Below are 71,643 nucleotides of genomic sequence, written 5' to 3'. Positions count from 1 at the left end.
AATTGTTTATCTCTCATCCCCACTCCAGATTGCTGCCCTTTGCACCATCCCTGTACCCTCAAGTCACTGACCCCATACTTTAGTCTGTGCAGACCACATGGTTTTGCCTCTGTCCCTGATCCCTTTGGCATGGTGGATGCAATAAACCTTTGCTGGAATACATCACACAAAGACCCTTCCTGTCCTTCTTCCCCTGAGCTATCTGTGGTGTGTGTATGGATTTGAAATGGCTCTTGTGGCCTTACTCAGAGTGGCTTCTGAAGGAGATGCTTTGAGAGATGTTGCAGCATTTCTACTGTTATAGAGACATATTATAATATTGGCTTTTTGCAAATATTAAAATAGATTTTATATGTGTAATGTTGAAGAACTTTGTTGTATAATTTTTATTTCTGCTGTTAATTAAGCTTAGACATAGTAGTGAAATAGCAGATATGTGTTATAGATATATATTATAATATTGGCTTTTTGCAAATATTAAAGCAGATTTTATATGTGTCATGTTAAAGTAACTGTTATAAAGATATAGTTTTTGTTTCTGTTGTTAATTAAGCTTAGACATAGCAGCAAAATATCTGAAGGTAACTTTGTTACATAGTTTTTATTTCTGCTGTTAATTAAGCTTAGACATAGTAGTGAAATAGTAGATATGTGTTACAGATACATATTATAATATTGGCTTTTTGCAAATATTAAAATAGATTTTATATGTGTCATTTAAAGTAACTTTGTAATAAAGATACAAATTTTATTTCTGCTGTTAAGCTCAGTGAAATAGCTGATCTAAGCGTGCTTGTGTTAAAATGCCTGCTGGGATGGGATAACATCCAATGCCCATAGGATGAGGACACCTGCACAGATCTGCCAACCATCAGCACTCCCTGTCTGAAAACACTGTGGGCCAAACCCCATAACTGGAGGTGATAAAAAAGGACTAAAACCACAACCAAAGAATACCCATGCTCTAAAAAGGCAGACCCAAGGAGGAGCCATGCTAAACAATTCTTGGAATATGTAAAGTAGTTTGGGGAAAAGTTTACTATGCACAAGGATCTATGAATATGCAACAGGCTGATGTAATTCAAAGGTATTTAAGGGGTATCCCCAAAGATAATAGGGTGCTCTTTGCTCAGTGCCAAGATGCACCCAGCCATAATCTTTGCTCTATTGTCCTTGTCTCCTATTGTCCTTTATTAAACTTTTTACATTTTCACAGAAGAGTGTCCTAGATTGCAAGGCAATATGTATTCTGTTTCCTATCTGTTAGAGGTGGGGCAGTTATTTTCTGTTCATTGGGCAGTTTTCTTTATCTCTTCCACAAACCAATCCTCCCTCTAGGACATATATGCTGTTAATGGGCTACTGAATGTCCCTGCATGGCTGATAAAAACTACAGCAACCCACTGGGAGATGCTCTGCCCAGAGGGAGGAGCCAAGCATTCCTACCTGGATATAATCTCAGTTTTTGGCACACCAGAGCAGCCTTTCCACTGGATTTCCCAGAGGAACAGCTGCCTCTTGCACTGGATCTTCAGAGGAAGACTACACCCATCCATAGGATCACTGCTCCAACAGAACCACACCTGTCACTCCAGGAGGGCTGCAGCCACAATTCCAATGGAACTGCTACCAACACCCTAACCAACAGGGTGTCAGGTTGTATTCTGACTCTGTCAGTGGTTTTTCTTTTGTATTACTGCATGTATTTTGTGTTTGGTTTTTTTCCCCCTTTTCCTAATAAATTGCATTTCTGACTTGGAGCCTCTCACTAGTTTTGCTTTCAAACCAGAACAAAGAGTGAACATTGTTTTTTCACATCTACCATCCCATCACCTGGCAGGTGTGCAGGGTGAGGGTGAGGAGATCTCCTGTCACCTGGTGTAGAAGTAACTTACCAACCTCCACATGGCCTCCTGCGTGCCCTCCATTGCTCAGCCCGTTCAGCAGCTCCGTGGCCTCCAGCTGCAGCTGCACTGGGGGCTGCAGCTTCAGCTCCTCCTCCACCCTCTCCCAGCTGCCCTTGGCCCTGGAGCCACGGCTGCTGTTGAAATGGTGTTTCACCTTCTGAATGGTGTTATCTGAAACAACAGGAAAAGCTGCTCAAGTCACCCCTGCAAGGCTGCTTAATTAATCCTCAGTGTTGTTAAAACCTTAATTGCGGTGATATTTTATCGTATCGTGGTGATTTGATTGTTTTAATTTCTTCATTTCATTTCCAAAAATTCCATTGCTGGTTAGGGAACAGAAGTACTTCTTTTAAGTATTTTACAGCACAGAAAGGTTTGGGATGGAGGGGACCTTAAGGATCATCCAGTGCCACCCCCTGCCATAGGCAGGGACAGCTTCCACCATCCCAGGTTGCTCCAAGCCCCATCCAGCCTGGCCTTGGACACTTCCAGGGATCCAGGGGCAGCCACAGCTGCTCTGAGAACCTGTGCGTCCCCACCCTCACAGGAAAGAATTTCTTCTAATATCTACTCTAAAAAAATAACAAAAATGATCTGTAACTACCACACAAAATATTAAAATCTTGAGCATGAAGTGCATCTTAGATCCAAACACAGGAACGGAGATGATTAAATAAATAAATAAATAAATAAATAACCACACAGCAATATTAGGCACTCAGCAACTTAATAAATAGTAAAAATTATTTTAGAAATGTATTTTTTCTTTAAAAAATAAGCTTTATGCAATTAAAAGAGGCTAGAAATTCCCCAACTCCTACTCAAGTTAAAAAAAAAAAGAGTAATGTGAATCTCAATATGAAATTACATCCTGGCTGTAATGTGCCCTGCAGGGAATCTACCCAAAATCCAAAATGGCTCTAGAAGATGCTTTCCTAATGGATTTCTCAAGTTTTTAAGCCTGAGTTTAACACTGTTACTGAAATCTGGACTGAAGAGTGCAAACACACTGCAGGATATTATCCTTTCCCAGAAAACTCTCTCACTGCAAGGGAATTGTGTCTTTCAAAGGTGTGAGGTTCAGTAGAGCAGCTGCTGCTTGGCAAGAAAACCAATTATTTCAGGCTAAAAAAGAACCACTGGGCATGGTTCTGAAGTATTCTGACTCCAAGTCATGCCAGAAATAAAGCTGCCCATAATAATCTACTCTGTCTCCCTTTTTTCCTGAACTCATCTGTCCTCACCTGTCAGATTTTTTTAATTAAGTTCAAAAGTGTCCGAGGTGTGAATTTCTTTTTTCTTCTCTGCTTGTTCATCAATCACCACAGCATTTTGTTCACAAGAGATGAACTCTCAGGAACTCCAAACCAAATACTCCAATAGTTTAGGGCATTAAGATCTCCCCCTCCTCCTCCACACGAGGGCAAAGGCACACCCAGAGTCACTTTCATCATCAGCCTTTAGCCAGGAGATGTTGTTTAACACCATCCAATTGGCAGAGAGGATTTTTACTATTAGAGAACAAAGTTACAAACCAAATTCAATAAAAGCATATGGTCTGGAAGCTGAATTGATGCTCCTTGTGTTGTAGGAAGCAGCAAATTCCCAGCGAAGCTCTTCCAGGAAGCAGAAGGCCATGATGGTTGAGTAGCTGCTGGAACAGATTGCCATGCAGGCAATATCCCCAGAAGAAAGGAAACTGAAATAGAAATTAAAAAAAAAAAATCACATCAGCATAAAAAGGTGAAAGTCCTGCTGAACGTGAGGATGGAGCTGTGCTGAACGTGAGGATGGAGCTGTGCTTTCTGTCAGAACAAAATGTACAGACTGAGCTCAGACTGCAGAAAAAAAAAAAAGGATTTTTGTTGTTGTCAAAATCCTGCCATAATCCTGTAGATCTATTTTTTCTTACACAATTATTTATTCTTAACTCATCCAGGATGCCTGAGCACAGTGAAGAGCACAAGCCAGACTATATTAAATTGGTACATCAGTACAAATCCAGGACATTCTTTCCCCAGGCTGCCTTTAAATCACCTGAATAAAAACCAAAGTGGTCAGAAAACCGATTTTGAAAGAAAATGCAGAAAAAAAAATCAAAGCAAGGAATTTTGTTCCCAGGAAGCAGATGGATTCCTTCCTTCCCTTGATGGCAACATCATATTAACAGCAAGAAATATTTGCTTATTTGCACGACCCAAGATTTTCAAACACTTCCTGCTACATCACAGTAAAAATTCTACTCTAAAAGGGGCTCTTCTAACACTGAATCCATATTTATGTAAAAGTTTCCACCTGCAGATGGTCCAGTCCTTCCAGGAGATTTCTCAGGGACATCTTCCCTTGCAGCCCAGCCATTTGTCAGCAGGAAACCAGTTTAACACCCAAGTTTGGAAACTGAACTATTTGTCTCCTTCCTCCTGTTCCTGTATTTTACCCCAACTTCATTTCCCACTCCTGGTTTCTACTTCACTTCATTTTTATTTATTTGCTGTACTGTGCAATTGGGATTTACAGTTTTGCTTGGCTCTGCCAGCCCAGTTCCACTGGGGAGCTTCCCCAAATTCCTGCTGCTCCCAGCTCCCAGCTGGGATCAACACCATGCCTGCCTAAAAGCACCTTTTCCAAGTTGTCCATAATTTATGGCCTTTTTGCCACGGATCCAATTGCACTGCTCTCATTCCAGAGCCAGGCTGAGCTGCTGCACAGACCACAGCAGATTAAAAGCTGCAGCACTTGCTGGCATCAAAGGGCACAAGTTGGCTTTGAGTGAAAAGGAATTGAGGAAAAAAATCTCTGCTGTAAATTCCTGTATTTTTTAACTCCCCCAAAAAAGGGATGCTTAGTTTTAGCTTAGGGTCACTTTAAGTTTTCTTCCATTTGCTCACCAGAAATGCAATCACCAGGTGAAACTCACTTCCTTAAATGAGTTTAAACAAATTTTTTCATTTCTTTCTCTGTAATTTCGTTAATAAATTTCTTCTCCTTAAACTAAATTATTCCAAGGTACTTGGATGCCTTCTTAGAGGGATTTGTAGAAATCCATGATTCTCCAGCTGCTAAGAGTAACAAGCACTGTACATTTTTGCTACCCAAAATGAAAATTAACATGAGCAAAACATATGTAAATAAGAAATAATAAATATATAACTAAATATGTATAAATACTGTGTAGGTATCTATAAATATATAACTAAATGTGCATAATTACTGTGTATGTATATAACATATATAACTAAATACGTATAAATATTGTTTAGGTATCTATATATATAAATATATAACTAAATGTGCATAAGTACTGTGTATGTATGCAAAATATATAAATAAATATATATATACTGTGTATGTATATAAAATATATAATTAAATACATATATATACTGTATATGTATAAAAATATATAACTAAATGTGTATATATATTGTGTATGTATATAAAATATGTAACTAAATGTGTATATTGTGTATGCATACAAAATATATAACTAAATGTGTACAAATATTGTGTCTGTATATAAAATATATAACTAAATACATCTATATACTGTGTATGTATACAAAATACATAACTAAATACATATATTGTGTATATGTATAAAATATATAACTAAATATATATACTGTATATGTATAAAAATATATAACTAAATGTGTATAAATATTGTGTATGTATATAAAATATGTAACTAAATGTGTATATTGTGTATGTATATAAAATACATAACTAAGTAAATATAAATATTGTGTAGGCATCTATAAATATATAATTAAATGTGTAAGAGTATTGTGTATGTATATGAAATATATAACTAAATCCATATAAATATTGTGTATGTATAAAAATATATAACTAAATGTGTATAAATACTGTGTATGTATACAAAATATATAACTAAATGTATACAAATATTGTGTCTGTATATAAAATACATAACTAAATGTGTATATTGTGTATGTATACAAAATATATAACTAAATATATACAAATATTGTGTCTGTATATAAAATATATAACTAAATACATCTATATACTGTGTATGTATACAAAATACATAACTAAATACACATAAATATTGTGTATATGTATAAAATATATAACTAAATCCATATAAATATTGTGTATGTATACAAAATATATAACTAAATATGAATAAATATTGTTTGTGTGCGTATATGTAAATATGCATAAATGTATGTATTTATATGTATAAATGTAAGTGCAAAATGAAATCTATGTAAATATAATCAGGTATAAAACAAATAACAGTTATGTAAGTGTATTTATATAAATTAACATACAAAATATAATATTTGAACATGGAAATACATATATAAATATATACAAATATATAACTAAGCACATGCTCACTACACTTAGAAGCAACTGAGGAATAAGCTTCAAAATCATTGGAATTGACACCCTACACAAGCAGTGTGGCATTCAGGCTGGAATCAGGCACTGCAGACCACACCCATAGTACTATTTCAATATAATTCCACCCCCCAAGAGCAATATTTCAAAAATTAAAGCCAAAACCCCCCAGCAGAGCAGAGCAGAGCAGAGCAGAGCAGGGACTCACTGGATGCTGAGGTTACGTCCTCTGGCCGTGCCCCGACTGGGGTACCGTGCCAGGATGGAGGACAGAGCCTTCAGCCTCTTCCTGCACTCCAGAAAGTCCTGGTTGAGATGGAAATCTGTGGAGGCTGAGAGGGGAAGCCCATCCCTCACCCTCACCACGCAGGCAAAGAAGATCATGGACATTCTCCACGGGAGTATTCATGAGGACAACCTGGAAATGAAAGGTTTGAGTCAGTTCATTCTGAAATTCCAGGCAGGATGAGAGTGAACTCACCACTGGAACTGAAAAGCACCTCTGGTGACACCTCTGCCACTGCAAGGCAACCAAACTGTTCTCAAAACTCATGGCTGTGCCCAGTTCTTGCCTCTCAGATTAAAAGATGAGGCAGAGGATTTGATAGGGCAATTATCTGCCTGAAAAATATTTCTGTTTTCCCTCCTGTTTTGCCCAAAGCATCAGAAAGGCTGAGGAAAGCTCTCACAGGTGTTTGTAGAAGCTGCTGTGCTGATCCCACATCCCATTGATGTGCTGCATCCAAAAACCCTCCTGAGCATGGCACTTCTCTATTTTCTAGTGTAACACACAAATCCAAAAATAAATTTTAGGCTAGAGCCCATCAGGTTCTTTTTACAGACTCACCTAGGGCTAAATATAGAATAAAAGTTGCCCTCTCTTGACTTCTTCCTCTTTAAGAGGTCACAAACTCCTGTGGAAAGTTATTCTTGGGCTTCACCTGGCATATTCAGAACATGCAGAGATGTGTCCTTCAGACATACCATGAGGATCCAGGGCACGGTGTCAGAGGATTAACAGCACTTCAGATCATCTCTGAAAGAGAATCAGAATGAACTAAGTAAAAATTAGGTTTGAAACTGAATTAATTACCTGTATTTACATGCATTTTTACCATCAGATCTCCTGTGAAGAGGGAAAACATATCCTAGGAAGTGTTTTGCCTGAAGGAAAACAAACAACTCATTTTCTTATCTAATATATTCATTTCTAGACTCAGTCAAAGATGCTGTGGAATGGCATGCAAAATATTTATGATGCCCCAATCATAATTATTTTAAGTTATGTCAGTAAAAGAGCAGCTCTAAATCAGCAGATTTTAAGGGATTATCACAAACAACTCAAGGAATTAAAAAAAGGCAAAAAAGGAAAACCAAAGGCATTTACTTGGCTTCAGGCAAACTACATAAATAAAGCATTGGGGAAATAAAAAGAAGGGGAAAAAAACACTTTGTGAACTCAAACTTTTGATAAAGAGAACAATGGCTTTGACCAGCCCTGTATCACACAATTGATTAGGATGCTCAAAGTGTCTTTGAAATGTGGCTCTTCAGGACGAGCCTTTCTTGTCTGAGAAGTCCAGAGAGCAAAACCTTCTCTAATTCAGGCACCACAAACTCTCCTGATACCTGATAAGGGCTGAGTTCCTGCCACAGGCAGCACTGAGAGGGTCTCATTTCTACCCCACAGGAACCACTCCCACAGAAATTGTGGGAACCATCCCTCTGTCCAAGGTGCCAGCACGTTAAAGCAACTGCAATTATCACAGGATAATTAGCAGAGGAATTAGCAGAAAGCACAATGGCACAAAACTTGTTTCCTTAGAAAAGCAGATTGAAACTACAGAAGATCAGACATCTCTTGAGAAGTGTTATCTTGAACTTTTCAAACGGAGATTAAAGAATTAGATGTGATTTTTTTTCCACAATCCCTCTGACAGTTCTCTCTTCCAGCTGTCATTTAAGTTGTGAAAGCACACTGAGCTCACAAACTCCAACACACATCAAAAGGAATTTCAACAATAATTATGATTGTTATAAATCAGTTTGAAACATCCCATCCATCTTCAATGTGCCCATAAGCATTGATAAAACAGTGTAGAAAATTTTCAGATGAAAGTGAAATAAAACCAAAAAATATGAACTTTAACAGAAATATTAACTTTAGCACAGCCAACTTGTTGCTCAGAATTGCAGTTTTAGAGTGAAGGGTTGGTAATGCTGATGAGGTTTAGCTCCAAAACAACTCCAAAACAACCAGAAGATGATCAGGACAATGAAAAAGCATCAAACTGAGAAATCAAAGACATTTCCTAAAACCACCCAGCCCATGAAATTATTCAGCTCCCTATGCCACTAACAGCAAGAGTTCAAATTTAAATATCCATATTTTTTATTAATCACCAAGGATAACATCACCTACAGTTAACCAAGTGCACATAGAAATCTTCCAACTTTCCAAGATGTACAAACCTTCCTGCTGCAGTGCCTAGTGCTGCCAGTTGCCCATCAGAGGGATCCTTTGCTCTGGGAAAGAAAGATCCAGGAAAACTTCCAAATTAAATGGCAGACTTCACTGGAGAAAGGAATCCACTCTCCTTCCTCAGAAGAAGAGGTGTTGGGTGTTTTTTTTTTTCCTCTTTGGCACAGCCCTTGCTACTCTCCCATCAGAGGATGTTCAGAGCTGTGTGTTTTTGGCAAGTGACAGCCACCGATGGCACCGCCCTTGGAATTTTAACCACTTGCAAGGCAGCCCTGCCACGTCACCTGTGCCCAAGCACAAAGTGTCACAGCTGAGCGAGGTGTGCCCGCAGGCAGGTGGCTCAGGGCTGTCACTGTGTCACCCTGGCTGCCCTTTCCTCCTGCAGACTCTCTGTCTGCTCACCATCAGCAGCCCAAAGATCTGCCACTGCCAGGACGTGGCAGCTCTTTGACCTCGGCTCTGAGCTTGGACAATGAACTCGAGGCTCTGCATTCCAATCTTGCAGAGTTCACAGGTGATGACATCAGGGCAGCATCTGGCACAAAGCAGAACCTTGGGAAGTATTTCAAGCAATAATTTCAGAAGAATAGGTTATCATTTAGGACTGAAGGAAACAAAGTTGGGTGCATTCATTTCTTGAAGCACCTGTACATCCAACAATGCTTCAAGTACAACTGCCTAGTGCAAGACTCACATTAACAGCCCCAATCTCAGAATAAACCATTCCTCAGCGTATCTAAGTGACCTGGAGCACAATTCCCCCTTCCCTCACTTCCCAGGGAGCAGCCAACTCTCCCCTGGCTGAGCAGGGATTATCAAGGCAGCCTCAATCAGACCTCCTGCACTTCACTGTGTGTTACACAAGCTCCTCTGGGTAAGAAGATTACACCCAACTCACCAGGGCACACTTCCCCAAATGCTCAACAAACTCCTGCTTGATTGCCTGGACTTAGAAAACAATCTGCTCAACAGGCTGTGAGAGCAAATGCAAAGCAGTGCTGAGTTCATAAAGGAGACTGTATCAAAAACCTGGTTCTTTCAGAAATTATCTCACCATCAAAAGCAGGTTTCCTTCCAAGAATGCCACACTGCTCCCAAAATATGTGACCAGGATTGCTCTGAAGTATTCACTGTCTCTCCCTGTTCAGACACATTTCCCTGCTCTCTAGGGGTGTCCAGCTTCAATCCCATCTGCTTTGTCCAGTTCTGACCTTCCTGCTGAAGGAAGAGCCAAAAGCTTTCGTGGATGTTCCCATGGCCCTGAGGCAGAATGTGAATTTTTTTGGACATATGACAGCTTGATATATGACCACAACTACTGCCCTAAAGCATCCTTCCTCAGGCAGGTGATCTCCAAAGGGAGTCCTGGACAGCTACAGGTGGGATGAACATGAAAGAGATTCAGGTTGACTCATCAAACACAAAACCTGAGCTGCAGCTCCAGTGCTGCTTTGGGTCTCACCCAACAAGGATGTGGTTCATGAGGGAGATTTATCACCTCCCTGAGGGATCACAAAGTGGAGTTTATCTTCTTCTCAGATATATGAAAAAACAAATAGAGACCAGTGTTAAATTTCTCATTTTCTAAGATTGCACCAGTATCCATCTGATCCTTCCCAGTGAGCTGCCTCCAAGCCCCCAGCAGTGCTGAGCAGCTACAGACAGCCCAGCCCCACCTTCCAGACTGAGCAGTGAATAAAAGCAATTTGAAAACATGCTGCTATCTCAAAATTTAACACAGGATTTGTGCGTATCCAGAGCTTTTAGGCTCCTGTAAATCCTACAGGCTTACTCTTATCCCCAAGGGGAAGCATGTGGAAAAAAAACCTTGCCATCACAAATCTGTCTGCACACGCTCCTGTGGATTACCAGAAATGAAGCACACACAAACCTCCAACCCCAGCATCCAGCTCCCACATCAATCCCTCTATTCCAACAGACAATCCTCCAAACCACACTGCAACAACTCTGTGATGCTCTGAGGCTCTGCCCCACCTTCATCTCTCAGAAACACCAAATTCACCCGGTCCCAAATATTCACCCACCCCATCCAACTCAGTCCTGACACCTCCCCAAGCCCAGCAGCTCATCCCTGTCCCTTGAGATCCCACCTAAGAATCCATCCCACCTCCATCCTGTTCCATCCACATTGCACAGAACCACCCCCACTCACACCTCTCCTCTCCCACATTAAGCATCCTAAAATCCCCCAAAACAACCCCCTTCCCACACTCTTCAATAAACCCGGCACCTCGAAAGCAAACACACCCATGCCCCCACCCAGGGCTCTGCTTTGTGCTGACAAGGCCTTCCACACATCCCTCCAGCATGCAGACACCCCAAAACCTTTACCCCCATCCCCAAAGGCTCCCGTTATCCCTGCTCATCCCAAACCATCCCCAACCCAACCCACGCCTCCTCCTCCTCCTCTACCCCTCAAGGAACCCCCAAATCCTACATCCTATATCCCAACACACGCATCCCCCTGCTCCCCACCGCATCCCCAAACTCCCCTCATCGCCTTCCCAAGCACCCCAATCCCCCCAGACACCCCCACACCCCAATTTCACCCCGGTCCCCTCCCGGTTCGCTCCCCACACACATCCCGGACCGCCCCGCCCCGGGGATGGGGGCACAGGGAAGAGGATGGGGAGCAGGGCCGGTGTCCCCCTGCCCAGCCGGGACCCTCCGGAGCAGGGCCGGGACCCCCTGCCCTGCCGGGACCCTCGGCCGCCGCTCACCTCCCGTCCCCCGGCGGCCCCGCGGCCTCGGCCCCGCTCCGCCCGGCGCCGGCCCCGCCCGCCTCACCAGCGAGAGCGGCGGGAGCGGCCGCGCGGGGAGCGCCGGGACAGCGCCGGGAGGACCGGGAGAGCGGGATGGGAACCGGGACTGGGAACCGGGAGAGCGGGATGGGAACCGGGACTGGGAACCGGGGCTGGGAACCGGGACTGGGAACGGGGCTGGGAACCGGGAGAGCGGGATGGGAACCGGGACTGGGAACCGGGAGAGCGGGATGGGAACCGGGAGATCGGGATGGGAACCGGGACTGGGAACCGGGACTGGGAACCGGGAGAGCGGGATGGGAACCGGGACTGGGAACCGGGGCTGGGAACGGGGCTGGGACTGGGAGAGCGGGCTGGGAACTGGGACTGGGAACCGGGACTGGAAACCGGGAGTGCGGGCTGGGAACTGGGACTGAGAACGGGGCTGGGACCGGGAGAGCGGGCTGGGGAACCAGGACTGGGAACGGGGCTGGGAACCGGGCTGGGGAACCGGGCTGGGACCAGGACGGCAGGTTGGGACCGGGGCCAAGAACAGGGATTGGGAACCGGGCTGGGAACGGGAGAGCGGGGTGGGAACGGGGCTGGCACCGGGACGGGGAAGGGACTGGGGGACGGGACTGGGAACCGGGCTGGGAACAGGATTGGATATCGGGCTGGGAACGTGGGGAGCGGGCGGGAACGGGGCTGGGACCGGGATTTGGAACCGGACTGGGGACTAGGCTGGGACCGGGGGGAGCGGACTGGGAACTGGGCTGGGAACGGGATGGAGAGCGGGACTGGGGAACCGGGTTGGGAACGGGCTGGGAGATAGGGAGATAGGGACAAGGCTGGGACTGGGGGGAGCGGACTGGGAACGGGTATGGGACCTGGGCTGGGGAACGAGACTGGGGAACGGGGGGAGTGGTCTGGGAGCGGGCTAGGAAGGGGACTGGGGAACTGGCTGGGACCGGGGAACAGAACTGGGGACCGGGGATGGGCGCCAGGTTGGGACCGGGGGGAGCGGACTGGGACCTGGGCTGGGGAGCGGGGCCGGTAACCGGGCTGGGAACGGGCCTGGGGGTACCACGGGATGGCGATGGCGTGTGGGGAAATCCCTCTGGGAAAAGGCAGTGTCCATAGAGGAGACAGAGGATCCTGCAGCTTCAGTCAGTAAAGGGAGAGAGGCCCTGGGGCACATCCCCGCGGGGTTTTCTCTCCCGAGGTTCCTTTTATCCCAAATCCGCCGCTCGCTCGGTGCCCTCTGCCTTCCCCCTCTGGCCGAGGTACCAGGGAGGTGCAGCCTTCCCGAACCGCCTGCCACATATCCCCCCTTGAACAGGTTATTTACCCCAAAGTTTAGAAACTCGGGGTAGTGCGGCCCCATTTGGCTGTTTAGGAGTCAAACTGCCCAGGTTCTGTAATAAACCCTCGGCTGAAGTTGGGAGAGACATTAAACCCCATTTCAAAGCTGTTAATAGCCATGGAATTGTTTGTAAAGACATCAGCACACATCTTCCCTATCAGGAATGATGGGGATGGGGATGGGGATGGGGATGAGGATGGGAATGGGGACAGGGTGTAGGGATGGGGAGAGGCTGGAGATGGGGATAGAGATGAGGATTGGTGTGGGAATAGGGATGCATGCAGGGTTGGGATTAAACACCCGAGATGGTATTTTTTGTTTGGACTTAGATGTTTATTCATTCTTATCTATATCACAGTCTCACAGACTGAGTTCTACAGCACTTCACTCTAACAAACTAAAAATGGAGTCTTACGTCTTTCTCATAAGGTTTTTTAAAGATAGACTGTCCAATTAAGAAATGACATTTAGATTACTTTTACTTTTAACCTAACAACTAACTACCCATGGCTTGTAATGTGGAATTTAATCTGATTACACAATACCACCTAAACCTATGAAGAAGAAGGATTAGTCTGTCCTAAAACTTTCATCTTGCTTTATATATATTATTATATTCTAAAACCTTAAACTTTAAGTTTTCTACTATGTGATATTACACATTTCTATTCAAATTATACACTTATAATCTCAGTTTTATCATTCAATTTTGGAAGTGTTCTTTATGGCTTTAAGTCAAATGCAATGTTTTCTTGGGGGTCAGTGCCTGTCAGCACAGAAAGTCTGAAATTCTCAGTAACCAGGGTTCCAACAGGGGTGGGACTGGATGATCTTTAATAATCTTCTCAAACCCAAACCATCCTCTGACATCACTCTGTGTTTCGCATTGCAGGTGTTGCAGCAGCACCACAACACAAACCGCTCTCACAGGACATTCATCTGAAAAACCAGCAGAATAAAAAGAGTAAACAATAAATCACTGCTGAACAAGGGAGCTCTGAACTCGAAAGCCATGACGTGGAGCTGTTCTCTGAGTTGTTGCTGTCTCTAAGCAATAGCAGCCCTGCTCAGCCCCATGTGCAGTGAATGGCCACTGGTGTTCTGCTGTTCCTCTGACAGCTTCCACTCCCCATGAGCACATCCCACTGCTGCAGGTCTGCCTTGCTTCACAGTCTGGCCATCCCTGCTGAGGGCTGCTGCTTTGAACACATTTCACCAGCTCAGGTTGCTCCAAGCCCTGTCCAACCCGGCTTTGAACACTTCCAGTTTGATTGCTGAGTCCAAATATTCCTAATGAAAAAAATATTTCCATCTACACATCAGCAATGATCTACCCAGTGGAGCAGGAGAGAAACAAAAAGCTGATTTTTCCCCTGCCACAACCCCAGCTGTAAGAATGTGAACAATGAGGCACAGAGCACCACTGAAGTTCCAAAGAAAACAAGTTCACATGCAGACAGGCTTGAGCCAGATAAGCTGACACAATCTGTATCCCATATGAGAAGCTTTGCCAGGGAATTTGAAGCCAATCTTTGCTTCCATTTTTAAGCAGAAAATCCTTATGTCAAAGAAAATAAAACTGTAGAGAAAAGCATGGACTGAGTATTTGGGGCAAAAGGCATAAAAATAAAGCTGCACCACTGAATGCTGGAGGAGTGTTGGGAGAATCTTTCTGTGTTAAGCACTAAAAACAAACAAACAAACAAACAACCCACAAAACAACCAAACCCAGGGCACATTCTGAAATGGCAGCATGGTTTGTGCATATAAAATATGGATATATTTGAAGGTTTCCTTCCTCAGGGTGCCGTGGAGTGGGGTCAGCACACTTTAGGAATGGCACATGCAGGGTCAGGCAGCCCAGGCAAGGGGGCCACACAAACTCAGGCATTATTCCCTAAATCCTCAGGGAGCTGGGGAAGTGCCAGCCAGCATGAGCAGGGCCTTGCTGTGAAAATACCTTGCAGTTATTTCACTGAATGGGTTTTTAGGCTGTATTAAATGCAAATTCACTTCTTCTTGCCATGGCATGGGGGTTAGAAAGAGGCAGGGCACTCATCTACTCAGCTCCCCAAGGCATTCAGGAAAATGTGATTTTTTGACTGACCTCCTGTTTGAATTATCCTGCCAGCCTCAGAACAAAAGACTGCTTTATTAGATTGCTTGCCTTTGGGATTTTTTTAGGATTTAATGATCCTAGCCATGACTGGGAAAGAACAAGGCATGTCAAATACTGGAACTTTCCCTAAAATTTTAAATTAAACTAGAAGAGAACACACTGACATGCAAAAGCCTTGACAGCTCTCTGGATGAAATCAAGTTGGCATTTGGTGGTTGTGTTAAAATAGACAAAATGGCTTGTTAGAGCTCAAATGTCTTCACCACTACTTCCTGAGTGAGCAGGAGGGCTGGACACTAATCCTGGGTTTAAAAGGCCACCGTGCTGGTTCCAAGGTAAATAATTGTGAATTACTCAAGTGATAGCACACAGCTCTGCCTGAAAGGAAAGGTACACCCTGGTCTGACAGGCAAGGCTCTGACAGGCTCTATGCCTTTCACAAATGCTTATTTATAAAAAAAATGTTATGTGAATTCACCTTGTGCATGTCTGAGTAATGGAGTGAAACCACTGCTGTGAATCTCAAGGTTTAGATGGGATATTGGGATGGAATTCTCGCCTGTGAGGGTGGTGAGGCCCTGGCACAGCTTTCCCAGAGCAGCTGTGGCTGCCCCTGGATCCCTGTGAGTGCCCAAGTCCAGGCTGGATGGGGCTTGGAGCACCCTGTGATAGTGGAAGGTGTCCCTGCCATGGCAGGGGTAGAATGGGATGAGCTTTAGTGTCCCTTCCAACCCAAACCATTCTGGGATTCTGGCACCTTAGATATGCAAACAGTGAACCCAAAACATTGCAAAGTGGGGGAGGAGTGTAAGATGAAAACCTCAGCACGCTCCATTTTACACCTGTCCAGGAACCAGAGCCTCCATGAAAAGCTGCTGGAGGAGGCATCAGTCACTTTCTGGGTGCAGGTTTGTTGTCTCACCCACAGCAGGGGATCATGACACTCCTCTGCCCGTGGCTGGCAGGACCAGGTAGCTCAGCACCTCCTGTAGCAGCCACATTTCTGTCTCACACTGTCAGAAGGGTGACAGCATGTCACGAGAGATGTCATTAAACATTTTGTGTCACCAGCACATCAGTGTAAGACCCTGGCTGAGCTCTGCATTCACACAGTAATGACAGTCTCCAAATCACATCATAATGCTCATTTCATTCCTTCCCTAAACATCCACGATGGAGTAACTTAGGAAATAAAGCCTTAAATTTCCATTTCCTAAGAATTTGGGTTAACCTCTAGAACAACTGATTTGATACTGTAGCAGAAGGTAAATCCTTTTATTTGCTGTACATTATTGCAGAAGAACATGTCAAAACTTGTAATCCAAATCCTCAATCTTGTGAGCATTTGATAAGCATGTGGGAGGTTTATTTGTCTGACTGCTCTCCCTGAACTGAATGCATCCATGCCTTTAAATGTCACTTTGGCTTGTTAAAATGTGCTCAGGATATAGGGTTTGTTTTATACTTCATATGGAAAGAATCATTGAATAATTATTCTGCTTTTTAATATTCATGTTAATGGTTTCTTGTTAATATATTAAAAGGGACAGGGATACTGATTCAGATGGAATGTGTAAGTAGTTTTCAAAAGTACCTAGAAGCACATGTCAAAGAAAGGATAAATGATATTTCCCACATGAGCCAGAGCTTCCAACTACTTTCATCCCAGAGAATTCTGTGAACCTTATGTGGTTTTTCTACTTGGTAATCCTCAGCAGGACTCTCTAAAGTCCTGCCTTAATTTCCTTTTTAAGCCAGGAAAGCTTTCTCCATCCACAACCTCTGGCAAGGAGCTCTAAGATTCAGCTGCCCACAGCATGAAGAAACATCTCTTCTTCCCCTGTATTAATATTGAAATATGCAAATCCACACTGACCTTCTTTTCTGTGTTTGTCGTTTTTTGTTGGTTTTTTTTTTTCAATGATGAATTTACTCTGAGTTCTATCTTTGCCATGTTATCATGGCTTACATACTGATAATTTCTATTGCTGCTGCTGTCCCTGTGCCATGAACGCTGAGCAAACCCGGAGCCTCTGGATTTCCTCTTCCACTCCCCGGCTCCAAGGACAAAGAAAGGAGCCGCATCCTCGAGGCAGCTCCCAGCAGCTTTTCACTCTCTGCCCAGGTTTTACAGGTGCTAAAACTGACACAACTGCTTGAAGTCTTCTGACACCCTGCTGCTCATCCCTGTCCCGCTCTGCCACGGTTGTTTTGGTGAGGGCAGATCAGAGAATGAAGGCAGGAAAAAGAGGAGATTCACCCACTCCTCCGTGTGAGCTCTGTCACGGAGCCCCGGGGCAGGCGGTGCAACCAAAGGAGCAGTTCAGGAGGAGGCGAGAGTGTTCTAAGCTTTGAGGAGGTTTCACGTTACGTTCACCCTGGAGTCAAGCAGCAGCTCGGAATATTTTTATCAGCAGGGAGCCCTGAGTACTTTTGACTTTTAAAAGCCTGAACAGCATAAGCAATAAACCAGATGTGCTTTCTGTTTGCTAAATGCAGCCCCATCACTGAGGTTTCATTCTGTGTCCATTTGCAGTCCGTGTGAAATGGGGACTAGAGGGCACGATGCCTCTGGAAAGGGAATTAATAATCAATTCCACATTTATACTGGCAAAGAATCCCACCATTGTGATACTTAAGTGACCAGAATGGGGATTAGCTTTGATTTTATTATATTACTTCCTCCTTCCCTCTGCCAGGAAGAGCTGCTTGGCACGGCAGGCCAGGCAGAGCCAGATCTGCACCCCAGCTCAGGCAAGGACCAGGGGCACGGTGCTGAAACAGAGCCCTCAAGCCCAGGGCTGCAGGTACATGGGAAAAACTCCAGGCAGGAATTCTCAGGTTTCCACCGCAGCCTGATCCAACGTTTCAGGTGCCCTGCACCAGGGCTGACCCTGAGCACCTGCAGCCAAAGGCCTGGGAGGGGCAGGGAAGAGGCTGCAGAACCTGTTGGTGCACCCAGGGCTGTGACAGTCACCTCCTTTCCCAGCACTGCTTGTCCCCATTTATTGTATTGGAAATGTCTCAATGGGGGCAGGAATGATGAATTTGACTTTATGTTTTTAGAAGGGCTAATTTATTACTTTATGATACTATATTATATTAAAGAACACTATATTAAACTAAGTAATACAGAAAGGATATTTACTAAATGCCAAAAAGATAATAATGAAAACTTGTGACTCTTTCCAGAGTCTCGACACAGTTTGGCCCCGATTGGCCAAAGAGTGAAAACAACTCGCAGCAGAATCCAATGAAACAATCACCTGTGGGCAAACATCTCCAAACACATTTTACACAAGCAAAACAGAGGAGAAGCAAATGAGATAATTATTGTTTTCTTTTTTTTTTTTTTTTTTTTTTTTTGAGGCTTCTCAGCTTCCCAGGAGAAAAATCCTGAGCAAAGGGATTTTTCCAGAGAATGTGAATGCTACGCCCACAACGTTACAAAGGTGCCACTTTGGAGGAGCAGGTGTGACATGCTTGGTGCACAGATATCGTCCCTCAGAGGCCACATTCACCTCAAGGTGTCCAGGGGCCACCAGTTTGGGGTGCAAAGCTCTGCAGATGCTCCCAACAGGCTCTGCTGTGCTGGGATCACACCAACAGGGCAGCCAGCAGGGCAGTGATGTGCCAGGGCTTCTGTCCCCTTCAATGCAGTGTCATGTTAGGGCTTCTGTCTCCTGCTGTCCCCTCTAAAAGGACCACAAAGACGTTCTGAAGGCTGCTGCACTTCTGATCTGGAGCCAGGCTGAGAGACTTGGAGAACAGAAGGCTCCAGGGAGACCTTAGAGCAATTTCCAGTAGCTAAAGGGGCTCCAAGGGAGCTGGAGAGGGACTTGGGACAAGAGCCTGGAGTGATAGAACAAGGGGGCTTCCCACTGCCAGAGGGCAGGGTGAGATGGGATATTGGGAAGGAATTCTTGGCTCTGAGGGTGCTGAGGCCCTGGCATGGGGTGCTGAGAGCAGCTGTGCCTGCCCTGGACCCCTGGAAGTGTCCAAGGCCAGGTTGGATGGGGCTTGGAGTAGCCTGGGATGGTGGAAGGTGTCCCTGCCATGGCAGGGGTGGGGCTGGATGATCCCTTCCAGCTCAGACCACTCTGTGATTCCATAAAAGATGTTGGCAGTCACTTCATCCATCTGGGACTGTGGCTGAGAATGAAAGGGACAATCCTGTGTGCAAGGCAGAGGATTGGACCTAATCCTGAGAGTGCAGGACAGAGCCAGGGCACTCAGGTGGGGCAGTGACCTGGAGGGGAACAGAAATGCAGGTGACAACTCCTGAGAGCCTCCCACAGCACCTGGCAAGGGGAGCACAGCAGGTCCAGTGACAGTGGCCAAGAGTCCAGCAGATGCCAGACAAATCCAGAGCATGAGGCAGGTGCAGAAAGCCAGGAGCCGGTGAGGATCAGCAAGGCACAAGGAAGGGCACACAGAGACCTCAGCATCCCTCAGGCAAGGGAATGAGCTTCAGTGCAGCTCCTGGAATACAGCAAAGAGACCCCAGACAGGTCCTCCCACACACTCACAGCTCAGCAGAAGGACCCAAAGCCATGGCAGAACTTTGTCAGAGCTCCCCCAGCACAGGCAGCCACAACCCCAGGGAAGAGAGGAGGCTGCAGAGCTCACTGGTGCATGCATGGCCCTGAGGAGGTCTCCTCTCTCCCTGTACATCCTCCTGTCATGCTGCATTAACATTTAAGACCAGACACAGGCTGGGAGCCTCTCCAGCTGTCTGGGACTGTGAGGGAGCTGTTTGCAGCTTTGTGTTCCTTAAAACAGAGCCTCCCTCTCTCTGTTCCATTTCCCCCTGTAATCCACAGCACCTTCAGACTTTAAAAATTGTCAACTGCTTCATACCGGAGAGCTTAGGTGTTGGGAACTAACAGGTCATTCAGAATAAATGTTAAGACAGTTCTTCCATCATTGCTGCTGCTGCTCCTCCTCCTCAGGAGGTGCTGTGGCAGCTGAAAGCACAGACAGGACATGGTTTAAAGCTCAGCCATTTTTTTGCCCCACAAATAAGCTAATTGACCTTATCTCTACCTGTAAATAAAGGTCAGGGTTCATCCTCTGACCTGAGAGCAGGGCTCCTGTTGATGCAGCTGAACTGTGCTCCTGCTCTCCCCACAGGACAGGCTGGCTCCATCCTGCTGCTGGTCCATGAGTCAGTCAGGAGATGCTGCTGAGCCTCAGTCAGGAGATGCCAACAGCATCCCAAAGTGATGCCAACATCTGCACAGTACAGCCACAGAAAAGTGTCCACACCAGTGTTTGACCACCTTCACTGGTTTGTAGGTGTCCATGAAGCCCTTGGGGTGGGTATGTACTCAATTCTTTGTAAGATTTGATCCTAAATACTGTCTATTTTCTCCTCTGATTCCCAACTCAAAAAGGGAGAATTTCAATGTACCTGCCATCCACAGGTTGCTGACTTTTACTTGCCCCTCTTACATGCCAAGTTAGAGACTATATGGAGAAATACTTGGGGAAAAATCCAATCCCAAATGAGGTCAGACAGGACCATTTCCTCATCCCTTTTAGCTCTCACTATCTGAGGACTTGGGTGCTGATACTTCTGCCTTTTCCAGCTTTGTTTCTTATTTTTTTTTTGCCTGACCTGTGTCACTGGCCAGTCTGGCTGAGCTGGAGGTCCAGCTTCCCCTCAGTGCCAGCATGTAGGAATGCAGCACTTCAGAGAGGAAGGAACAACCTTGGTTTGCAGCATCTCCTGTCCCCTGTGGCACTGTCAGACACCAGATAAAGAGCCTCTGTGCTTGATGAGTGCTCTTGCTTTCTCTGAGCCAGAAGGAATATTTCAATTTCACAGCCTGAGTTTCCCTTCTTAACCCTTCCCCTGCTCTCAGGGTATTTTTCTTCTTCCCAGTCTCCAAGAAGATTCAGACTGCAGGTTATGTTTGACTAATTAGCAGTAGGCAAATATGCAGTTTTATAATGTTCAAAGAACCTTTTCTTCCCCCTGGGGATTCTTAGAATTAGTGATTTAGAGTAACAACATCATCCACCACACAAACACACCCTGCTGGAGCACCTTCATGCTGAATGCACAGCAATGGAGAGCTGCAAATTTTTTAAAAAAAAGCTTATCAAAAGTGGCCAGGGATAATTAGAGGGGGAATTAAGGCCTGGCAGCAGCAGCCAGGAGGAGCTCAGAGCCCCCTAAAATGCTGTGGTTTGTGAATCCTGATGAAGGATTCACACAGGAGGAGGAACTGTGGCACCTGCAGTGAGTGACAGCAGTGGTGCAGCACACCCTGCTCATCCAAAGAGAGAGGAACAGTGGGGTTACTGCTCCTTCCACCCCTGCTTCACATCCCTGTCCACGGGGATGCAACCTTTGAGATGTCTCATGGATTCACTGAATCATTTTCATGGAAAAGATCTTAAGGTCATCAATTCCTACCATGAACTCAGCACTGCCACGTTCACCACCAAACCATGTCCCCAAGTGCCACATCCACCCATTTTTTGAACACTTTCAGGGAAGTGTTTTACTACAATTTGTAAAATATGAGGTTCAAAATTCTGGGATAATGAAAAACCGAGGAAAATCCTTTCCAGAGCAAAGGTACTTTGTAAATATTATAACAGGAAAGTAGAGCAAAAATATGAATCCCTGCAAGCATTTTTTAAAAAGCACTCCAGCTGTCTTTGCTTTAAAAATCTTAGTGGCTTTCATTTGGGTTTATGATCCTTTGGGGTCAGACTCAGGGGATGAGCATCTGGAGGTGATGTATCTGAGATACCAGAATACCCAGATATCACAGAGACTGTGCCATGGCAGGGACACCTCCCACTACCCCAGGCTGCTCCAAGCCCTTCCAAGCTGGCCTGGGACACTTTCAAGGGTGGAGCAGCCACAGCTTCCATGGACAACCCATGCCAGGGCCAGAAACTTTCCCATCTTGCTGCCACATCCTTTAAGACCTCATTGCAGCCTGATCCAGAGCTACCTCCTGAGCAATGCCCACACATCCCTTATGTGGCATTCACATTCTCTAAAAAAATCCCTTCACCCAGGATTTTTCTCCTGGGAAGCTGAGAAGCCTCAGAGAAAAGGAAAACAATAATTATCTAATTTGCTTCTTCTGTGTTTTGTTCCTTTGGAATGTGTTTGGAGATTAAGACCTCATTGCAGCCTGATCCAGAGCTGCTTCCTGAGCAATGCCCACACATCCCTTGTGTGGCATTCACATTCTCTGAAAAAATCCCTTCACCCAGGATTTTTCTCCTGGGAAGCTGAGAAGCCTCAGAGAAAAAGGAAAACAATAATTATCTGATTTGCTTCTCCTGTGTTGTGCTCATCTGGAATGTGTTTGGAGATTGTTTACCCGCAGGTGATTGTTTCATTGGATTCTGCTGTGAGTTGTTTTGACTCATTGGCCAATTGGGGCCAATTATTATTATTATTAATATTATTCATTATTATCTTTTTAGCATTAAGTAGCTTTTCTGTATTCTTTAGTATAGTTAGTATAGTATTCTTTAATATATTATTATAAAAATATAAATTAGCCTTCTGAGAACATGGAGTCAGATACATCATTCCTGCCTTCATCAGGGCATCTCCCTGCAAATACAATGCCCTTGCAGCCTGCAGAATAAATATTTGGTGGGTATTAAGCAGGGAAGGATGTAGAAAATGACAGTGTGCTCACATTTACACAAATCCCAGAAGTCAGGGAGGCAGGCTCAGCCTTACAGGTGGTTTCAATGTTGTTTTCTCAATTTTCCTCCCAAGAGCCCACATTTCACTGCTCTCAGCAAATGAAGCCTTTGCTCACAAATATTGTTTCTCCCTGAAATCTCCCTTCTAGGACAAAGCTCATCCAACCGTGGCACTACAACATTCCAGTTACATTTAATCCAAATTAACTTGTCTCAGTTTTCACACATCAGTACCACCAGTGCTGGTAACAGCCCATAAAACTGCAAGGGAGACACCAAAGCACCAGGAAAATTACTCAGAAATTCTGCCCCATTAGGAAGAGAACAAACCAAAAGAAAATCACCGGCCTCAGGAACAGAAGATGAGCTATGTCCCTCAAACATGATGTTTGCTGGGAATAATGTGGCATATTCATGCTGACTTTTGCAAATGCTGCAATTACTGTCTGGCTGCCCTAAATAGTCCTGTTGATCTCATTTATCTCGGGAGGCTTTCTCTGCTCTGTGTGATTTTTCACAGCTCATCCTCAGAGCTGTTTGCTCCCCGGCAGAGCTGTTTACATGCTCGTTATTTTTATGGTTTTCTCCTTCATTTCCCTGTAAGTAGAACAGCAAATAAAAGGTGTAGAGAGGGTGAGTTCCTGCCAGGGGTCAGTGGCAGCTCAGTCAGGCCAAGCAGCAGAAGGTGGTTCTGACAGCACGTTCATCCTACAATTGTTTGAGACAAGTCAGTGGCTGAGGTTGACTTTAGAGAAGGAAAATGATTGATGTGGTGCTCTGGCAGGAAAACAGGAAGAAAATTAAGGTGGAGACACAGTTTTACTTCAAGAAATAAATTGCTTTCACCTCAGAATTAAAGGACACATTATTCACATTTATAGCACCAGAAGGATTTGATTCAGCCACACCTTACTTGTCAGTGCCAGCAGGGATGCAGGAGAAAACGTGGCCATGGAGATGTGATTGAATACCCTTTGAAGAAGTTTTCCAGTTATTTTCCTTGGCTCATATGTTCTAACTAGACCCAGGTGCATCCAGTGTTTGGGTCAGAAATGACACTCAAAACCTTTTTCTGTTCTGTGGGTTTCAGTTTGCTCAGCTCTGCAGATGTTGGTCAGTAGCACTGAAGTGGCCAGCATTTGAAACATTTTCTAGTGTAGCCAGGATCTAAATCCTAGGCAAAAAGAGACACAGAATGGAATCACAAAACTGTTTAGGTTGCTAAGGTCTTCTAAAATCAAAATGAACCATTAACACTGCCAAAGCTACCACTAAACCATGTCTCTAAGTGCTACATCTACACATCTTTTAAATCCTTTCAGGAATGGTGACTCTCTCACTTCCCTGGGCATCCTATTCCAATGCCTGACCACCCTTCCCATGAAGAAATCTTCCCTAATATCCAATCTAAGCTTCCCCTGGTGCAACCTGAGGCCATTTCCTCTCATTCTGTCATTGTTCCCTGGGAGAAGGGACCAACCCCCAGCTGACTGCACCCTCCCATCAGGGAATTGTAGAGATCAAAACCCCTCTGAGCCTCCTTTTCTCTGGGAACCCCCAGTTCCAGGGGGTTTATATACAAACCTGCATGCAGGTTTACAGCTGTTTCTTGCCTCAGAAGCTGAGGCTGAATCTGTGCAGCCACTCTTGTATTGATCCTGATTTATGTTTATAGACATTGTGTGATTTTATCACTCCTTCATTGACCCACATCCATTAACACTTCCACATCTGACTGTCTAGCTAGATACCAACAGACAGAAACAGCTTCATGGCTGGATTTTCCCTCATTCTGTTCCTTAATTCACCATTAAAACTTCATTATTACTGTGATGGTAAAAGGCTTAGTTATTCATTATTACTGTCCCAAAGGCCAGGCAGATCCCCTGGACAAATACTTGGCAGATTCAAGCACCAGGGCTAAATCTAAAAGGGTGATGCAGAATGGAACAGAAATTATTTCCAGCTGATCCATAATCCTCCATCAGAAAAGCAACATTTATCTGTCTTTGACTGACAAGAACACATGATTTGATCAGGACATCCAAGCTGCAGGTACAGGATGCCTCACCCACCTGACTCCTGCAAAAGATGATCTTTAAAAGGTCTGTTCCCACTCAAACTATTCTATGATTTTTGAAACCTCTGTGTGATTTCTCACATGGCCAACCCTAATTTCTCATGCTGGGAGGGAAGGTTTGGCATGCATTGGAAGCAAGCAGGTTGGAGTTTGGCTGCTTCCTAATTCACATTTTATTTACATGTTTAAATCAGGTTGTACTTTAAGCTCCTATCTTATCATAAGGCAAACTCTTCCTACGCAGAGGCATAAATAAGATTTTCACTACATCATGCCAGGGTTTTATAAATCTCTGTCCACCAAGATATCTTTTAGTATCAAATTAAGTGAGGCACTGAACTCCTGCACAGATATTTTGCTGCTGCTGCAGGAAAGAGAAATTGTCATTCCCAAACAGATCGATGCAGTTTCCTGTCTCTGACAGTGGCCAGTGCTGAATGTTTCAGAAGACAACATAAATCCTTCCCTTCTTCCAGCCTGCTCTATCCATAAGTGCACACACTGCACTTAATTGTTCAAGCCAGAAAAATAATACCTTCCTAACCTTAGCTGATTGTAATTGCATAGAGCTTTATTTATATCACCATCAATATTCATCTGGATGGGTATTACCAGCACTGCTACCAGAGAGAGGCACTGAGTGTTTTATTACTGCTGTTCTCTGAAGGCACTGTGCCAATCCAGGACTTCTGGCAATCCTTCATTCCCCTGACAGAAACCGCCCACTTTGCTGGGACTCCCTGCAGGAATCCATCCTGCCTGTGCCCACAAGCCAGAACTGCACAGGGTCATAGAATTATTTGGGAAGGAATGGACCTGAAAGATCATCTTCCAGCCCACCTGCCATGGCAGGGACACCTTCCACCATCCCAGGCTGCTCCAAGCCCTGTCCAGCCTGGCCTTGGGCACTTCCAGGGATCCAGGGGCAGCCACAGCTGCTCTGGGCACCCTGTGCCAGGCCCTGCCCACCCTCACAGGGCACAATTCCTTCCCAATACCCCACCTAACCCTGTCATCTCTCAGTTTGAAGCCATTCCCCCTATTGCTGTTACTCCAGGCCCTTCTCCAAATTCCCTCTCCAGATCTCCTGGAGCCCCTTTAGGGCTCTGAGGTCACCCCAGACCTTTCTCTTCTCCAGGTGAACACCCCCAGCTCTCCCAGCCTGGCTCCAGAGAAGAGGTGTTCCAGCCCTTGGAGCATCTCTGTGACCTCCTCTGGACCAGCTCCAACAGATCCAAGTCTGTCTTGCACTGAAGATTCCAGAGCTGGACGGGGCACCCCTAGGTGGGGGTCTCATGAAGACAGAGTAGAAGGGCAGAATCACCTCCCTTGACCTGCTGACCTGAATTTTTCCGTGCCCTCATTTGTTACCAGGACCCTCTGTTCATTCCTCAGGTTCAAGAGTAGGGAGCTGTTCCCTTTTGCCTACTCAGATCCTCTGTGAATTCCCCAGCTCGCTGCAGCCATGGCTCTGCCAACTGCTCAGCTTTTCCTTCCTGGCACTGCTCTTGCTGTTATTATCACTCTGCTCTGGAGCCTCAGCTGCAGATTCACTGCTTTAACACCAGAACAAAGCACTGTATCAATTAGTTTGACCTCCCAGCTCACAGGGGCCACTACATTTCACCCAGTTCCCTTCGTGCTGTGCCTTGAATCCTTTATTTTTAAAGCACTGGCAGCTGTATGGATTTATCCATCCCCGACATGGCTTTGTGTGGAGTCAGCGTGGTTTCCATGTGATTTAATGGTTCAGGACCAGCAGTGCATACAAATGGAGCTGCACTTGTTCCAGGGCCAGTTTGGGTCTCAGAGCGATGCAGAGCTCAGCTGGTTCTGCTTGGAGCCAGCTCCAGCCTCTCTGTGCCACATGTCACACCCCTGGAGCAGAAGTTTGGGACAGCAGTGACAAGGTGTCCCACCAGCACTAGGTGAAGTCATTTCTGGCTCTGCACAGCAAAGTGATGAATCTCTGCCGCTCTGCAGAGCTGCTTTGATGGTCCCCAGCACAGGCAGGGCCCCGAATCTCTGCCTATATTTGCATCTCAGCTAATTAACAATCCCTCCTGCGAGCTGCAGAAGCTGTCTGAGCTAAAGCTAACAAGCTCTGAAGCACCTGAGCTGACTCAGATCCAAGCGTTTCAAGCTGCATAACAGAGTGTTCTCAGAGGGTGCTGGGTGAGAATATCGAGCTGGATTTACACCTCTTTAATAATGCAAAGGCAAAAAAGGTAAATTAAACTTCAGGGGGAAAAAAAGAAAGGGAAAAATCTAGGGGAGAGGAATCCTCGTGCCATGTTCCCCTCAAAAAGGTATTAATTAAATATTAGTTCCAATCGGAGTGATCCTGGGGATATCACAGCCTCTTACAGGGTTGTGTGGTTGCCTCCAGCAATACACATGAATTTTCTTTTTCTACTTGCTCAGTAACCATTTTTTATTTCTAATCTCTGCCTTGGTGTCACTTCTGAACAAGAGCAGGCTTTTAGGCAAAATTGCCTTATCCCTTTTCCCGTCAGCAGACCGATAGGGGTTGTCACAGTCCCTACCAAAAGCTCTCTGTTGTCACCCACTCTGAGAGCTCAGGATTTAATAGGAGAGACAAGAGGCACAGGGAGACAGATGGGAGATGGCAAGAACACAGTAACACAAACAGTCTAATTTTATTGGGAAGGGTAAAAACTCCCTTGTGCTGCTGTTCTGCAGCGTGTCCCACTTACTGGCTTTCCACGTAAGAACTCCACATGCAGAACCAGACATGGCATCATTAACCTCCCCAGTCTCCCAAATTCACTGGTTAATTATACACTGCAGAAACCAACCTCTTGTTTTTGACCTAGTTTGAGTGCTACTGAGTGGGTAAATCGTGTCTGATATGAGGTAATACACTTCTGCCTTTGCATAAAGAATAGCTTTGAGTGCTAGCAAGACATCAGGGTGGGAGTTCTTTTTCAAAATTCTGAATTATAACACCCTGAAGAAAATGAAAAAAAAAAAAAGAAAGAATCACTTTGGGGTTGGGATCTGGCTGAATGTTATCTTGAGACATTCTCAAGACACCGACCCACACATCAGGCATTTATTAGTTAAGGAGATGTAAAATCATCAACCCCTTTATCTACACCCAGTAGAATATTTTAAAAATTGAGCTGTTTTTGTAAAATTATTTAGGAAGAGCTCCTACTAATGCAGGCAGAAGAGCAAATAAGCATGTAGGTAGACAGGAAGGTCGTGGAGGTGGAGATCACCCTGCAGCAGCTGGGATAAAATGTGGATTTCAAGGCCTGAAGAAGCCACAAGCACAGGAATATTCCCTGCCCCATTAAGCAATTCACACATAATGGATTAACGAGTTGCTGATATTTCTATCACGCTGGGGCAGTCATTAACAAATTCTGTTTACTGCCTGGATAGCAGATGGGGCCACCTACTCATGCCAGGGATGGAAACACTCCTGAAGCTTCAGGGCAGCATGGGGGGATGCTCAGTAATCCTTCAGGAAGTGTGTTAGTGGTTCAGGTACTAAGTGGGTTCACAGGAAATCCCAGGGGAAAGGGAAGCCTGAGTGAAGAGAACCACAGGCAGCCTTGGGATGTCTGAGGTCACAGATACCCCTGTACCCTGTCCAAGTGTGTCCCCACACCAATGCTCCTTCCCAGAAAATGTCCTGGGATAAAAGCTTTGCTTGAGATGTGCTATTTCCTCCCCTTTAGCTCTCTAAACTCAAATGCTGACCTGGGGATTTTTTTAATGAAGCCCCTTTTTGCTGTTCCCGTTTGTTCAACAGATAAACTGCCTACCAGCCTTTCACTTTTAATTTCAAGTGTGCTCAGCACTGAGGCTTGGCATAATTAAAGCCCCTTTTCAGTTATTCTGGACTGCAATATTTACTTTTAGTAACAAATACCAAAGAAATGGCTTGGCATGACTGACTGACTGAAGGGAACACTCCAGGTGCTCGTCTGTTCTTCAGTAACAAGTTTTTAACACTTAAATGTAGAATTTTCCAGCTCTTTTTTAATCTTTGAATGCTCAAAGCCTCAGTGACCCCCGTGAACAGCTCTGAGTCAGTTCTTTTCCTGGTGTCAACACTTTGCATCCCCCTCCTGGAGCAGAATCTGCATGGAACAGTGAAGAGTGAGATTTTGAACAAGCAGCCATGAATTTGTCTCACCAAAGTATTCTGAGCACCAGCCCCCGAACCCAAATGACCCAGATAATGAAAAGCTTTGCTGGCAATTCCTTCTCCTCCTTGAGTAACAAAATGGACATATTTTTGTAATATTATTTGGGGAGAACTCATACTAATGCAGGCAGAGGAGAAAATAAGCATGTAGGTACCAGGAAAGTTGTGGAAGTAGAGATCACCCTGCAGCAGCTCGGATGAAATGTGGGTTTCAAGGCCTGAAGAAAGGTAGGAAAATACCCAGCACCAAGGAGTAGAGCAGAGGTTTTTCAGGCACTAGGCCCAGAAAAAAAACTCATTCCCCATTGCAGTCTCAGGTTCCACCCATGGAATTTGCAAAAAAAAAAAAAGAGATAAGGAAAAGCCTCTACAAATACCTAAACAAAAGCTGCTTAGTTCAAACTTTCATGGCCACATGGAGACTAATAGCTATTAAGGCAATCAAAGACTGTTTGGAAGTTAAAGTGTGTGCCCCAGTTCAAGCAGTTTTACCCCAAAGTGCCTGCAGGCTCTGTAGCTTTGCAGCCTCCTACTTTGCAACCTCCCAGATCAAGAGGGCTCTGTCTCAGGCAAGAATGCAGCTTCCAGCCAAGATTTGTCAATGTGCATTCTTAGGCATGAATTGTACCACCAAGAAATCTCTAAAGTCAATTTGAGATAGGAGAAAGTTGGATCCATGGATCTTGGTGTGCTCAGAAGTCGTGTCTTGGACTGGAAAATAAATAATCAGGAAATTTTAGGAGGGTGTTTCACAAACTTATGGCTTATCAAAAATTAGAATGACACAGAAGCAATTATTCATGACTGTGCTGAGTGTGATGCCCCTCACACAGCCTACACCCAGAGCCACTGCCATCAAAGGGCACTTTGTCACTGCTTTCAATGGACACAGGATGTGACCAGAGCAGCATCTGCAGCAGCTCCCAGAGAGGAACACGAGGGAAAAAAATCTTCATTTGTAACTCAGTGTTTCATCTTTCAAAAGATCAGCTTCAGATGTGCTTCAGAACTCTTCTTTTTGGTATCCCTTTCTTTCACCAACTGCATATTTATCAGCTCTGTCCTAGACATGATCTTAGGAGCTTAGCTCCCAAGTGATCAGAACTTCTTTCCAATTTGCTTTCTTATTAAAATAATCAGGGCTTGAAATCAGCTTCTTTTTTTTTTTATTGCTCACAATCTTTGCTATTTTCATCATGAGCAAACAGCACATTCCCATGTCTTTTTTGAGACTTTTTGCTTATTTATTTGCTCTATTTGCTCACCTGCCTCTAGCTAGTTCATTCATGAGGGCAGAAAAGCAAGAAACTGCAGGTGAAAGGGAATCAAGAATCTATTTGAAGATTAAGGAAATCAAGGAGATGTGGTTTCAAATTTTAATTCTGGCAAGGAATTCTTGCAGACCTCCTGCAACTCAACCCCCCAGTAACTTTGTTTCTCAGCTACCGTGGAAAAGTGAGGCAAATAACACCCTTCTACTACAAATAATTGAGGACCAGACTTGCTCCTTTTTTGTCACTTTTTTTTTTCTCATTTTTTGACAGCTTACCCTGTAAGTGTCCCCCCCCAAAGGACCAGCAAACCAGCGTGACAACTCCAGTGACAGGATTCCTGAGGGACCACTTGCACAATCATGTATTATTAGACCTAATAAAGAATGACAGAATCTGGCTGTTAAAACTTCAAGAGATCCTCAAACACTATCGTGACAGCCACCATTAGACTATAGATAAATTACATCTAAAACAATCCCACTTTGCTGCATTCTCAACTGCTAAAACATCCTGTGATTTCAGCATTGCTACTTTGCTACTTTATTCTCAGCAGGGTTTGTTTTTTTTTCATCTAAAACCTCTGAATTTCTCCTCAGACAAGGACATAATTGCAGATACTGCTGCCAGGTAAAATTACTGCAGAGTTCTGGTTTGTACAACTTTTGGGAAACATTGGAAATAATTTGTTTTTTGAGTGCTGAGGACTAAATGTCCTTCCTGCTTAGAAAGAAACAAAACTTCTTTCTGGAGTTACTACAAGTACTACAAGTGGATTTATAGAAATTAAATTAATAAACTGAAGTGGTTTAAGCTTCTGGATATCCTTGGTGTGAAGTAATTTTGCCTGAAGGATATGTTGAGCTGAGGATTTACAGTTTTAACACTCCTTCCTCAACAGTTTGACGCTTCAATTTCTTGTTACCGCTTCCACGCTCCAGCATGGTCCAACATCCGCAACGCAGAATAAATAACCTATGGCCTGCTGCAATCATTAAAATGTATTTGGTTTAAAGTTTTTGGAGTTTTTAAGACTGAGGCTGAGCAAGAGGCAGGATGACCCCGGGCTGGCAGCAGCCACGTTCTCATCCTGAGGGGGAATCAGGAATTCATTGCAGCAATCATTTTCCATCCATAATCTTCTGAGGGCTTATTTATACTCACAAAAATATTTTTTCTTTCGGGGAGAGTTGTCTTAGACACGTCAAATTAAATGGGGTGAAGGAACTGGGGGGGTGGGGGGGGGGCCCTCAGCACGGCCCTAAGGGTGAGGGGTCAGGACAGCGAGATACCCCCACCATAGGGGGTTATTTATTCTGTAAAAGTTATTTATTGTTATTTATTCACTATATTTATTCTGCAAAGGTTATTTATGATGCTATTAATTCTCATTATGTATTCTGTAAAGCCCCTTCCTCCTACCCGAGCAGCGTTCAAAGAAGTGGGCAAGCAAATTCCCACTCCCATTTGTACAGACAGGGGAAAACACCGGAGGGAATCGAGCCGCTATTTCCAAGATTCAGACTCACTTACAGGCAATTACACTCCCCATGGAGGGAAAGCATGAGTTAAGAGTTGGATTTTTTAATTTATTTTTTTAAACATTCATCGTTTTAAACGCGGCAGCGGAGAAGCTCGGTCACGCCATGTCTAGCAGGGAGCGAAGCCCCCTTCCCTCATGGCGCCACTCCCTTTCCCACCCACCCCAGCAAAGCATGAGTTGAGAGCTGGATTTATTTTTCACACTATTATTATTATTATTATTATTTAAACATTCATCATTTCAAACGCGGCACGGGGGACACCGCTCACGCCTTCCCTCACGGCACCGCCCCCCGGCCCCTCACGCAGAGGGCGGGAAAGCGCGGCGGGCAGGGCGGCCAGGGGGCGTGGCCTGGCGCGGCCATTGAGGCCGGCCGGGTAATGGCGGCCGGGGGCGGCGGCGCCGCCTGGCGGCGGGGCGGGGAGGCAGCGGGGGCTGAGGGGGCCGCGCCGTGAGGGGACAAAGCGCCGGAGCCGCCAGGTAAAACCCCGGGAGAAGGGAGCGATGGGGCGGGCTGGGAAACGGCTGGGAGGAGGAGGAGGAAGAGGAGGAGGGGATGGGCCGCGCTGCGCTGACGGCGCCGAGCCCGGCTGCGCGTTCGCGGCAGGAACCGCTTCCCCTCAGAGCGAGTTTCCCCCGCCGCCGGGGTCGGGGCTGAGGCGGAGCCGCCCCGCTGTAATTGAAGCCCTGGGTGAGGAGGGAGGGACGGACGGACGGAGGGAGGGACTGCGGGGGCTCCTTCTGTGCTTTGTGTCCAGGTGGCGAGGCCGAGGGGCGGCCATGGGGGTGCAGGACCGGCCCCAGTGCTTCTTCGAGATAGAGATCAACAGGGAGCCAGGTAAGGCTGTGTTCGGGGCTTTTAAATCACGGGTTTGCCTGCATTATGGGCCCAAGGCGCTAGCAGCGAGTTTGGCCATTGATGCGTTATTTCTGAGTTACTTTTTAATAACTTCGGCTGTTTTCTGGGGTGCTGGATGCTCCTCATTGCCCCTTGAGACCGATTTTTATTTGCACGCGTGAATATAAAGGTTCGGCAGGGCTGATAAACGCTGCTCTGAAGGTAAAAAGCCGTCTGGTGATGTATTATATCTTTTCTATTGCATGTTTGTTATGCCACTTCTGTGAACTGTGGAAAATCGGGGCAGGCTGTGAGGAGACTGGATATTTACTCCTATAAGTATTTTTAATGATGCAGTAATTAGAACTGGGGAGGAACTTAAGGAGGTCATCTGGGCTAAATCTTTCCTTGTCCTGCTCAAAATGTGTCTTCTGAATGTAAAGGGAGAACTGGGCATTCAATCATAGGAGCACAGAACACCTCACCAGCTGGCCTGTAAAAAAAAAAAAAAAAAACAAAAACCCAATGATTAAAATAAATCCATCTTTTAACTCATATTTTCCCTATACAGGTGTGGTGCTCAGAAGCAGTAGGCTGTGAGTTTTAATGCTGAACAGCAGCTTGGTTCCCTCTTGTGTTTTCCCCCTCTCTGTAAAGATGGGAGTGGAGATTTGCTCACCCATCTCTTTGAACGAGCATTTATCAATGCATATTAGTTGTCTCACACATACTCCGTGCTTTATCTTGCTACCACTTGTCTCTAGAAAAATGAATGTATGTGATGGCTTCATTAGGCTTTCACTTTCATTTTCTGCTTCAATGTTTCTCTGAAAACCTTTGAATTAAGAGCTTATATCTCAGACATTCCAAATTTCAGCCTCATTCAGATGCAACTGAAACCCTTTTAGCGTTTTGTTTTCACCACAGTTTCAGAAGAGAGGCTCTGTTCTAACTTCAGAGACCTGATAGGGCATATCTATAAATCTGTTGCTGTTGCAACTCCTCCCTGAGTTATTTTGATTGGCACTGTGGTTTCTGAATACTTCCAGTGAGGAGATAAGTGACGATGTAAATGGAGTTTTAACGTGTTCCATTGCTTTAATTTCAGGTGGAATTTACTGTGGAGTGAGACAACTGACACTGTTTCAGGTTGGGTGGGTTTCCACTTAGGAATGGTAATTTGATGGGGTTGATTTAGAGCAAAGACAATTCATTCTCAATCTCATTTGCTGTTCATCTCTTTAGGTTTAGTGTGGTTTGTTTGTTTGTTTTTTTTGTTCTGACTCCATCTGAAGGATCTCTCCCTGCACTGTTCTCTCTGCTCTCCCTGCACAGGTTGCTGCTCCCGTTTCACAATCTCCCCTCCTCAGCCTTGAGCTGTTCATCCCCAGTGAAAGTGGATTACCTGTTTTCCCCCCAACCTCTTTGGGTTTGGTGACTGATGGAGCTGTCAGGGAGGAATTGCAGCGTTGGTGTTCCTGGTGGTGCAGAGCTTGGGTTACCTGGAGCAGACCCAGGGCTTTGGCTCTCTTTGTGTCTGTCTGCATTTCTTTTCTTTTGGAAGTAACAGGAATCTCCCAGCTGCACATCAAACTTGGAGCCCTGCTGGTTTCATTACACCTGACTCATGGCTTGGATTTTTGCAGGAAAAATGCCAGTTTGTAATATTAGTGTTGGGGCTTGTGTGCTGCCTGGTCATGCTGCTTTATTCTGGTGCCTGTTTATTAATTCACCATGCAACTCTGGCTCAGGATTTAAGGATATATTTAAAAAGCTTAAATGTTGCTCTCTTAGCTTTAAGATGACCTTCAAAAGCTGAATCAAGTGGTAAATCAGTGCTTCCAGATGACACCAAGCACTAACTCTCAGAGATGTGCTCTCCTGCTGGCACTAGTGAGGTATTCATTTGAACTTTTACACTGCCAGCAGATTTCCAAATGAACATTTTGCTTCTTTTGACTTCAACAAATCAGCTGATATGCTTATTGCATTTCAGGAGAAGTGGGCAGCAGAACAGCCCTGCATTTTGTTGCTAGCCAAGAAAAAAGGCCTTGTCCCACCTTGTGTGCACTGACAAGCTGAACCAACATCCCCACAAGATGCAGAGAGAAGGGGATGTGCCTCTTGCAGCGCTGGAAGCATCTTTTTGCCTGCAGAACACAAAACTGGCTCCTTTTTTACACTCTAGGCTGCTGCCAGTCCAAAACCATTCCCCCCACACGCCTTGGCTCTGCCCTTGCAGGCTTTGCTTGCCCAGGGTGTGCCAGGATACCTGTAGCAATTAAAAGTCAGGTCAGTTTTACTCTAATAAGATCCCTTGGAAAATGCAGGAGTGCAGCTCTGTTTTGGCTGTGCTTCCAGAAGCTTTATTACAGCTTTTGTGTCCTTATTTTATTACAGCTACAGAACCTTGGAATAAAACTCAGTGCCAGCTTGTACTTGCCTCTTACAGTGGGGCAAATTTTGTTGGCTTGGTGGTTTTTAGAGCTAAATTTAGTCTGCTTTTAAATTAAGTAGCCTGTTCAGCATTTTTTTTTTTTTTAATGAATGCAGGTTGTGGCTCTTAATTTTTAAAGGGCAAATGGAAACCAAATCAGGAAGAAGCATTTCTTTTGATACTGCCACAAATAGTGCTTCTCCTTTCTTTTGGGCCCCCCACCAGTGGATTTGGGCACATTGAGTGTGCACACAGGATTAACTGCTTCCAGTATTCCAAGAATTTGGGGATGGCAGCAGATGCCTATTTAAATAATTCTGTCTTTACTCTGTGAGGCAAAGTCTGTGTGAAGCTGGGGCCTTTCAGGTGCCGTGGTAATTGGAACAGATGTCCCACTAGGATGTCACAGATGCAGTCTGCAGCTCTGGCAGCTCCTGTGGCCATCCAAAAGCTTTTTCCCCACATCTCCCCCCCACTCCCTGACTGGTTTCATCCATCATGAAGTTTGATAAATTTCATCAGTTTTGTTTTGTTTCATTCTTATTCATAGAATAATTTATCTTTTTTTTTTCTTCTTCTGTTTCTGTTTGACCCCTGGCTCAATGATTTGTTCCACTTCAGTTTCTTTCATTGCTGGGATGTGTCCCTTCCCAGAACAGTCAGTCTGCTCTTCCCTTCTCTCTTTCTAGTCACTTTAGCCTGATGTATTTTGGGATTTCCTGTGAATTTATGTGAAAGGAGCACCCTTGCAATAGTCATTCTCTTGTGCCTCCAGTAATAGACCCAATGATGCCTCGTGGGCTTTTTGTTAAATTCCTAAAGACAGAAACTGTTCTCAACTGGCTCCACATTAACTTTGAGTCTTTAGAAGGGAAAAATTTGCAGCAAATAGAACCCAGAACTTGGGCTGTCCGTGAACCCATGGGCAACCACTGTGTGTGGGACAGCAGGGAGCCAAGGGGATCCCATATGGAGAAAACTCTTCTCAGGAGTGGGAAATGAAAATTTGAAAGGAATTGATTCAACAAAACAATTTATTCAGAATAACCCTGTGAAATTGTTGTCAGGGCAGGCTGAAACACCCTGAAATCTCACCTTGAGGTCTGGAACAAGCTGGATCAGTAAATAAAAGAAAAACTGATCAGCCTCTTCTCCAGAAGGCCAAGTGCTGCCTCTCACTTCCATATCCCTGGGAAGCTGAGGCCAGGAAATGTTTGATGTGTGCAGGACTGAAATAAGTTTGGTTTTGTGAAGAATGGAGGGAACTTCAGGTGGTGTTTGTGGAAGAATGGGCTTAGAGAGCCAGGGAGAGAAGTTGATGGAGCTTTTCCTTGCAAAGAGTGCAGGTGAGGCATGGAGGTGTTAACAAAGTGTTAATGTGTCAGGGCTGCAGGTCCCTGCAGGGCAATTGGGGCATCCATTCTTCAAACTCATAGTTTAAATCAAATCCATCATTGTTCCACACTGAGGTTTTATTTCCTTGAAAACTCCACATTTCTACTTGGAAGCAGTTTTTAAAAAAATTCCTATGCCTTAGCATTGCCAGTTTTAGGGATAAACAAATTAATACAATTCAAATAGGGTCCTTTTAGTGAGCTGCTATTCAAACCTGTATGCAAATCTGGCTGAGCCTTTGGGCCCTTGGCAGCCATCCTGGGCTGTGCATCATTGTCTCACTGCTTGTAATCCCTGCTTTCTCCTTCAGCAGGATATTCCTGCTGATAGGCTGGGAAAAATTCCTCTTGTTTGCTTTACTCTTAAGAAATTGAGAAAAGAGAAAATCCAGTAGATACAGTTTTGAAAAACCCAGGTTTGTTCTGGGAGTCTGTAGCTGAACTCGATGCCGATGTGCCTCAAACATAATAAAATGTAGCAAAACACTTCCCAGTACTTGGAAAATAACTTGAAACAATGTGTGTTTGCCTCCAAAGGTGTTTTCCCAAAAGATTAAGCAGCTGAATTCGAGGATTTACCTTTGAAACAATGAACATTTGAAATCAATGATTATTTTAATAAACTTTGCTAGCAGGAGCCCTTATTGCAGTATAGCATGGACACTCCTACCCTGATTAATTAGAATCAAGTAGTAGCTCTTCCTCAGCTGGAAAATTAAGGAGTTCAAAAACAAAAGAAAAAAAAAATAATCTTTTAGTTTGAAGCCAGAGTTCTGAAATTGGATTATTTTTGGTCATTTTTCTTTCTGGTTTCTCTAGTTGGTACAGCTCATTAGCTGCAGAGAGCACTTCATCAAATTTCCAAACAGCTTAGATTTTATGTAGGCATCACTTGAATGATGTACCTATTTCTTTCACCACTTACTCTGATTCTTTAAAAAATAAGTTCAAAGCCTGCTTACAAATAATACTTTTATCAGATTTATTGTTTCATAAATAATAGGCAAATGCAATCCCAGCAGTTCTGGCTTTAGCCTGGAGTTGAGGTGTCTGTGCTGTCATTTCTTGCTTAAAGCCAACTGAGGACTCTGGGTAGGTTTGTGAGCTGCTTTTGCTTACTTGAGTGATTTGTAGCAATTTTTGTTTGTTTATTTCAATTTACTGTACAAATATTATGGTTAGTCACAGAGAGCTTGTTCCCTGATCAGATCACTTAACCTTTATATTGGGGAAATGAAGCTGAAGAGAGCATTGGAAATTGTCTGCAGTGAAGGTGGATCATCTCAGAGGAGAGGTGTCGAAATCTGGGGAAATAAGTAGCATCTCAAATGCTTTTTTTATCTGTGTTATATCAGCATATACCTCAGTTCCAAGTTTAAAATGAGATTTTTCTCTTTTTTTTTTTTTTTTTTTGATGAGGGCTGAGGCAAGAGAAAGATTTGTAGGTGCTAATCATACATACTTCTATTATTTTTTCGATTAGCAGCTGTTCTTTCCTGCATCTTTGACCAAGGTGTGAAAATGGGTTTGATCTTTCTCTGGCACATTTCATTGCCTGTTTGTCAGTGGAAAACACAACCTCTCAGTGATAATGGTATTCATGCAGTTGCAGTAAAATGCAGGCAGTAACCCAGCAGATGGATTCCCAGTGTGTGGTTTGTGTCTCAGGAGCAGACAGCAGCATTTTGTGTGGCTGCATGGAGCTGGGTAAGCAGTGCTCCAGGTTTTATACAGCCCTCATCTCATAAAGTACATCTGTCATCTTTGCATCTTGGATAGATGTGCATTACAGTTTGTAGGATTAAAGGATCAGGCTGGATAGGCATGGAGTAACCTGATCTAGTGGAAGGTGTCCCTGCACATGGAACTGGATGATTTAGGTCCCTTCCAGCAGGAATCATTCTGTGATTTTATGAGCACCTGGCAGACTTTGTTATTGACAAAGCACTGGTGAAAAATACTGCTGGAAGTGATCCCTTAGTTAGGAATGTCTCCTTCCATCTTCTGCCTTGTCATCTGCAGGAACACAAGAGAGTTCTTCCAATGGAGCACCACGGTGCTGCTGTCTGCTGCCTCAGGTGCTAAATGTGGTGGCTTTGCAGCAAAATCCTTCTACAATTTATGCCTCAGAGCACAAGTCCCTTCTGGAGCCTGCAGGGACTAAGAGCCCTCCTGAGTTCCTTGGCAGCTGGCACCTTGGTGGTGCAGCAGCTGGGCTGGGAGCAGAATGGGGGTGGTGACAGCTTTTTCCCTGGAAGTGCCGAGTGTTATTTCACACAGTGAGTGCAGGAGGAACCTTCTCCTGCAGAGACAGAGTTGGGGCTGTTCAGCCTGGAGAAGAGAAGGCTCCAGGGACACCTTAGAGTCTCTTCAGGACTTAGAGGGGCTCCAGGAGAGCTGGAGAGGGACTCACGTGGGCAAGGAGCAATGCGACAAGGTGTCAAACTGAAGGAGGATGGGTTTATATGAGATATTAAATAGAAATTGTTCCCTGGGAGGGTGCTGAGGCCGTGGCACAGGGTGCCCAGAGCAGCTGTGGCTGCCCTTGGATCCCTGCAAGTGTCCAAGGCCAGGCTGGACAGGGTTGGGGGCAAGCTGGGCTAGTGGAAGGTGTCCCTGGAGCAGCCTGGGGCAGGGGAAGTATCCCTGGAGGTGTCCCTGGAGCAGCCTGGGGCAGGGGAAGTGTCCCTGGAGGTGTCCCTGGAGCAGCCTGGGGCAGGGGAAGTGTCCCTGGAGGTGTCCCTGGAGCAGCCTGGGGCAGTTGAGGTGTCCCTGGAGCAGCCTGGGCCAGTTGAGGTGTCCCTGGAGCAGCCTGGGCCAGTGGAGGTGTCCCTGGAGGTGTCCCTGGAGCAGCCTGGGGCAGTGGAGGTGTCCCTGGAGGTGTCCCTGGAGGTGTCCCTGGGGCAGTGGAGGTGTCCCTGGAGGTGTCCGTGTCCCTGGAGCAGCCTGGGGCAGTTGAGGTGTCCCTGCCTGTGGCAGTAGAGCTGGGGCTGGGTGCAGTTTCCAGTCCCTTCCAACCCAAGCCATTGTGGCTTCTCTCCCATGGCTCTGTGCAGCCTGCACGTGGCTCTCTGAGCACTGGGTCCCTGCTCAGCTCAGTGCTTGTGCAGCAGGGAATGGGAGTGGGATTTGTGTTCTGCTGAATTCCTGGGCTAGAATGAAAATTGGGAACTCTTCTCCTGAGCTGTCTGGTCTGTTGTGTTCCTGGTAGGAATGTGCAATCCTCACAGTTGAGAATGTTTTCTTCACTTACAAGTAGCCTTTCTGTCATAGTGGTAGTTACAGAGCTGCTGTTTGATGGGGGATCTTTGAATATTCTCCATTTCTTCATTCTTTGGACACTCTCCCTACCCATTTCCTTTGGATTTTCCTGCTGTGGTGATGAATGCTTAGAAAACATTCTTCCTGCAGTTAATGAGATTCAGACCTTTCAACAGCTCAAGGCATCTGGAGTTTTTATCTAAGATTATCAAGTACTGATGCTGTTATTTTATTTCCTCCTTTCTGAACCAACAATTCACCATCTTATAATTGCATATATCTGGACAGAGCCTTAAAATTGAATGCAGTTTCTTAGGAGCCTCTCAATTTATTTTTTTTAAGTATTGAATGAAATACATTTGAACTTTTTTTTTTTCTTTAAAGGAAAGTAAAGAGAAGTATTATTGGAGTAGTTACTTTTAAAAATGAAGCCTTACCAGTGTGTACCACTAGAGTGTAGTGCTCATTGATAGATTATTGCTGGTCTCCTTGTAATTCTGCCCAACAGTGAGGCTGCTATGGATTATTTTACAACCTGCAGAGATACCCATTTTTTCTTTATTAATTATGTATTTTTAAAGATTTCATACATTTGGGAGCAGTTTGTCATGGATTTTTTTTTTAGTACTTTACTATCCCACTATCTTGGAAAATAAAATAGAAAATAGAAATCAGTTTTAAAACAGTTTTCTTTATATTCAACCACTTTTCAGCAGTATTTTAATAGATTTGGAAGGGACCTAACACAATTACCACCAGTAGCAAAGAGAAAATATTTAGTTCATAATAGCTGGCAAGTGGAGCATTAGTCCTGCCTGCCTTTCATCTTCCCTGTTTGATTCATCTGGGTTTTTTTTAAACTGAAGGATTTTAGGCCAAGAGTGCCAATGCAGCTGTAATCCTCAGCATAATATGGAGCCAAGCCAGTTGGACTTTGTAGGTAATGATCACAGGGAAAACTGTGCAAATGTGATTATTAATGTATTTGTATAAACACAGTAATTGGGGAGGGAATTGCTCCAGCTCTCTGAGGAGCTGTATTTATGGGAAATCATTTTCCAAATGGAAAAGATCTGACATGATTAAACTATTTTAGTAAATCAGCTTGGCTTTCCAGGTTGAAATCACAATGGAATCTCTAGGTCTTCTGATAAATTGGATGGAATGTTATTACTTATTGTCTATTTTTTACTATTCTGTTATTCTTCTTTCTTGCTGTGTGTTTTAGTATATGCATACTTCAGATGTTTTCTTATTCTACTTGATAAAATAACCTTTTTTCAGAAAATTACAATTTTAGAACATTCAGATTGATTTATATGCAGATTTTCTTATTCCAGACAGTTCTAAAACTCTTAATTTTTTTTTAATTATTTTCTAGTTGGTCGAATTATGTTTCAGCTCTTCTCAGACATTTGTCCAAAGACTTGTAAGAACTTCCTTTGCTTGTGCTCGGGTATGTAGCTGATATTTCAGATTTTTATTATTAATAAATAACATTTTAAATGTTAATAGTTATATTGATAGTGATTTTATTGATAATTAGGAATGTCTTCTTCCATTTTCTGCCCAACAGTGAGGCTTCTATGGATTATTTTACAACCTGCAGAGATACCAATTTTTTCTTTATTAATAATGTCTTTTTTAAAGATTTCATACATTTGGGAGCATACATTTGCTTTTCACTTCTGGGTCTGCAGTAGAGGCAACACTGGTGATGTTCTGTTGGTACAGGAATGTAACTGTTTGAATAAGTTTAAAATTAATAATAAATATTGGGCTTTTATTGATAGTGGGCTTTTAACTGATAGTGATTTTTGTTATTAATAATTATTAGTTTATCCAAGTACAAACCACAGCCATCTGCAAGGCCTGTTCTCACCTGAGGAGGTAAATTCTAATGGAGAGGTGATGCTGTCCCATTTTGGAGCGTAGAATCTGCAGAAAGCCATCATCAAGCCAGGGTATTTTTGGCAGATGGAGGAGGACAGAGTGATCCTGGCATTGCTGTCACAAGTAGATTTGGCCCCTGGAAATGTCCTTTTTAAATTCCAGCAGCTGGCCTTGCAATGCTGCCCACCTATGGAACAAAGCTGGGCCCATCTGCTGTGGTGCTTTGTAAGGAGCTGATTCCCTTCTGATCTCAAACTGGCACCACTTGGCACCCAATTCACACTGAGCTGCCCTCCAGGTGCTGCCAGGGCAGCCAATTCTCCTCTGCCATCCCATTTCCAAGGGCTTTGCAGGGCCTGGAAAGAGCTGCTTAGGAAGGATGGGGCTCAAAGACAAGGATTTTTCTTTTCCTGACAAAATCCATGCATGTCTAGAGCAAAAAGAGCAAGGCTGGTGTTTGGCCTGAAACAGAGGAGAAGCTGAGCTCAGGAGCTGTGTGTTGGATGTTGTGTGGAAGTGTCTGAGCTCAGGGAGGTGCTGCAGCTCCTGCCACTGGAACAACTCCTGTGTCTTTTACCTGACTGGGAAAGCACTGGCAGTACTCTAAAGGGGGGTAAGAAAAGGGACTGGGATTTATGGCCACAGCCAAAGCTCCCATCTCACCACCAGCTCTGTTTAAGAATTTTAATTTTAAGCTTTAAAAGGAACAGAAATGTTATTTATGTATTCATAATATATAACTTCAGAAAATACCACGAAAGTATTAGAGTGCCATAAAAATACTTCATTTATATGAAGTATAGCATAGATCACCCATTTCATTGTTAATTTTTGAAGGTCTCAAATGTTTCAACTGATGTAACATTTGTTTGGAAAAGTGTGTAAAAACTCCTCACTGGAGGGTTTTATGGTATTCCATCTTATTAAAACAATTCAAATGCAAACTCTAGTCTGAACTGGGTCTGCAGCAGAGGCAGCCCTGGTGATGTTCTGTTGGCACAGGACTGTAACTGCTCCAGCTCGAGTGCCATGCAGGATCCCATCTCTGAGGGGATTTTCCATAGCCCTGAGGGACCCCCTGAGACATGACCAAACATGCAGGCAGATATTCCATGGTGGTGTTGGATGAAGGTTTTCAGTGCTGTACAAAGAGGGGAGGAGTGTGTCCATCCCTGTCATAAACAGCTCGGCTTGCATAACTCATGTGGAAATCAAAAATGGGGTAGGAGGAGGTGTGGATTGGGATTATGGGTGTGGAGAGGCAGGTAAATAACTAATAAATATGTATTCCATGAGTGAGGGATGATAAACAGCAGTGCCCTTTGCCCTGGCAGTGATGGGCTTGGAATGGCAAATTTGGGATGATTGGGGTGGCAGAGTAATAGATTGCAGCAGGGGAGTGTTGGCTCTGGGTAATGAGTGTATCTGCATTTCTAGAGTGCAGAATATTTGGTGAAATGTCCTCTTACCTATGTGTGTCAAATACCTATTCCATAACCAGTGATGAAAATCAACATTGGCTTATTTGACCTGTTATTTATTCTGTTAATTCATGTTTCAGTACACTGCATCTCCTGTACATGTGGATAATGTGGGGCTTGAACTGTTGCACAGTATTTATTATTATTATTATTATTATTATTATTATTATTATTATCATTATTACTACTACTACTACAACTTTTAACTGTTAATTGGCACATTCTGCCAGCTTCCCCCACTCTGGGAAGCTCCAGTCAGTGTCTCTTGCCCAGCATAAATCCCTCATGGACCTACTGCCTTGAATGTCAGCCCTGCCAGTCATTGTCACCTCATCCACGAGCCCAGGGCAGCTTCTCTTCTGAATTTTGGAAGAAGTGCAAATGAAACTCGAGGTTGTGTGGTGATTTTTCACTAACTGAAAAATCACCAGCCCACCTGATCTGCAACTGCTGTAAAGGGGTGTCCAGACACTGTGCAAGGATTGGGGAAGGTGTGGAAGCTTGCAGTAGCTCAATCCCACTTTTCCAAGTGTGGATCACATTGAAGCTGAGTTGAAACCTGTTTTCCTGGCTTTTCTTCTGGGAATCATCTGGCACATCCAGATGTGTGAGTGGTTTGAAAAGGGTATTGTGACCTGCACAGGGGTGTAGCTGTACCCACAGAAAATAGCTAACCCACCATTATCCTGAACTCTTGTTTTTTTTATAAATTACCCTGAGTAGATTTACACACTTCTGCTTGAGGGGGAAAGGGAAAATTTTTAAAGAAACAACTTAATTTTAACCTCAGAGTTCCCCTGTAAAAATCCCCCTTCTGGATGGTGAAAAGGCATCAGGTAGGACTGTGTTATCTTTTAGTTATGGCTGCCATATCCCTTAGAACCAGGGAGGGAAACCCTTGGAATTGGTTCAGTGACAATCTGTAGATTGGTTTTGTTTCCCCTTCTTGCAGGTGAAAAAGGAATTGGCAAAACAACTGGGAAGAAGCTGTGCTACAAAGGCACCACATTCCATCGTGTGGTTAAAAACTTCATGATTCAGGGGGGGGACTTCAGTGAAGGTAAAATGGGCTTTTAAAACTGCCAAATTTGAAATGGAACAGAAATGTTAGCATTTATGTGTTCATAACTTTAGAAAATACCATGAAAGTATTAGAGTGCCATAAAAATACTTCATTTGTGTAAGGTAGAGCATAGATCATCACCCATTTCATTGTTAATTTTTGAAGGTCTCAAATGTTTCAACTGATGTAATATTTGTTTAGAGAAGTGTGTTAAAAACTCCTCACTGGAGGGTTTTATGATATTCTATCTTATTAAAACAATTCAAATGCAAACTCTAGTCTGAACTGCTTTGCACTTCTGGGTCTGCAGTAGAGGCAGCCCTGGTGATGTTCTGTTGGTACAGGAATGTAACTGATTGAATAAGTTTAAAATTGATAATAAAGCATTGAATGAGCTAGAAACATCTCCAGAAGGAGTTTTCCTGGATTGTTTGTTCCTTTCCTGAAATACCTGTCCTTACCAAAATGTCTGTTTTCACTGTGTCCTGTCCTAAAGAGCCTGAGGAGGGAATCTCCTATTTTGAGAGTCAAGTGCTGGTGGAATGTTAGGCACAACTTTTGTATAAGTGAAACAAAAGGTTTTCAACAAAAGATTTTAATTGCTGCTTTTTAAATCTGTAGGTAATGGAAAAGGAGGTGAATCTATTTATGGTGGCTATTTCAAAGGTAAGAGCAAATATGTCTTTGCAGATTCTCTGTTCAGTCCTGAGATAAACAAGTCTTGATTCCCAAACTACTTAATGAAAACAGGTTCACTCATAGATCACCTTTTTACATGAAACTAATGTTGCATGAGAATTCCTTTTATATGCATGACTTTCAGATAATTTTTTGTTAATATTTAACTTAAAATGACAATTAATTAAGGCTAACATAATTGGTTAAACATGACTTTCAGCATGGAGGCTAGGCAACTTTATTCATGAATAAACTCCTATCTTCCTGCCTAAAACTGTCAACATATTCTTTTGTTTATAGAGAATGTGGTCTTTTGCAAAATGAAAAGGTAAGAGACAAAAGCTCAGTAACACAAATTCAAACTCTGTTCCCTTGTCCCCTCCCTAGTAAATATATAGACAACTGCTAAGTCCCTTTGTAGATTGGGAATAAGAGTCTGTGTCTAACCTTTCTGAGGGTTAATGACTTATTCTGAGAGAAAATCCACATAATTCCAGCTCTGAACAGTGATTTCTTCTTTTGTTAATGTCCCTTTTCCTCCCCTTCCCTACTCAAGGTTTGTATGCTTAGGGTTCATTTCTGCCTTTATTTATATGCTACACAAGTCATTTTCCTTGCAAAGAATTGATAAATCAATGTACAATTACCTCTTGTAAAAATCTGTTGGAAGGAAAATGGTGAGTTTTTAAATTATTTGTTTAAAGACATACAATTATTTCTATAAAAAACCAGGTGGTTGCTGTGATATTCAAGTGTTAAGACAGTGAATATACTTATTTACAGCCTCTGTGGTGTAAATAAGTTCTGTTTACAGGTTCTGTGTGTGGTTAGATGCATGAAACTAAGTTTCTCTTAAAAAACAGACAGAGTTTGATATGGGACTATTGAAGTTTGTAGTCAAGGAAAGGCTTGAACAGATCCATTTACTAAGAAGTTACTCAGGGTTTGTTTCTCATGGCGAGTGCTAAATATGCAGGATTGTGTTTTGACATGTGATCTAACAATTAATAGTTTTGTACATTCAAATTGGTATTTTTACCTTTGGAAATGACCTGGAGAAGATCTGGTTTTGTATTCTGCTGTACAACCAGAACTCCTCTTTAATTCACTGCACTATAAAATGCATGTTCAGTTTATTTTTAGTAGCTTTTATACTTAGATTCAGATATAGAGAGCTTTTTCCCTTCTCTGCTTTGAGACTTCCAATTTTGAGTGTAGAGGTGGCATTTTTAGTGTGCCATACCAGGCAAATAATCAGCTTTTTCTCCTGACCTTTCCACCTGGAGTGTCAATAACAGCATCATGTATGTTAATTCCTGGTTTAGAATGTCAATAATTGTGCCAACCTTGTTCTTACCCAAATAACTCAGGATATAAATCCATGATCTAATGTTTCTTGAAGACACTCATCATGAATTCTTTTAAATGAGAAATGTTTGCACTATATCTGCACCATTTTAAGAAAGAAACTTTTGTCTCAACTGTAATTTGAAGAGACTTGTTTAAACCTGATTGTTGTTTTTCCTCCAACCTGTTCCCGTTTCTCCAGCAGCAGCAGAATTTCTCCTTAGAGCATCCATAAGTTACTAAGAAAACAACCTGTCTCCCTTGCCAGGGAAAATCTGACAAACATATTTTTTCTTCAAACAGATGAAAACTTTATTCTCAAACATGACAGAGCGTTCCTTTTGTCAATGGCAAACCGAGGGAAACATACCAATGGTTCCCAATTTTTCATGTGAGTAGAAGTGATCCCACACTGGAGCTTTTCTTACACAGAGAAGCGCTGTTCATGAGAAAGATGGTATTGCTAAATTATCCATATCCATGTTCTCCATTCCTGATCCTGGCTAGGAAGGAGTGGCACCTGCTCCAGGAATTGGTAGAGATCAAGATTTCCTTGTGGCATTCGTTTAGATTAAAGCTGGTGCTCCATGGATGTTTGTCCTTTGTGGCTTTTTTCCCTAAAAATATGATTTCTGTTCAGTTCTTAGCAGCCAGGAATAGATTCTTTGCTTTGTGGGTGCACAAATCTCATCAGATTATCTGCAAATGACAATGGTGAGCATTGTATGTGAGGGGGAGTGAGGTCTACAGGTGGTTTGTATGGTTTTGCTCTTGAAAAAATGATGATTTCTGATTTGCTTTTGGGGAGCTGTTTTGTTTGTTGGTTTTTTTCCAGGAGGAGGATGAGTGGGGATTTTGATTTGGTAATTGTGATTACTATTATTAATTTTTTTGAGTATTTGTTCCTGACATAATTTTTAAATACATCATAACTCTGTTAACTTGTGCATATACCAACACTATGTAGAATTATGTTCTGATAACCAGATTTTTCCTTCATTACCTTTAAAAAATGCCATTCTAGTAACCACATTCTGTTAAATCCTAGAAACTACAGACAACACTTTTACCTTTACTCATAAGTAAAACACTTAGGTCTGATAATTGAGGGTTTCCAGGTCAAAGCAAGTGTATTTTAGGTTCAGTGTCAGGTTTTTTAAGCTTGCACACTTTGATGTGATTATTCCTTTTGTTAACTCCCTTTTCAAAATTGCCTCCTGTTAATGTTTACCAGGTTGAATTTGGAAAGAGCAGGTTGATAACTTTAGTCTGGACATACTTTGGGAAACAACACTGGGGTTTGGAAAGTAAATTTTAGCATAGTTACTTAACTAGAAAAAGTCTTTTTTTCTTTGCCATCTTTCTTGGGGGATAAGAATGAATGGCGCTTCCCTGGCTTCAGTAAAGGAGTAAATTGTCCTCAAAAATCTTGGGTTTTTTTTCTTTGCCTGAAAAAGATCTTCAGTATGATATGATGTAGTTCAGATAAGAAACATTTTTAGGTCTTTTCCTAAAAAATGTCCTGAAAATGGAAGATGCATAGGAACCTAAAAGAAAGTCTCACACTTAGCACTGTTTAGACATTTCATAGAGATAAAATTGTTTCAAAAGCTTGTTTCCTGTTCCCTTCAAAGGAAATTTTACATGTTGTGCTTCATTACAATAAATCTGAAAGGATATGTGTGCACATTAATATTGAAAACAGTTGATATAAATAAAACTCCATGCCTTAATAAGCTCTCTGAAGGCATTGCTTCATTATTTTTCACTTGATGACTTGCCTTTGGGTTCTCTTGCCTTCATTTTCCATTTTTAAGCTTATCTGAACATTGAACATGAAAACCTAATGATGTCACATCAGTCAAGCAGCTGTCATTTGAGGGCTCTAAAGTTTCTTTTCTCTCCTGCATTTGATTCCAAAGTCATCTTCTTTCCCTGATGCTTGGTAGGCTCAGCTTGTTCAATCAGATTTAAACACCTTGTCTCTCCCCACACACCAAAACAACCCAAGGTTGTGTTGGATACTAAATTATAACTAATACAGGCCAATAAATGAAGATTATTTAAAAAGCACTTTGATCAAATATAGGAGTATTCTGAAAGATGCAGATTCCTTGAAAAATTCTGGATTTTTTCATAGAATCACTTGAAAAAGTGTGAGTTCAGTGGAATTGAGGCAGAGTAAGAGACTTAAAAACTTCCATGAGAGCTGGATTCACCTGAGCTGCCTGCAGGAATCCAGAGCTGGATTTAGCTCTGCTTAGGCTTAGCTTTAGGCTCCTGGGGTGTCCTCTGTGGCCTTCAGGATGAGGATGCTCTGGAGCTTTTGCCTTCCCATGCAGATTTCTGGGTCTCTGATGTCTGAAAAGGCACCAGCCTGTCCTGGAGCCAGGAAAGAGATCAGGATTCCAAGTGGGAAGCAGCTCCTACAGGTTGTATCCAGGCAGTTTGTGCAAAATGCAGTTTATTAAAGCTGTTAGTCTTGCTGGGTGGCATTTGTCTGATTACTTTAGGGAATGTGTAGTGCATCTATAGAGCTTTTCTTTAATAAAATATTTTCTTCTTGACACTTTAAGCTGAAATTAAAATGTGTTTTTTATACTCCCAGTAATGCTCAGTTTCTCTGTAGTTTATCATTAGGTAAAGTATTCTTCAAATGTTTAACCTGAAAAGTGTGTGAAAGGCAATATTCAGTGGTAGCCTTCAGATTTTTTTTCTTTTAATATTTGTATCTATTGCATTTCATTGGTTAAATTTATAGAAAGGGAGATAGTTCATCTGAGCTTCTTTAGAGCTCTGCATTTGTTTTCAGGGTGAGAACTCTGTATCTTATACACATCTAATGTGGCAGATAAGGAGTGCAAAAAAGTGATTTTCTTTTCTATAACAGCTTGTCCAAATAGGGCTAAAATAATAACAAGGATCCTGACTATAAGAGTTCTGTTAATTCATCAGAATTCTCTGCTCTCCAGAGAAAAGTTGTATTTGGAGTAATGAATCTTCAAGGAAGTAATCAGGCAGCAAATGTCTCTTTGGCATATTGCACCAGCAAACCAGGCACAAGACTGCAATGCCTAAAAGTTGATTTAAAGTGGACAGTTTTACTTGAAACGGAATCTCCAGACTCATTTTACTGTAAACAGGCATCTGAGCCATCCTAAAAAATCATCAGCTTTCTTGGAGGAGTCAGGAATTTCTCTGGCATGAAAGAGCTTGGAGGATTTATGGGCAACAGTGAGAGCTGGGCATGGAAAAGGCAGTGGAAGTGATGTTGGGAGGCTTCAGGGAAAAGCATGGACTGAAATCCAGTTGTGCTGGAGAGTGGCACAGTGCAGAGATGCAAGGAGTCAGAAATGTGTCTGGGCAGTATCAGAAGTGCTGGGTTTAGTGCTTGTAGACTATTTTCCTCCCTTTTTTTGTTTTTTTTTTTTTTTAACCCCTTAATTGACTAGAAGCAACAGTTGGGTGGGAAGGAGAAAGTGTAGCTGAGGGAGGATTGTGAGTTCCATGCACATGTTCTGTGAATAGGCCAAGTCTGTTCTCATGTGCCTGAGAAACATTTCCTGCTCTGGAGGAACACAGCATTTTGCAGTTCAGCAGAAAGGATCCAGAGAGAATCCCTCTAGATTTGTAAAACACTGCAATTTCAGTTTCTTTACCCAGAGGTTTGTAGGAGTTCATTGCAGGCTTGTGTTGGAGAGAGTTGTAAAGGCACCAGGTCAGAAATTGACTCTGTGTGTGTTCAGGGAGCCCCACTCTGATTTATTTTTTTATGAATAACTTCCTGTAGAACCCTCAGTGATTTTACAAGCGTTCTAAACCTACGTGGGGATGTCAGTCTGGAACTGTCCTGTTTCCATCCCAAGCTAGGAATCCCTAGGATGTGGCAGAGATTGGCAGGAACCACTCCAGCACCATCTTTTCTTTTTCTGTATCTGCAGTAGCTGCTTTGAATTGCTGCTGCCAGCATCAGCAGCAGTCCCTGGGTGAGCACAGACAGAGCAGATCCCAGAGCTGTTCTGCATTTCCAGCTCAGTGCCTGCATTCATTCCTCTGGGTGATGTTCTGGAGCCATGTGCTCCCTTCTCTTTTTTCCTGGAAATATCTTGTCTCTTCAGAGCCATTCCATCATTCCTGTGGCCCACCTGCCAGGGAGGAATTCCCAGTACAGAATTGTGCAGCTCTGGTGAAAATGAGGAAATAAAGGAGCATTAATGACTCCTGATCCTCCCACTGCTCAGCTCTGTTTCCCCTCGCACCGAATCTGCCAAGCTACATTTGGAACAAACCACAAGTGCCCCTGCTGAAGGAAGAGTAAAGCAACCATAGGAAGCAAAACAAAGTAACCTCTTTGTGAAAAGAGGGAAGTTTCTGTCATAATTATTTCATTATAGTTCAGCTGTGCAGTGTGGTGAGGAATAAGCCCTTAGTGCAACCTAAAGAGGAGTCCTGGATTCTGTTCCTTATCAGTTCAAATGCTTGGAGTTCTTGCCTCTCTGTTCCACAGCTATTTAAAACTTGAGTCTGATTTCCTATTACTGACAGATTTTTTTTTTTCCTTATTGAGGGTGTTGTTGGTTTAATGTGTCTCTCAAGCTCTGCTTTTTTTGCTCAGAACTAAAGAGGATTTTATGGTTTAAAAACGTTTTCATGTCTGGTGCCATGCCCAGTTCATAAACTGAAACAAAGGAACCACTTTGATCTGCTAAATGAAGGGTAAAATAATTTGGGAAGACTCTTGTTTTGATTTTTACAAATTATTTCTGAATGTTACCAGCTCATTAAAAGTAGTTCATATCGTTTTGGTGTCCCAAAGTAGGTATTTTTCTAATCAACAGTTAATAATTTCCTTTTTTGTTGTTGTTGTTGTGAATGAAATACCTTTTGAGCTAATTATTGACTAATACAAAAATGAAAAAATGTCAGCTGGAAGGGGCTGATGTTGCATTATCTTTGAGCATTATTGGCACACATGCACTTCTCACACAAGCAGGTCCCACTGGCTTGATCAAAAGTTTATGGAAAAACGAAAACATTCCCAGGATACTTGAATGTGTCATCAATAACAAAGAGATAATGAATCACTGATAGTTTGTTGGGGGTGGTGGGAGGGCTGGGGATGAGCTCAGCTGATAATTCAGTTTTCAAACATTGCTGCTGCTCAGAATTACACCAGGGTAAAATCCACTATCAGCTGCTGCACCTCTTTGGGCTTTTTTTGCACCTGCAATGTGGTTTTTGTTCTAAAATTCTGAGCAGAAGCAATCGATGCAGATATTTTAGAGAAAACACTGATTTTTCTTACTTGTAGAGAAGTTTCATAGGAGGAGGAGGATGTTAGCTAACTGTGAACTGGCTGAAGTTGGGAACTCCTGGCTGTACACCTTTCCTCTGTGAGTCCAAACATTTGTGTGCCAGCCTGGGGAGTTCCTGCTTGGCAATGGATTCAGCAGAACCTCTGAAGCCCTGTGCAGCTGCAAGCATGTGAATAAACCCACAGAAATTGCTTATTCATCTGCTTCAAGTTGGGCATTTTTTGCTGGATTGAGACTCAGAGGGGAGTGGGGGCATTCTCTTTCTAACTGTTTGTTTTTGCAGTAGTTTTGCAAGCAGGTTTTGTCTCCAGTTTTCTTTTTGTTTTTAAGGAGAACTTTAGTTTTCAAAGTGTATTCTAAAGAAAATTTAGAGCCCTCTTTTAGGCATCCTTTTTCTGCATACAACTTGATTAATAATAATTTTAAACTTGTATTTAATAAAACATAGACTCAGTTTTGTCTGAAAATGTATTACAATTTATTTCTGCCATTTTTGTGTAAAATTTACAGAAACAGTGTTACATCGTGCGCTCCAAAGGTAATGTCTCATTCCTCTAAGGCTGTGTCCTTTCCTTTTCTTTCTGTTTTTCTCTTTCTTGTTTTTCTGATCATATTGTTATGTGCATTGAACCCTTTCTTAGGCCTGAGGTTCTTTGGGGGGGTGGGTAAGAACGTGCTTTTATCAAAAAGATGATTTTCTCTTCAGCAGTATCCTAAACCAATTTAAACCTGAGTGAAGAAAGGTATTTGTCCTTCTGTAAATAACCTGCATAACAGTGTCTATTAAAAGGCAGATTTTGAATGGTTTAAATGGTGAGAGCTCTATATAGAAATGTTCTAATAAAGTATTATTTTGGGGGGATGAACTCATCATGGCTTTAGGTTTCTCTAGTGCCAAGACAGGAGGTAGGTTTGCTCCTGGTTAAGTTCTGAAGCCAAAGCAAATATTCAAGGATTGATGCAGAAAACCTTGGAATGCTTTTTTAAAGTGCACCTTTGCAGAATAAATGTCAGATTACAGCCCTGACACTGAGGTGAGAAAACTTTCAAAGGCACCACAAGGATTTGGGGCTCTCTTTTCCATGGGAAGTTACTCAGTCACCCAAGTCCTTGTGGTGCATCTGAAAGGTTTCCCTGTGGGACAAAGCTTCTCCTGGAGTTCTCTCTTGGTGAACAAGGACAAAACCCTGTTTATTTTACCTCTGACTGCCAGGGGAGTGGGGCAGCCTCTGCATGGGTTTAATGCATCAAGCACCCCTTCCTCTGCTCAGTAAGCACCAGTCCAAAGGCAGCTCCTGCTTAGGTAATTTGCTTAATTAGTCTCCAATGCTGCTGCAGCATGGCAGGAGCACCTGCAGCCTCCCCAGCCCTGGTTTTGAGCTTCTTGCTGTTTCCAGCTAATTCTAAACCCTCAGTCTTCGCTACTATTTGGTTTCATTGAAGTAACCCACTTCTGGTTTTTTCACCCCTTTAAATCAGCTTCATAATTAAAGCCACTTCAACTGTTTACTTAGCAGCAGGTTGTTAATGCAGTTAACTCTTGCTTTAAGAGCTTCAAAAGCCATAAGGATTTTTCTTTTTGTAGCAATATGCTGTGTTAGCAAGGAAAAATCAAAGAACACCTACTGCTATTGAGAAATTTAATGTTGTGTTAATAGCATTTCTTCCCCTGTGTTAACCCAAAGAAGCTTTCTGTATTATTCAGTATTAAGGAAGTGGGTGGGCTGGTTGACATTTGGAGCTTAAAAAAAAAAATATCAAGAGTGTAAACACTCCTGATTCACAGTTCCACCTTTTGGGATGTGTTCAGCACTGCAGGGTTTTGTGACCTAGTAGTTCAAAACTCAAGGGAAGAGAAGTGTTTAAGAAGTAATATTTTATTCTAGCAGTGAAAAACTTCATACCAAATCTGTGTTATTGTAAATCTAGAAAAATCACCTGGGATTGATTATTTATTTTGAGAGCAGGGAATTCATTGGAAGAAGCTTTAAAAGCACGATAGTGCTTGGGAGGAGAGAGAGAATGTTTTGGGAAGTGATTTCTATTTTATTTCTCCCCCAATATTTGAGCAGGCTCTGATGTTCTTTACTCAATATCCCTGCAAAGCAGGATCCCCTGTGCAGCAGGAATTCAGGCTCACTTGGAGAAGTAACTTTAGTTTGCTTTTAGAAAAGGATTCACAGCATTAGAATCCAAAAGATTTGTAGAAAAAGCAGTTGCATTTTCCATTCAGGCTCAATGTGAGAAGCTGAAAAATAGAGAGGAAATCTGCATTTATCAGTGAAGTGTAGGTGGCACAGAATGTCTGCTGTTGATTTTGGGAAGCCTGTGAGGTTTTGAGCTGAAGTGTTTGATGATTTAAGACACAAACATTGCCTTGTATTCTGAGTCAGGAGGCCAAGCAGGTAAATGGGGAGTGAGAAAGAAGTGGTGGGAGGTGAGGGAAAGCAGAGAATCTCTCACATATCATAACTCTTCTTTTTTAAAATAAACTCTCTTTAAAGTGACCTTGCAATCTAAGAAGCTAACAAGCTCAGAAACATTTAAATCCCACTGGTCACCTAATATTTATCACCAAATTGTATCTTCTCTCTAAAAATCATAAAGTTACATTAAATGTGTATTTAAAGACACTTGGAAATCGTTTACTGCATGCATGAAATGATACTTGGTACAGCTTTCAGTATGCACACTTAGCTAAACTTCAGACAAACACCATGTAAAAGTTTAAGAAAGCCTGTGTGTATAATCTGTAATTTTAATTTGTTAATTCCATATATTTAACTGTGTTTTTTCACTATTTTTGTCTTACCTTCACCTCTTTTTTTTTTTTTCTGTGTCATTCTCCTCTTTTACTTCATCTGAATCCCTGATTTTATTTTATTTTACCATCTTCCCATCTTGCTGTTTGTCCAACAGAACAACAAAACCTGCTCCTCATCTCGATGGGTAAGAATCCTTTCTTATTTCTCAAATGATTGCTGAAGTTTGAGGGTTATATTGAAAGTAGACAACAATGGGGAAACAAATCCTTAACTCTGTGGAAATTATACAATGGGATGAGATAGAAAACAAAAGCTTCAATTCTATAAAAATTTCAAGTTGCAACTTATTTCCTAAATCTGGACAAAAACTTGAATTGTCTTAAATCCTAGGATTATTTCTTTAAAACTGCTTGCTGCCCTCAGGCCATAAATTTGGGACTTGAATTGCCAAACTTAATATATTTGAGCAGTCATCTCTTTTGGGGCTTGTTTTTATCCCTAAAATTTATGGGCCAAATGGAAGACAGGAAGAGAAATGTGGTACCACAGAACAAAACCAAGGATTCCTTTATTTTAACTGTCCCTGCAATGCCAGAGGGGAATTGTATCCTGGGTTTGTAGAGATCTCTAAATTCTGCTTCTCTGGGGAGGAGTTCTGTCATGTTTATAGATGGGCTCTTGATCTCTATTGCACAAAACTGCAAAAATAGAAGGGTGGGTTAGGAATTTTAATCTGTTTACCCTGCTCTTGTTGAGGAGATGAGACTGCTTCAGTTTGAGGCAAGTACTTGATGTCAGACTGGATCTTTGTTTCACATTGCATAAAAATCTTAGCATTGTTGTCAACGTTCAACTTAAAATCATTAAAAAATCTTACTTAATGCATTAAGAGCTCAATGTTTCTATCTCAGACTGACTTTTGAAATGTGGAGTTAATTGGAAAATCACCACAATGATTCATAGACGTTTTGCACTTTGTAACTACTTCCTTTCTGCAGTGTGCACGTTGTCTTTGGGCTGGTTATTTCTGGCTTTGAAGTCATAGAACAGATAGAAAATCTCAAAACCGACACGGCCAGCAGGCCCTACGCAGACGTGCGAGTCATTGACTGCGGGGTGCTGCTCGCCAGCTCAGCCAAGGAGGGTGAGTTCCCAGGATTTCACTCAACATTCCCAAAATTCATCGTGTTCATGTGTGGGAAATGGATTTGTAGGGAATTCTCCAAGCCTGACAGAAGGCTCACACTGTGTGTGCATCTGTGTGTAAACTTTGAGATGAGAAATGCTGACTTAGAAATGCCATGGAATAGGACAGACATTGCTGAGGGAGAAATGGAGCCAGAAACGAGCTTCAAAGGGTGGCCTTGCAAATAGGACTGGGTACTTTGGGGAAATAGAACAGGAAAGATGCATTGGAGTGACACCCAGGAGGGGTTATTTTAGATGATTGGCTTTAAGGCATTTTCAGCATGGTGTGGCTAAAGCTGATAGACCAAGAAACACTTATCATGTATTATAATTAAATAATAGTTAGCTTCTAATTATAATAACATAAATTAAAACATCTGTATTGTCTCACCCTTCACATGAGAATGAAAATGGAATAAAAGTTTTTAAAGCACCTTTCAGTTGCCCCAGCTCTGGGTCAGAAAAGAGTTTAATCCAGGAGCTGTTCCTGATCTCTCTTCTTGCTGTGCTGCAGAACCTGCTGAGTGACAGAGTTCCTTTTGTTCTTCATGGGTCTCAGGGTGCCTTGTCCCCTCTTGAAGCAAATAGGGAAGAACTCAAGGTCTGCTGGAGTTGAATCAATAGAATTGTACCAGTGTGACCCTGGGAGCTCGGGGATTTCCCCCAGAACAGGAGGGACTGTAATCACTGAGAATTGAAAAATAAGATAGGTGATGATGTATCAGAAGTTCAAACAGAAATGAGTGGGTCAGAAAAGGGCCTAATCCAACACTCATGTCCTCAGAGAGTACAACAATTCCACCAACAGCTAAAAATCATTGTGGTAGACGTGTGGAATCTTAATTAATTCTTGCAAGCCTGTAAAATGTAAATCTTGGTGTAGGAGAGGAAAGCACAGCAAAAAAAAAATAATTTCTGCCCTCAACATTTGTCCCCTGTTCATGTTAGAGGTTGACATGACAAACTCAAAAAGGAATCAAAAATTACTTTTCTGGGTTTTTTTGAAAGAGGGAGATACAAATGCACTTTTCTTAAAGTTGGATTTTGTGCACTCTCAAAGGTTTAAAGATTCTGTAAAGTCAGTATATGCAATATATGTGGTCAAGCTTATTTTCCTTTTCATGAAGATTCATAGAGAATAAATGATCTTAAATATATGTTTGGACAGTCTCTGTGAATTAGTGGAGTGTTATAAGTTTGCATTTTTTACCTAATTTCTGATTTTCCTTAGGATAAGGTGGTAATGTATCTCCTTTAGAGAAAGTCAAGAGGAGCTCTAGTGTAAAAGTGTGAGGATGCAGAAAAGAGGAAATAACAAAGTTTTAAAAATAAAAAATACACAACTGGGCCAGCAACTAATTTATTCTTAATCTTTGTCTTGCAACCTGTGTATTGTTTCTAAAAGTACCTAATATTTTTACTATAAGTGGTCTTTGCTTATCTGTGTATTTTGTCTTTGCTGGAAAGTATTTGTATAATACCAACATGGATTTAGACTGGGAACAGTCAGATGAATTTTTATTTTGATTCTTTGATATTGTGAAAAAGTTCACAGAGCTTTTCTAAAATGGCCCATTTGTATATTTCTGCATCTATAAAATGATGTGCTTTGTGCTTTTACATGCACACACATGTGCACAGTGTCAATTGAAAATATCTCTTCAAGCTTTGGAGAAGAAGAAGAAAGTTTGCTCTGACTCAGAAGCCTCAGAGTCCTCTTCCAGTGCATCCAGCTCTTCAGAATCCTCCTCTGAGAGTGAGGCTGAGAATGAAAGGAGCAGGAGGAAAAAGAGGAAAAGAAGAGCTAAAACCAAACAGTCCAGGAAACGAAGGAAGGAGGAGAGGAAGAAGGAGGATTCAAGGTGCAAGCGAACCTCAAGCCAAAGACGGTGACTGGTCTCTAAAATCTAATAATTGCAGTAAAATCTGGGAATTCTGCTTTGTTTTCATGAGGTGCTCAAGCAGTAAATATGAAAATGCTTTTAAGTTTTGCTGCATGATTTTATTAACAAACAAAAAACCCTAAAGTTGAGCCTGTTGAGTTTTCCATTAAATGGAAGATCTTTGTAGAAAAAGCAAGAGTGATGTTGAAATGACTAAATTCCAGCATGTAAAACTATTCAAGGCTCAGCACACCTGTGTAAAAGTGAGAGTTCAGGCTTATTGCAGAACTTCGTACATATATTTGATTATCTTTTAAAAATGTTTCTCAACAAGTTGTAAATGAAAAGCAGAATTATTTGCTGTAAAGCAAGAACTGAACTTTCTCTCCAGTAATAATGGCCCATCCTCCCTTTAGTCTAAAATGGGTTGTGGACACATCTTGCTTGTTAAGCCAGCTCTAAGTTTGATGCATCTTCTCTTGGAACCCAGTTGGCCAAGGGATTGATTTCCCAGCTAACTGTGATTTCTCCCCCTGCTCTTTGCCTTGGCAGCCTTTCTGACAAGAGCGATGTCGCAGACAAAGTCGACCTTAGCACCAAGCGGGACAAGCCCGTGGTACGTCCTGAGGAAATCCCCCCAGTGCCTGAAAATAGATTTTTGCTCAGAAGAGATGTGCCTGTTGTCAATGTAGAGCCTGAACCGTAAGGAACTCTGAGCTTTTTATTCTGACTTGCTGAAATTTGTGCATGAAATATTCCTGTTAACATTCTCTTCCTGGTGCTGCTGACCGCAGTGTCAGAATTGCTGCATGTGGTCATTTCATTGTCCTTTTTACAGTTTCTTTTCCTTGTGACCTGTGCCAAGGGTTTTCAGTGAGATCTTCAGATGATTTCATTGATCTTTAAGGGTGTTAAACTCAATTAAAAACTATTAATGAATAATTTCAGAAGTAATCATGCAATGCAAACCACAGGAAATACTTGATGGCAAGGGGAACTTGGGATTGGGAGAGGTGATTTTTCATCTTTCTTAGACTGATGAAGAAACTTTGGTTCAGAATCAATCTGGAATTTCATGACTTTAGCAATGTTTAAGAATAAGAGAAAAAGCTCTTCTTTTGCTACTAAGGAAGTCAGAAGTTCACGAGATGCTTTCAATGTGTTTTTGTACCTCCACTGTCAAATTTCATTGCTTTTGTAGCTGAGCTAGTCCGTTACAGTGGCTTAGCTCTAAAATCAATGTTGGGTTTGTTTGGTGTTGGGTTTTTATATTCCCTTAATGGTACAGTTTCCTGTAACCCTTTTCTTGGAACATCACTCACATTCCCAAAGATTTACTCACTACTCTGGGGGATATTACATGGGCTGAAAGAAGCAAAGCTTTAAAACCTGTCAACTATCCTGAACTGAGATCCTGAAACTCTTCTGCCCGTGTTATGTTCAGGATTTGTGCCCCAAACAAAAGTTAACCTCTTGTGACAGTGTTTTGCAAGTTTATTGTTAGCATTAATTTTTGTGTCAAGAGATCAGGCTGCACATTTGGTTGGAAACAAATACATGTTGATTTGCCTTTTGTTGCAGAACTCTCTCGCTTTGTTTCTTCAAAAAAAACCACAGAATTCTGTCTGAAAATGAATAAGATGATGAATATTTCTCATTTTTAACTTAAACTAATTGTAAGTTAATTGTGTTTCTTGCTGTGTAACTTCATACTTTATTAATTTATGTAGGAAGCTTCTTGATGCTGCACCAGTTCTGACTGACCAGAAACCATCAGTCTCTAAATCTGGACGAAAAATTAAAGGAAGAGGCACAATAGTATGTGACAATTTTATTTATTTCTTTATTTCCTCTCACTCAGAGTAACATCCCTGACTTTGAGCTTTGAATTTCCCTGGAGGGCTTTGTATGATACTTTATTTACAAGTTGTAGGATCCAGTTTAGAAAGCATTGAAATCCTGTCAGGTAGTTGATTTTATAACACTTCTTTTCCATCCTTCCTGTGACTTCTTTTAACTTACAAATTGTTTGGAGAAAAAAAATGCCTAAATGGAATGTTTGGGAATACTTAGGTAAATAAAGACTTGGGGAAAAATAACTTAAAGTGGAGTGTAATTGGCTTCTGCCAGATATTGGGGTTTCTGTCTTTTTTTTTCATCATTTTGGCACCCTCTCAGCAAAATTAAGAATGCAAAAGATGTCATTTAGGGCTGGCAGTTGGAGAAACACATTTTTCTTCTATCTCTTATAGTCTTTTTTAGCACAGCTTCTGTCCAGGTGTGATGTTTTTCAAAATAATTGTTTGTAGGTTCCACGAGAGTCCAGAGTATAAAATGTGAGAATTAGGGAGGTCCATGACACCCTGCAATCTTTTAGGCTATTCTTCTATAAAAGCTGGTTTTCAAGTAGTCATTGCTTCAGCTGAAACAATAGTGAAGCTCAGGTTATCTTGATTTTGGTTTTTTATATAAGAAGGATGTTTTAAAGCCGCCTGCAATTACCTGGATAAATAAATGCATGCATCTTTGTGACTTTATTCTGGGGGACAATGCTTTTTTTCCCCCATTTTATTGCTTTTATAAGTGGCTCAAAATAATTGAGTCAAATCCAGATGTGCTTTTATTGAGTGAAGGAGGATCTGATTTCCTCACAGAATTTACCTAAGTGTGTATCCCACTGGGTAATGGAAAATAATGAGTTAGCAGTAGCAGAGTTCTTCTTTCTCTGCTGCACAAGTAGCTCTTGTTGCCTACTTAAATCCTCTGCCTAAGTGTAATTTTTTTAACGTGAAGCTTCATTGCTCTTTTTTGTGAAAGAGTTTTGAGGGTTTTTTTGTGATTTTTTTTTTTGTGTTCAGTTTCTTATTTTTTTAATTGCTTTAAAGTGACTTAATCTGGATTCCCATTTCTGAAGAGCAGTAACTTCTGCAATGAGGTTTGTCTTTGCTCCTACAAACCATGAAGAGTTTGAAGTGAAACATCTGTGCTTCAAAAACGAGGGTGGTTATCTGCAGTAATTGTGTTATTCCAAAAGGGAATCCGTGGCCTCCTCCTTGATTCTTCCTTTCACATTTCCAAAAGCTGGCTGAGCTGCTGGCCTCTCTCAGGCCCAAAAGTCTATATAAAAGGTGCAGCAGTTGTGTAAGAAACCCTTGCTGTGTGTGTTTGCTGTGCCAGCGCTATCACACCCCGCCGCGGTCGCGCTCCTGCTCCGAGTCGGACGATGAGGAGAGCAGCGAGACCCCTCCCCACTGGAAGGAGGAGATGCAGAGGCTGCGGACGTACCGAGCCCCCAGCGGGGAGAAGTGGAGCAAAGGAGACAAGTAAGAGCCTCACCACCACAGCTCTGAGATGTCCTGGCCTTTGGGAAGCCCTCATTGCTTGTGTAGATGTAACCACAGCAGTACCAGGATGAGAGGAAACAGCCTCAAGTTGTGCCAGGGATAGATTAGATATTAGGAATTTTTTTTTTTCCACAGAAAAAATATGCTGCCCAGGGAAGTGTGGAGCCCACCATCCCTGGAAGTGTTCAGAGAACATGTGGATGTGGCACCTAAGGATATGGTTTAGTGCTGAACCAGGTGGTGGGACTTGGTGATCCTAAAGATCTTTTCCAACCTTAAGGATTCAGTGATTTCCTTCTCCTCAAAGTGGACTACATGGTTTCTTTGGAGTAAAACAATCAAATCCACTAAGCCTTTATTGTTTTAGTTGTATGTTCTTTCAGCAGTTACAAACTGTGTGATGGATGGAAGTCAGCTCTCCAGAATTCCTGATGGCTTGATACTAAATATGAGCTTCTATCAAATTACAGGAGATAAATCTTAAAAGGAAAACTTAAAAATATTATATGTAACTAGTAGTGCATAATTGCAAATGTTTCAGATTATTCTTTTTTATGTACTGAGGTGTTTTAAAACTTGTATTTAAATATGGTTTTAGGATCCTGTTTTGTAGAGGTCAAAGTCCTGCAGACTGAGGTAATTAAAACTTTAAATCTCTTTATACATGTCTTAAAAGATGCAAAACTTGCTTGTGTTGGCTGATTTATTTCTTAGGGAGAAGTAGCTCTTGATAGTGATGCAATTCTACATCTTAAAGTGAGTGTAAGGAACTCAAAGCAATTCTCTGGTAATAAAATGTGTGCTAGGGTTTACATAAACTTATTTAAAATTAAGTTTAAAAATACTTAATTTATATAAAGGTTTTTAAAGCTTTTGCACTTAGCCTGGGTTTTTTTTGTTTGTTTTCCAGGTTGAGTGACCCCTGTACCAGTAGATGGGATGAGAGAAGTGCATCCCGGAGATCCAGGTCTTGGTCCCATAACGGTTACGCTGATCTGAGCACTGTGAGATACTCCAGCCATCACAAGAAGCACAGGAAAGAGAAGAAGAAGGTGAAACATAAAAAGAAATCTAAAAAGCAGAAGCACTTCAAGAAGCACAAGCAAACGAAGAAAAAGAAAACATCAGCCTCATCAGATGTAGAATCCTCTCATTCCTTCCACAGGAGGACAAAATCATCTTGTGATCGTGAGAGGAAATCTCGTTCTTCCTCATTGTCTTCCAGGCGTTCATCCAGGAGGGACTGGTCTAAATCTGATAAGGAAGACCAGAGCTTGTCATCCTTATCAAGCAGAGGGTCTCGATCATACTACAGGTCCAGATCCAGGTCTAGATCTAAATCAAGATCTTACTCCAGAAGAAGTTCTAGATCAAGATCAGCCTCCAAATCTTCGCGATCTCAAAGTAGGTCACGGTCAAGTTCTAACCCCAGGCAGCAAAAGACTGTTCCCAATTCTCCACGGAATATTTCAGCACGGTTAAATGACGCTAAGCTGACCAAGACTGCTGAGCCTGTCCGAGCTGTGATCCTGCCCAGTGACAAGGTTATCGTGCCACCAGTTGTCCCAGAAAACCTCCCTGTCATACCCTTAAGTGACAGTCCCCCACCTTCAAGGTGGAAACCTGGGCAGAAACCTTGGAAGCCATCGTATGAGCGAATTCAGGAGATGAAAGCTAAAACAACCCACTTAATTCCCACCCAAACTAATTACAATTTAGTGGTGGTTAAGGAGGCCAACACTTCTCCTCCTATCGCAAGCAGGAGAGGAGCTCCGAGAGCGATCGGAGCGGTTATTCCAAAGGCCGCAGCGACAGGAGCTCCGAGAGCTGGCCCAGGTCCAGGAGCAGGTCCTCTCGAAGCCGCTCCTACTCAAGATCTTACTCAAGGTCTAGAAGCCCATCGAGCTCCAGGACAAAATCTCCTTCCTCTGGCAGGTCACCGTCCCCCAGTAAATACCGCAGTGACAGGTCGGGGTACAGCGAGTCCACGTCCGACTATTCCCTCAGCGATGAGGACAGGCACAGGAGCAAAAGGAAATCCACATCCAGCGATCCCAAAGCCCGGGGCCTCAAACCGAGGCAGGAAACGAGCTCTGATAGCACTTTGCCTTACAAGCATCCAAAAGACTACGATGAGTCTTCCCAAGGGTTGAAGGAGAGTGACAGTTTGTCATCCTCAGACTTGTCCTCTGACAGTGAGCGCTCTGCCAAAGCCAAAGCGGTCCAAGAAAAAGAAGGCCGCTTTCCTTTAGAAGGGGATGCTGAGAAACAGGATAAAAATGGCTTAAGTTGTGAGAGAGGGGAGGAGAAAGGCAAGGGTGAGCGGGATTCTGATCACTCCAAAAAGAAAGCAGCTAAGGAGAAATGCTCGGAGCAGCCCAGAGGTGGTGCAAAAACAAAACGCAAATCCTACTCAGGTAGCAAATGGGACTCGGAGTCCAACTCTGAAAGAGGAGAGGCAAAGCATAACAGGGGGGATTCCAGACCCTCCTCTGGGAAAGAAGAAGGAGAGGCCACCTCAGGGTCTGACACAGAGCTTAGTGTTACTAAAAGGATAAAAAAACAATCCAATTCCTCAGAGGGCTTTTTGGGTTCTGACTGCACGTGGAAGACAAGCAAACAGTTGTCGTCTTCTGAGTCTGAGAGTTCTTGTTCCAGCTCAGCAGACACTCGAGGCAAGTTGAAAAAACACAAACATGGGTTGAAAAAGACTCCTAAAAAATCACATTCCAAAAAAGCAAAAGAAAAATCGAAAGGTAAAAAGGAGAAAAAACACAAAGTCCAGAAAAGAAAAGAAATGTTTCATTGGCAGCCCCCCCTTGAGTTCGGGGAAGAAGAGGATGATGAGATAAATGAAAAGCCGGTTACCAAGGATGATAAAAAAGAAAAGCAGCTTAGCAGGGACATAAAGGATAAAAAACAAGTTTATGAAAAGGATGAAATAGCCACAGATAAAATGGGAAATGGTGAAAAGTCGTGTATGAATGAAAACCTTTTAGATAAAAACACCACATGTGGGGCCTCGCCAGATCGCAGCAACCTTAATAAAGAGCCCATTGAAACAAGCACTTCAACTGGTATTTTAAACTCAGGAATAAACGTGGCTGCCTGCAAGAGTGAGATTAAACAAGCTGAAGAAAATAACCAGAATGGGCTGGAAGATGTTATTCAGACAGATGACAACATGGAGATTTGTACTCCAGATCGTAACTCGCCAGGGAAGGTGGATGTGGATGTTTTGTCTCCTGTCATTCTCACTGCTAAACCTTTAAGTGCTGGTGTAAAAAAAGAGTTACAGGTTGAGACCCCTGAGCAAGATGCCATCAAACTGGGGAACAACATAAGGGACTTTATTAATAGTAAAGAAGAAAAAGAAACAGGAAGGCAAGAAAATAACTCTACCCCTGTGTCTGGTGCTAAAGACTGTAGTGTAAAAAGTGAAATTTCTGAAAATACACCAAGCAATATGATAGACAATAAATGGAAGCCTTTGCAAGGTGTTGGTAACTTAAAACCAGCAACAATCAGTATGACCACGGAGGTTAAAAATGTAGTATCAGCACCAGAACCCAAACCAGCAGGCTTAAGAATTGAAATAAAAGCAAAAAATAAAGTAAGGCCTGGGTCTCTCTTTGATGAAGTGAGGAAAACAGCCCGGCTAAATCGTCGGCCAAGGAACCAAGAAAGTTCCAGTGAGGAGGAATCTCCGAGCAGAGATGACAACAGCCCTTCCAGGAGTCTCAGCAGGTCACGAAGTAAATCTGAGTCTAAATCCAGGCACAGAACCAGGTCCATATCCTACAGTCACTCGAGGAGTCGATCCCGAAGTTCTACATATTCATACAGGTGAGAAGCATGTGCTGCTCCCACAGCCAGCCCTGGCAAACTGAATGTTCTTATGTTTTCAAGGAATGCTTTTCAGGTTGTGTTTTTTGTGTTCTGACAGCCCTGTGTTATAAAAGAAACAGAATGGTTTGGGTTGGAAGAGACCTTAAAGACCATCCATGGGCAGGGACACCTTCCATTATCCCAGGCTGCTCCAAGTCCTGTCCAGCCTGGGTTTGGACACTTCCAGGGATCCAGGGGCAGCCACAGCTTCTCTGGGGACCCTGTGCCAGTGTGAAGTGCCCTCCTTGACCTGTCCCTCCATCCCTTGTCCCAAGTTCATCTCCAGCTCTCCTGGAGCCCCTTTAGGCCCTGGAAGGGGCTCTGAGCTCTCCCTGGAGCCTTCTCCTCTCCAGGGGAACATTCCCAGCTCTCCCAGCCTGGCTCCTGAGCCGAGGGGCTCCGGCCCTTGGATTAACTCAGTGGCCATATCACCTAGCAAGTATGGAATAAATATTTAGCTAGAAGACTAAAGTTTTGTAACTTCTTCTGGTTCCCATGTTCTGCTGCTCTTCTCCTCAGCTGTGTTCTCTCTTGATGTCCTTGGCTGTAGGTCCAGGAGTTACTCGAGGAGCCGGAGCCGGGGCTGGTACAGCCGAGATCGCTCCAGGAGCCGGAGCAGTTCCTACCACAGTTACAAGAGCCGTAGGTGAGTTCACCCAGCTGGAAACTGTGCCAAACATGTTCCCCTGCTCTTGTTCCCCCTCTCCCCCTGCCCTCTTCAGCACTTTTGGTTTCTGTTGACTAAAAACCCCTCTGTGGTGTTGATTTTGTCAGTCGGAGCTACAGCAGGAGCCGATCCAGGAGCAGTTCCTATGGGCACCACAGTCGATCCAGGTATGGATTTGATGCCTTGTGAAAGCTGACCTAGAACAGAGGCTGGACAGAGCTAAAGAATAAAGCAGGGATTTATTAAAAACCCTCCATGGATGCACCTTGGGCAGCACAAGAGCCCAGCCAGGGCTGCACCCAAGATGAACCAAAATGGCCCCAAAATGCACCAGCGCTCCCGGGCTCTCTCCCTGGGATCAGTTCCGCTCCATTTGCATCTTGCAGTTCATTGTCCCATTCCAGCTTTAGCCCCTGCAGTCCCACCCTGCTTGTTTTTCTCTCTCCAGCCCACGGGGTTTGTGCTCTTGGGCTGAGATTTGGATCATTTGTCCTTGGTGCCCAGCTGGAGCAGGAATTGTTTTGTCTCCCTGCTCTGTGCACAGAGCTCCCCATGCCCTGATGTGAAGCTCAGACCCACACACTAAAGCAGCACAGAATCTGAAAAACATAAAAGCTGAAACCTGAGGTATCAGATTGTGCTTTTGTACAAACTCTGCAAGAAATGTGCTGCCCATCAAATCATCTTAGTATAAGTCTACTTTGATTTACATTTCTTTAAAATAGACTTTATCATATAATTATTGTCTCTGAAACTATTATATATCATGCATACTACCTATTTTATTATACATACTGTAATACAAATGCATATCTAAATACATATTTATTTATAAAAATACTTTGTAAGATTACTTTTATCTCATAGAATCCCAGAATGGTTTGGGTTAGACAGGACCTTAAAGATGATCCAACCCCTTGCCATGGGCAGGGGCACCCTTCCCTAGACCTGGGTGCTCCAAGCCACATCCAGCCTGGCCTTGGACACTTCCAGGCATCTGTAGTACTTAAAACTATTATTATATCCTAATGGCAACTCGAATCAAAGCAAAATGAACACAAGACACTTTCAAAAGCTGAAAATCACCAAATCATCCTGGCATTACAATTGTAGGTAATGCCCTAAGTAGAAGTGAACACACTTGCTTTTGTTTTTTTAAATAATATTGAGTTATAAATGGAATTGCTTGGCTTGCTTTCAGAAGTATCAGCAAACAAGAATTTTACTAGAAATAAAAGGAACAGCACAATGCTTTATAAATGCTTAGTATGTCCTTCCTAATAGAATTTGAGATTTTTACTGTTACTTTGAAGATTGTTATTATGTGGAAACCTTGATAAAGCATAGAATTGTTTGCCACATCGTAATTTCTATACATGCCCTCATACCTCTGTATAAATATCCTTTAAAGCAGCATTTAAAACAACATTTTAGCCCAGAAATATGAATTCAGTATTACTTTTTCCCCCTTTAAAGCAGGTCCTACACCTATGACAGTTACTACAGCAGGAGTCGGAGCAGGAGCAAGAGGAGCGACAGCTACCGGAGATCTCGGAGCTACGACCGGAGATCCAGGTGGGTCTGATCCTGCCTGGCTGCACCAGGATTTGCTGGACACAAACAGAGGATGTTGAACAAGGCCAGAGTGCTGCTTTTTCCCCATAAGAATAAGAAATTCACTCAGCAAAAGTAATAATTCAGACTAAATTCCAGTTAAAATCAGAGCGTGCATGCGAGCGAGAAGTTGGAAGTTTTGACATTCCAAATAGGAGGATGGGGAAGCAGCCAGGATAAGGAAAAGTTGATTTCCAGTTCATTGTACCCATGCATTCAAAATCAGCACTTTTTCCCAGAGAAATGAAGTCCCCATCCCTGGAAGGGTTGAAAACTTGTGGCAATGGCATTGAGGACATGGTTTAATAGTGAAGACAGTGGGGCTGGGTTAGCTTGGTGATCTCAAAGGTCTTTGGCAGCCTTAATGATTCCATGATTTGATGTATTATATTTTTAAATAATATCAAGTGTTTTTTAAAGCCCACATAACTCACAAGACTTAACTCAAGTGCTCTCTTATGGATTAAAAGCTGCCTGGTATGCAAAGAATTCCACTGTATGGTAAATTCCTTTTGGTTATGCTGCAGAAATGGATCTAAAACAATCTGGAAGGGAAATTAAAAGTTTTGCTGGAATTCAGATTTCATTTTTAACTTTGCAGAATGTATTTTGAAAGAATATTTTTACCTGCAAATCTGCTGAGTTTGGAATATATTTTATTCTCCTCAGTCCAGGGGATTTATATAAGTGTAAGTGAGCACATTTCACAGAGATCAGAGATATGGAGAGTTGTAGATACATTTAATTACACTGATGATTTGTTTTATACCTTTTAAAATGCCTTCTATTAGTAACAAATCAGGTTTCTAAGACTACTGTATATTTTCATCCTCTCCTCATACAAATTTTTTCACAACTTTATACCAGCTCTTAATGGACTTTGCTCTCACCCATTTGCACAAGACAACTTTCATCTTGTGTTGGAGGGGGAAAAATTAATGAGTTTTAATGAAGAATGTGAAAATAAACTTAAAAACCATTGCTTTATTAAGTTGAGGAGCTTCAGTGTGTGATTAGGAAATGCTCACCTTTCACTTAGAAAGCTTCCCTTACAGGCAGGAGGCTGGAAAATCTCTGAAAGCTTGTTCTGTGTAATTTGAACGTGGCCTGTGGCTTGTCTGGAACCATCTGGGCTCTGTGTTGACATTTGGCCAGGTGCTGAGCTTGGAATTTGTCTGGGGGAGCCAAAACATTTTAAATACAATTTCCACACTGCAGACACACAAACACACCTCTGTTGTGGTTATGGGGCCTAAGTTTTAAGACCCTCCTTCAAACATGAAAATAAAATTTATAAATCAAGGATTTGTGAAATTATGCTAGTGAGAAATACTTGCAGTGTAAAATTCCAGTTGTTAGAATACACTTCTCACTCAGCTCAATTAGCTTTTATAAAAACATCAATTTTGGATGGTTTTTAGCTGTAACAGAGAAAGCAAGAAGTTACAAACAGTTTGACTTGAGTTACACAGAGTTTTCATCATATGAATTCAATGATTATTTCCATTTTGAGTATCCTTTAATGAATCCTTCACTTACAAGAAATACAATCCTGTAAAAGACTGGTGTGTTTCCTTATCTGTAACAATTTTTTGACAGGATGCAATTTTAAATTTGAAGCTCAAACTGCAGCTTTGGGGCATTTAAATCTTTTCTCTCCTTGCAGGTCCTACGGCTCCGACAGCGACAGCGATCGCAGCTACTCCAACAACAGGAGCCCCAGTGAGAGCAGCAGATACAGCTGAGACTGTTCCTTCCAGGATGGAAACTCTGTTCCAGAGTTTTTTCACTGTTACATTCAAAAAAACTCTTCTGACAGTGTCACAAGTGAAGGTTGTTTGCTGAATTAGCTGAAACTTAACTCTGCTTGCAGAGAGAAGGACTGAGCTCAACAGCTGATGTCATTTTTTATTTTTTTTTATGTCAAATGCAACTTTTACAAAATAATAATAAAAAAAGCCCAGTTTGGTTTCCTTGAATCAGCTTTTCCAAGCCATGTATTACACACTTAGGTGAATTGCTGCTGCCACTTTTTGGGTGCAGCAGTCAGGACTGTCTTCAAGTCTGTTTATAAACACCTTAGGAAAGATGTGCTAGCAACTATTAAACTGTGAAGTCAATTTCTTAAAAAGGCTGCCATTTCTAGTTGATGAAAATGCTTTTTTATTGCTGGAAGCTGTTTCCATTCTGTCTTGATTGTTGATTATTGCATTCTGTACAGGATATAGGTAAGGAAAACAAAGGCTGCCACTCTGTCTTAATCCCTCCTGAGCTGTGGTGTTCTGGAATTCTGCTGGAAAAGGTGAGCTGATGCCCAGTGGGAATTGTCAAACTGACAAGCAGTGAGCAAAAGTGTGATGAATGAGTTTGGAGCTTAATATCCAACCTGTCTAATCTTTTTATGTTTAAAAGAGGAATTTTGTGATAAACAGCAATGTCCTTCAGAGACTAAAAATGTGTTTCCAAACACTTCCTGACTTTGATTTTCAGTTCCTATTACAGTGCTTGGCATCCTTCAACACATTTTGAGTGTTGTAAACCATGAGTGTGTCATGAGTTTGTCCAAAGCACTCTTTCAAACACTGACATGATGATAATTTTTTGAGAAAACCAGCCATAAAGGTTCCTTTATAAAACCTCCTTTATAAAAAAAAGCTCTATCCCATTCACCATAGGGAATATCAGATACTGATATTGCAGATATTGAACTATATCTTGTTAAAGCAGACTACAGAAATACTGGGATGCCTCACAAAAAGCATGAGCAATACCTTCAAAGTAAAGTTTAGTACCAAAAATTACTCTTAAGTTCCAGGCAAATGGCTTGCAAAAATATAAATAGATTCAAGCTGAAGACCATTGAGTAATTCTTGCAATATTCTGATTTAGTTGATTTAAAACAATCTGTAAAGTTTCTGAGGGGGTTTAGAAAGTTGAGTTCTGAGAAGCAGATTTTTTAATGGCATAATGTAAGCTGAAAATTGGGGTCTGTAGTGACAAAACCAACGTGCTTTGATTAAAGCTAATGAGCACTGTTGTACCATAACAGTTTCCATTAATGACTCTCTGTAATCTCTGCACATGCTTTCATTTGCTCATTTCCAAATATTGGAAATTATTTTTCTTAATCTCATCAGGACCCAGTAGCTCTGACAATTGAAAGCAGTAATTTCTCACTGAGGCATCAATTCCTCTCTTTGATTGAATTAAGCTGCCCCAAATTTAATTTTTTTTTTTTTTGGGTACACTTATGAAAAGCAAGTTCAAAGGGAGATGGTGATGATTCCCTCCATTTCTGCCCACCCACAGCACATTCCTGATTTTGAATTGGCCATGGAGGTTTTTCACTTTTCTAGAAGTACCCAAAACTCTGCTCTTGCCCCTTTCCTACACTTCAGAGTTTAGTGACAAAGTGTGTGCATGCAACCTTTCCACCCTTTGGCAAACTTCTAATGCTTTTTGGCATTAAATACATTTAATATCCAAGTCAGGATACATTTACAAACATGTTTCTAACAGCAGCAGCCATCTCAGAATCCTGAACAAATATTTCAGTGATATTTGTTGTAGTTTCATCATTTTCAGTACAGCTGTAACTTGGTTTTTTTCCCTAAGAAAATAGAATGAGAGGGTTCATGGTCTTACAAAATATACAAATATAACCATTAGTATTCAATACCTATTAGTGAAACTATTGCTCCAGGATCAGATTTTTACCATATTTCAGATCTGATTTGTCTTTTTAAGGCCCGGAAAAGGTAATAGAAATATGGTCAAACAATTAACTGTAGTTATCAAAAATTACTGCACTATCACTAAAATCTTTCATATCTTTAGTCAAAGGTTTATAAAGAAATTCCATCAGGTAGAGAATGGTTGGGGAGGGGTTGAGGGAAGGGCTGGGGGTATTTTTACTTAGTGGAATCTGTTAAATTGTGCTGCAGATGGAAAATGTCCCCCTGAGCTGGTTTTCTAACGCTGCTCTATGTTTTTGCAATTTTGTTATTCCAAAGTAGTTGCTGTTTGTAAAATAAACTTTTGTACATATCTGCAAATGCTGTTTTCTCTACATCTGGAGAAATCTGTGGTGCTGCTTGAAGGAAACAGGCAGGAAAATTAAGAATACACTTTCAGAAATCCACTTTTGTCCCTTGCAAGACTCAGACACGAAGTTGCTTTTCCTTTTCTTGACCTACATAGGGGAGCTATTCCTCAGCAGGACTCTGGGTTTACATAATAGTCATTGGAGGAGCAAATATTTTGAAATTTCCAAGTGATTTGAGGTCTCATCATTTCCCAAGATCTATAAAAGGTTCCTCTCCTTGGTGAAGAGAAACAGTTAAGAGATCTCCACGGCAAGCTGGGAGTGGACTGAGCTTCTCCACTCTGCTGAATCTCCTTTCCCAAACACACATTCCCAGACCATTCCCTCAGCATTTTGGAAATGTGCTCTTAGCCCAGGGCAGCAGATGTGGTGCCTTGCAGACTGATCCACCAGGCTTTTCCACAGAACCTGGATTTCAGTGCAAGTACTGCCTTTGGCATCAGGTGAGGAGGATGAGGGCAGGTGCTTCCTGGTGTTTGCCAAGGTCTTCAGTGTGACCTGGATAACCTGGCACTGCCTGCCCTTGGAGGGGAGTGGCACCAGCACAGAGCAGCTGAAACAGTGAGTGTTGCACCAGCTCTTGTGTCCCAGGGCAGCATAAACCAGCTTGTCATGGAGTGACCTGGTTGGAAGGGACCTTAAAAGGGACCTTAAAGCCCATCCAGCCCCACCCTGCCATGGCAGGGACACCTTTCACTGTCCCAGGCTG

The 71,643-nt window shown here is 42.7% G+C and overlaps 2 protein-coding genes and 1 long non-coding RNA gene across 9 annotated transcripts in view; 2 read left to right on the top strand and 1 right to left on the bottom strand.

The window, feature by feature from the left end:
* SEC22C (SEC22 homolog C, vesicle trafficking protein) overlaps positions 1-11,566 on the bottom strand; it is a 25,146-nt gene extending 13,580 nt beyond the window's left edge. For 2 of the 7 annotated variants that reach the window (XR_004982599.2, XR_004982600.2), the window contains exons 1-5: positions 8,754-9,079; positions 7,129-7,317; positions 6,490-6,699; positions 3,443-3,606; positions 1,896-2,078 (exon numbers count right to left, since the gene is read on the bottom strand). Coding sequence is in view for 5 of the 7 variants with exons in the window: in XM_036406825.2 (XP_036262718.1) it covers positions 1,896-2,078; positions 3,443-3,606; positions 6,490-6,671 (529 nt within the window). In the remaining 2 variants the exon portion in view is untranslated. Of the gene's footprint in view, positions 1-1,895; positions 2,079-3,442; positions 3,607-6,489; positions 6,700-7,128; positions 7,954-8,753; positions 9,080-9,817; positions 10,791-11,504 lie in introns of those variants that run through there. The other 5 variants (XM_036406825.2, XM_036406824.2, XM_036406827.2 and 2 more) reach the window with 5 other exon arrangements.
* A 983-nt stretch (positions 11,567-12,549) lies between these two features.
* On the top strand, positions 12,550-14,538 carry LOC118694268 (uncharacterized). Its single transcript, XR_004981400.2, has 2 exons — positions 12,550-12,864; positions 13,781-14,538. It is a non-coding gene; the product is annotated as an uncharacterized LOC118694268 (long non-coding RNA).
* Positions 14,539-32,238: 17,700 nt separating this feature from the next.
* NKTR (natural killer cell triggering receptor) lies at positions 32,239-70,884 on the top strand. The gene is given in 18 exon segments (XM_036398449.2): positions 32,239-32,253; positions 32,532-32,611; positions 41,085-41,159; positions 44,030-44,137; positions 44,762-44,806; positions 46,469-46,556; positions 54,400-54,429; positions 55,244-55,389; positions 57,100-57,322; positions 57,869-58,018; positions 59,047-59,134; positions 60,494-60,639; positions 61,571-62,400; positions 62,403-64,506; positions 65,099-65,194; positions 65,323-65,382; positions 66,695-66,790; positions 68,496-70,884. Coding segments are annotated over 17 exon segments (4,422 nt in total). The 5' UTR covers positions 32,239-32,253; positions 32,532-32,553; the 3' UTR covers positions 68,575-70,884.
* The last annotated feature ends 759 nt before the right edge of the window (positions 70,885-71,643 follow it).

Source organism: Molothrus ater, chromosome 1, assembly GCF_012460135.2.
Source record: "Molothrus ater isolate BHLD 08-10-18 breed brown headed cowbird chromosome 1, BPBGC_Mater_1.1, whole genome shotgun sequence".
Taxonomy (NCBI): Eukaryota; Metazoa; Chordata; class Aves; order Passeriformes; family Icteridae; genus Molothrus; species Molothrus ater.
The sequence above is the reverse complement of the archived record's forward strand: the minus strand, read 5'-3'. Positions and strand labels throughout refer to the sequence as shown.